This window comes from Tenrec ecaudatus, chromosome 14 (assembly GCF_050624435.1).
Source record: "Tenrec ecaudatus isolate mTenEca1 chromosome 14, mTenEca1.hap1, whole genome shotgun sequence".
In the NCBI taxonomy this organism is placed as follows: domain Eukaryota; kingdom Metazoa; phylum Chordata; class Mammalia; order Afrosoricida; family Tenrecidae; genus Tenrec; species Tenrec ecaudatus.
In genome coordinates this window covers 54,210,251-54,282,339 of record NC_134543.1, presented here as the reverse complement: position 1 = coordinate 54,282,339, position 72,089 = coordinate 54,210,251, and the positions used below count along the sequence as shown (strand labels likewise).

Here is a 72,089-nt window from a genome sequence, read left to right as displayed (position 1 = left end):
AAAAGAGTGGTGAAAATAAAGAGGTATGGAAGCAATTAGTCTAACAGACCCCTTGACCATCAGTGTCCAGGACCCTGAGACCAAGTGGGAGGGGCTCAGCTATCACTACCAATTGTTCTGGAAGGTCCTGGATAGAATGCATTTGTGGAACATTTAGGAGAAAAATGTCAAACAAAACTCAAAATCATAAAAAAGACTAGGCTTTCTGGTCTGAGGTAGTTAGTTTATTGTGCCAACTGGCCGATAAACACATGTGGGTTTAATTTAAGGGCAGAGAGATAAATGGCTCGGCGAACCTCGCCTTTCTTGTCTCTTGTTCTTTGATCATTGGACCAGAGTGCGGCTGCCTTGCTTGTTCTGTGCCTCACTTTGCAAGCTACACTACCTGTGGGACATCTAACCCGTGGACTGTGTCACTGTAATTTGAGGTTCCTTCAAGACCTACTTTGCCACACCATTAGAATTTACATCTCTTGAGCTGGGAACTGTCGAACCCTGCCATCTGGCTGACTGTTGGTGACCTGCCTTGCTGTTTGCTGCCTGTGCCCGGATAGCCTGAATTGCTCTACAGAGGACTACCCGGTAGCCCTCAAGATTTGAAGGACTGCCAGTGTCTCACAACTGTCTCATGGGAGTGAGTTGCACTGAGCCATTTGTATAGCTTTATAATTTAATTAACTATTTAATACATTATCTATCTATCTGTATAAATATATAAAATTATTAGCACTCTGGTTTTGTTTCTCTAGAGAGCCCTGTCTAACACATGGTCAGATAGAAACTGGTAGAACCCTTGAAGGGTTCTTAGCCACCCTTCACGTCCGGAAATGAACTCAACCCAGAGCTGACAGATCAAAGGACAGATCAATAACACTGTTGAGTTACACATCTTAGAGTCAGCAACATTTGAGATCAAAAGGGCAGCTTTACCTAAGGACAACGTTCAGAAGGGCTAAGAAAGGAGGGGGAATGGAAACAGGAAGCAAAGGGAGGAAGGGGGTCAGTGATGTTTCATGGTGGGGATTACAATCAATGAGATGAAATACAATGTATATGAATTATTGAGTGGAAAATGGATTGGCTCTGTAGACCTTCATCCATATAATAATAAGACATTTTTAAAACATGGATTTTTTTCATAACTTTTTGAAGCCCCTTGGTACTAGCGTTGAGGAGATCAAGATGTGAATCTTTAGATGACTGGATTCTTTCTTTACTTACCTGAAGGTAACAGAGTGGAACTAGATGACAACATTTTGGGGAAATAAGCCTTGCCTTTAATTCATTCATAGGGTAGAATGTGCGCAACAGGAAGGAACCGGGAACAAATGAGTAATATCTGGATGACTGTGCAGAAAGAGAGGAGGAGGGATACAATGTACAATCTCAGAGCAGTGATGACTGAGCTGACTGAAGCAGCAGATCATGGAAGGCATTCCTGACTACATGCATTAGCGGAAGAATGAAGGTGTCAGTCTCTCAGTGACAGGGATTTCTTTACACACCCATTTTACTTTGTATCCTCCCTTGGTTCTTCTGCATTTTGAAGCCTTCTTAAAACAGTGCAGAATTTCCTTTTCAAAAACACCTCCAGGCATGACTAAGTAGCAATTCAGCTCTACAAGCTTATAACTTTCTCTGGGTTAGAATAGAGTGGAAGAGAGGAATAGTTACCTTGCAGGGGCTCTATGACTTTTATCATTTCTCATCCAGATATTATAGATATGCTACTTATTTGCAATTTATTTTTATTCATTCATCTCATATTTTATGGTATATTAGGAATTACTCTTTCTTTGGCAAAGGAATGACCTAGATGAATAGAAAGTAGAGTGGAATAAATTTAAGTTGAAGAATGCAAAATACCCTTGCCTAAGGTGAACTTTTCCATCATTGTTGTTAAATCTGTTATAGTTGGAAAAGCTATCATCAATAAAGGCAATATATATATATATATATATATATATATCCAAATGCTCTGTGCATAGAATATCTCCTGTGACATTGGCATGTTTTACTGACTTATAAAACAGAGAGCACAGAGATATCCATAAGTAATTGTAAGACACTATAGACAATATTTGTAATATGATAACCTAACAGAAATTTTGCATTCTACCTGTAGTCAAATTTCTAGGAAGTCATCCCCAAAAGACTGTTATATTTTTAATGAAAGTCATAGGAAAAGAGATCTTTCTAATAGGCAGTTATCTGCCACCTTGTCCAACTTCATGTCCCAGTGAATAACCACTCTTTGTATGTCTAGTTCAGATTTTTCCTGTGATTATTCAGTTTGTCCTCCATAGCTCCTTCAGGGCCTAGATTCATTAAAAAAATCATTTTATTGGGGGCTCATACAATTCTTATCACAATCCATCCATCCATCCATCCATCCATCCATCCATCCATTGTGTCAAGAACATATGTATATTTGTTGTCATCGTCATTCTCAAAATATTTGCCTTCTACTTGAGCCCTTAATATCTGCTGCTCATTTTCCCCTTTCTTCCCCACTCCCCTACCTCATGAACCCTTCATTATTCATAAATTATTACTTTTTTTGTCATATATTACACTCTCTGGCGTCTCCCCCTGCCTTCTTCTCTGCTATCCCTCCCCCAGGGAGGAGGCTATACGTAGATTTTTGTAATCAGTTCCCCCTTTCTATCCTACATTCTCTCCACCCTCCAGGCATCACCACTCTCTCCACTGGTCCTGGAGGAGTCATCTGTCCTGGATTCCCTGTGTTTCCAGTTGCTATCTGTGCCTATGTACATCCTCTGGTCTAGCCAGATTTGTAAAGTAGAATTGAGATCATGATAGTGGGAGGGAGGAAATATTTAAGAACTAGAGGAAAGTTATATGTTTCATTGTTGCTACCCTGCACCCTGCCTGGTTCATCTCCTCCCCACAACCCTTCAGTAAGGGGTGTCTGGTTGACTACCATGGGACTTTGTGTCTCCACTGGCCTAGCTTCATTTAAGAAGTGCTCTCTGCATCTGTGCCCCAGTGGTCATCGCGGCACAGTTCACAATTGCAAGGAGTTGGAAACAGCCCACATTTCCATCAGCAGATGAATGGATTAAAAAACTCTGGTACATACATACAGTGGAGTATTAGGCATCCCTAAAAAGCAATGATGAACTCATGAAGCACTTCGCCGCATGGGAAGAACTGGAGGAAATTATGCTAAGTGAAGTAAACCAAGCACAAAAGGACAAGTACTACACGAGTCCGCTGAGGTAAGCTCAAAAAATTCAAAAGGGGCATAGGGAAGAAGATGCTGTATACATACGTCCCTGGGGTGAGGTCCAGGTAATATGGCAGGGGCCAGACTAAACTCAAGGATACATATGGGATACGTATGGTAGCCCTTTAAAAGGGAGGGGAGAAAAAAGGTATGGGTAGCCGGGGGAACAGGGCACTAACCCACACAGGGGGAGGGTGTTGATTGTGTCTCTCTAAGGAAAGAGGGGACCAGACTTCAACCTGGAGCTCCAATATAAGAACGCAACACACTGATATGAAGCAAGGAGCCGATAGAGAGGCCTGAGGGGCCAGCCCCATGACCAACTAAGTGGAAAGCACCACCCTCCCCCCAAGAAGAGTTCACTTCAGAAGACAGCACTGAAGCTACAGTGGAAGAAGAAGGACTGGTCTGGTCAGAGCACACAGGAGCCAACGAGTGGGGATGGGGGGGGGGGGGAAGAAGAGTGAATCACATCATGGATCACCAAGCCCTGAGGACAATGTTCTTGCTCAGAACAGCAATGCACAGAGATGACCACAGGGCCGGCCCCACCACGGGACACAGCATTCCTCATTGACCCATAGCACCATTATAGACAACACTAGAGACACACAGAGGGAATTATGCCCTCTATGAGCTCACCATGCCAAAGCCAGCCTCTGGAGCATGCAGCAGAGCAAGGGTGGGGTGAGCAAAGAAATGATGTCCCCAGGGATAGAGGCAGAGGCAGTGCCAAGGCATGGCACCCCATCAGACTCCACTGGAAAGCACCTGTGAAGGACAACAAACAGACCCTGAACTATTTATACATTTGTGTGTGTGTTGTTGTTGTTGTTGTAGCTATTGTTTTACTTTCTGTTGTTGCTTCATGGTACTCAGTCTTGTGATGGTACATACCATGTCTACCTGGAAGGGAGAGGCGGAACAAACAAGCCAGAAGAGAGAACAGCAGGATGACAGTTCTGGGGGACATAGGAATAGGGGAGGCGGGAAAAGGAACTGGGTGTTAACAAGCTCAGGGACAAGGGAACAACAAGTGATCCAAAATCAGTCTCAAGGAGGGTGTGGGAGGCCTGGCAAGGTTGGATCAAGGGCAATGTAACCGAGAAGACTTCCAAAAACCCAAATGAAGGCAGAACAAGATAGTGGGACAAGAGAAAAGTGCAAAGAAACAGAGGAAAGAATTAGGAGGCAAAGGGTAGACAAAGAGATCTAAATATAGGCATATAAAGATGAAAATATATTTATATACGAAAAGGAGGAAATAGATCTATGTACATATATTTATAGGTTGAGTATTAAGAAAACAAATGGACAGTGGGCCCCTGCACAAGTATCCCCTGAACCCAAGAACATTTTGTTCTAACAATTCGGCATGATCGATACAGACAATGGGTGCACAGAAAATGTGGTGAAGAAAGCTGATGATGCCTGCCTACCAAAAGATATAGCACCTGAAATCTTAAAGACCTGAAGATAAACAAGAAGCCTTCTAGCTGAGAGACAGCAAAACCCACATGAAAGAAGCATACCAGCCTGTCCCAACTCAATTGCTGAGGACAAAGTGGGTGCATAAGCAAAAGTGGTGAAGAAAGCAGATGGTGCCTGGCTATCAAATGATATAGCTTCTGGGGTCTTAAAGGCTTGAAGATAAACAGGTAGCCATCTAGCTAAGAAACAACAAAGCCCACATGGAAGAAGTACACCAGCCCACCCCGACACGAACGCTGAAGACAAAGCAGGTGCATAGGCAAATGCGGTAAAGAAAACTGATGGTGCCCAGCTGTCAAAATATATAGAATCTGTCAAATGTGACTGCTGGACCTAGCTTCACAACAATGGAATGGTTTTCTGATTGAATTTGAGTCTTGTAGAGCTTTTCTTATCTGTCCACATATCACCAGAGGCCAAGTACGACTGCCCTGACTGAAGTAAAGCAAGCCTGCAGAAGGACGCAGAAAGAAAGCCTGCAGCGGTGGCTAAGTCCCCTGGGAGGTTGGCCCATAGGAAGCACTAGCTCTCCAGGGTTTCCTATCCATAATCCAATAGTCTCCTGTGGCTCGTAATTTCTGGTTGTTTTTCACTTATTATTCCAGAAAGGAACATTACCTGTAGCAATAAATACCTATCTATACGGGGTAATAGAATCAGTTAAAATGGTAAAGTGGGTAGAAATCAACTCATACATTAATTATCCCCAATGAGGTGAAGCGTGGGTGAGCTTAATAAAGCTTTTTCTTTTTTTCTTTTAATAAAGCTTTTTCACAGCTAAATTTCAACTGGCTGAGATCTCTCCACAGACCTTTTCCACACTTACAGAGTTTGGCTATTATTTTCATTGATCATACTTAGGGAGTTTGAAGAAAAAAGTTTTAGAAATATGCAGAATAATCTAGTGAATAGAAAATTAAGCTCCTTCTGTTTCCATCTAACTGTTAGAGATCTTAAACCAAGAATTCTAATTTAGTGGTATTTATTGGTAAAATAGACTAGCACCTAATTTCCCTTCCTCTCCAGTTTGAAGATGCTGATAGAGGGAAACTAAAGTACAGGAACTGACACTCCTCTGAATGTACAGGAACATCCATAGGGGTCACTGACCAACACTTTTACAAGTAAAGTTTTTAAAACTTGCTGGTGAAAATGGCATTGTTCCCTATAAAAATTTAAAATCACATGTTGATCAGTTTAAACTTGTGGAGCATTCCGATGAAAACATTCATAGGAAATGGTGCTGTTTGCATTAGACATTTTCAGAAAACCTTATTCTTAAAAATGCATTTGTAAATCTAAAACAAACTTTATTTCTTCTTTATGCAAATTCCAAATGAAAAGAAGTATCCATGAAAAGTTGAGTTTCTGGGAAGGCCTGGTGGTTCATTCCACTACCACACTAATGAGTTTCTCGGTCATAGTTTCAAGTATGCTGGCGGGACCTTTGAAAGAGCTCTCCGGACCTCTGTCGGAAGTGGCAGAGGCCAAGACCAGAGGCAGCCAAGACTGTGGCATGGTCACTACGGGACAGAGCAAAGGAGTCAGGACCAGACAAGAGATCAAGACAAGGAATCCTTCGGGCAGATAGAGAAGCAACACCAAGACTGTGGGCTGTGCGGTAGAACAACAGGTGGGCTTCCTGGTCCCTGGAGGCAGTGGCCCAGGGACTGAATGATTGAGAGGATGAAGAATGCAACTTGGCTGCTAACCAAGGAGGTATTACTTGGACCAACAACTGTTTACTGTCCTTACTTGTGGTCGCCTATTAGATTCCATAATAAACTTGCATCATTATGCAAACAAGAAAAATTAAATTTCATGTATATAACTTCCCTTTGTAACCCAAGAAAAATCAATGACCAGATCAAGTTCGTGCATGTATCAGATTTGGTGTCTAGCACATTTATCTGTAATGAAACAGATATATTCATTTTTGTGACTTAAACATTTTTTCATCATGTTTATTCAATCTGTAAAATGAGCAAATAGTCTCAGAAGGTGAACTACATGAAGAAGCACGCAGCATCAGGATTAGAAGAAGGCTTCTTAGCAACTGGAGACAGGCGGACGACACAACCTTGCTCGCTGGAAGGGGAAGGACTCGAAGCACTTGCTGGTGCTGACCAAGGATTGCAGCCTTCAGTAGGGATTACAAGTCAATGCAAAGAAGACCAAACTACTCACAGTCGGACCAATGGACAACGTCATGATCAACAGAGGAAAGGCTGATGTCAAGGATTCCATTTTGCTTGGACTTGCAGTCAGCGTTCATGGAAGCAGCAGTCAAGAAATCAAATGGCATATTGCGTTGGGCACTTCTGCTGCACAAAATCTCTTTAACGTGCGGAAGAGCAATGATGTCACTTTGAAGTCTGAGATGTGCCTGATCCAAGCCATGCTATTTTTGATCATCTCAAATGTAAAGAAGAGCTGGGTAACAAATAAGGAAGAGGGAGGATTAAATTCTTTTGAAATATGATGTTGGCAAAATATATCGAACACATTCTGCACTACAACATGAACAGAACAATGGGACACTGCATGGTCTAAAATTCCGAAAAGTCTGCATCGGGTTTGGATCCTTTCACCACACGTGTTCAATCTATATGCTAAGCATATAGTGTAAAAGCTGCACTTTTATAAGGCATCATCAGAACAAAAAACCTTACCATAGTGAATGAAGCGGGAAGTGCAGAGTGGAGACCCAAAGCCCATTTGTCGGCCACTGGAAATCCCCTCACAGAGGGGTCTAGGGGAGGAGATGAGTCAGTTAGGGTGCGATGTAGCATTGATGACGAATACAGCTTTCCCCCAGATCCTGGATGCTTCCTCCCCCCGCCCCCCCACACTCCTATCATGATCCGAATTCTACCTTGAAAGTCTGGCTAGACCAGAGGATGTAAACTGGTGCCAATAGGAGCTGGAGACACAGGGAATCCAGGGCGGATGATCCCTTCAGGACCAGGGGTGAGTGGCGATACTGGGAGGGTAGAGGGAGAGTGAGTTGGAAAGAGGGAACCGATTACAAGGATCTACACATGTCACCTCCTCCCTGGGGGACGGACAACAGGAAAGGGGGTGAAGGGAGCCATTGGACAGGGCAAGATATGACAAAATAATAATTTATAAATTATCAAGGGCTCAAGAGGGAGGCAGAAGTGGGGAGGGCGGGGAAAAAAGAGGACCTGATGCCAAGGGCTTAAGAGGAGAGCAAATGCTTTGAAAATGATGAGGGCAATGAATGTACAGATATGCTTTACACAACTCATGTATGTATGGATTGTGATAAGAGTTGTATGAGCCCCTAATAAAACGTTTAAATAAATAAATAAAATAAATTTTTAAAGCTGCGCTTTATGAAGGAGAATATGATATTAAGATTGGAGGAAGACATTAACAACCTGATATATGCAGATGTCACAACTGTGATTGCTGTACATCAAAAGGACTTACTGATGAAGATCCAAACTACAGCCTTCAAAAAACCTCAAAATAAGAAAAACAAAAATTCTCACAAATGAATCAATAAATGATAAATGCTTCAAGGAAAATCGAAGTGGATCCACAATCAACAACTTTGGAAGCATCAAGAAACCAGAGAGCAGATTCCATTGAATAAAGCAGCTACAAAATGTTTCTTTAAAGCAAAGATGTCACTTCAAGGGCCAAGGACCACAGGACTCAAGGTATTTTCAATCACCTCACAATCAAGCTGGATTACGAATAAGGAAGATGGAAGATTTAACACTTTGGAAAACTGGTGTTGGAAAGAAATATTGGTTATACCCAGGACTTTCGGAAGAGGGAACACACATTTGTCTTAGAAGAAGTATAGGCAGAATTACCTGTAGACACAAGGATGGAGAGACTTTATCTCATGTACTTTGGACATGCTGTGTCCAAAACAAAGACAAGCTTACTGTTAAGGTGATTACGACTCACAGACGCCTTATAGAGTAGAACAGAGTCAAATTGCCTTTCAATGTTTCTGAGGCTGACCATCTTTATGAGAGCAGAAAATCTCATCTTTCGCCCATGGAAGGGCTGATGGCTTAGGACAGCTGACCATGTAGTCAGCAGTATGGTGTGTAATCCACTACACCACCAGGGCGCTTTAAAAAAAACCATTTTCTTAGGGGCTCATACAGCTCTTATCACAATCCATATGTGCGTCAATTGTGTAAAGCACATTGGTACATTCATACTCATCATTCTCAGAATATTTGCTCTCCACCTAAGCCCCTGGCATCAGGTCCTCATTTTCCCCTCCCTTCTCCCTCTCCCCTCCCCCTTCCCTCATGAACACTTGATAATTTATAAATTATTATTTTGTCATATCTTGCCCTGTTTGACATCTCCCTTCACCCACTTTTCTGTTGTCCATCCCCCAGGGAGGAGGTTATATGTAGATCCTTGTCATTGGTTCCCCCTTTTGACCCACCCTCTCTACACCCTTCCAGTATCGCCACTCTCACCACTGGTCCTAAAGGGATCATCCACCCTGGATTCCCTGTGTTTCCAGTTCCTATCTATACCAGTGTACATCCTCTGGTCTAGCTAGACTTGCAAGGTAGAATTGGGATGATGACAGTAGGCGGGGAGAAGCATTTAGGAACTAGAGGAAAGTTGTATTTTTCATCGTTGCTACACTGCACCCTGACTGGCTTGTCTCCTCCCCATGACCCTTTCGTAAGGGGATGTCCAATTGCCTACAGATGGGTTTGGGTGTCCACTCCGCACTCTGCCTCATTAACAGTGATATGATTTTTTGTTCTTTGATGCCTGATACCTGATCCCTTCAACACCTTGTGATCTGACAGGCTGGTGTGCTTCTTCCATGTGGGCTTTGTTGCTTCTCAGCTAGATGGCTGCTTGTTTACCTTCAAGCCTTTAAGATCCCAGACACTATAGCTTTTGGTAGCTGGGCACCATCAGCTTTCTTTGCTATATTTGCTTATGTGCCCATTTGTCTTCAGCGATCATATCAGGGAGGTGAGCATACAATGATATGATTTTTTGTTCTTTGATGCCTGATAACTGATCCCTTCAACACCTTGTGATCTGACAGGCTGGTGTGCTTCTTCCATGTGGGGGGCTTTGTTGCTTTTGAGCTAGATGGCTGCTTGTTTACCTTCAAACCTTTAAGAACCCCAATGTTATATCTTTTGATAGCCAGGCACCATCAGCTTTCTTCACCACATTTGCTTATGCACCCACTTTGTCTTCAGTAATTGTGTCGGGAAGGTGAGCATCATGGAATGCCAGTTTAATAGAACAAAGTATTCTTGCATTGAGGGAATACTTGAGTGGAGGCCCGATGTCCATCTGCTACCTTAATACTAAATTGATACATATATGCACATAGATCTATTTCCACATCCTCATATAGAAGTATATTTACATATGTACATGCCTTTATTTAGACCTGTATAAATGCACCTTGCCTCCTATCTCTTTTCTATATTTCCTTTTACTTTCCTCTTGTCCCACTATCATGTTCAGCCTTCGTTAGGGTTTCATTAATTCCTCTTGGTTACATTACCCTTGGTCATGCCCTACCAGGCCTCCTACACCCTCCTCACCACCGATTGGGATCACTTGTTGTTCCCTTGTCTCTGGGTTTGTTAACATCACTTCCTTTTCCCCCACCTTCTTCTCTCCCATGTCCCCCAGGAATGTCGGTCCCTTTGTTTTCTCCTCCAGATTGTTCATCCAGCCTATCTTATTTAGACAGACCTGCAGAGATAATATGCACAAAAACAAGGCAGAACAAAACCAAGCATCAAAACAAAACAACAACAAGCCAATGACAAAAAACAAAACAAAACACAAGAAAGAAAACCTTGTAGTTAGTTCAAGGACTGTTTGTTGGCCTTTAGGAGTGTTTTCTAGTCGATTCTGTTGAGGCGTCAAGCCCTGGCCCCAAAGTCTATTTTTGGTATTCCCTGGGGACTTCGTTGCTCTGTTCCCCTTGCTGTTTTGTTGCACACCCTTAGTGTTTTGCCTCGGTGTGGTGGGATCAGATTGGACGCAATTCCCACACTGTCTCCAGTGTTGTCCTCTGTAGGGCTATGGGTCAGTGAGGGATGTCATGTCTCATAGTGGGGACAGCCATGTGGTCCTCTCTGTGGATTGGCTGCTTTGAGTGGGAATATCATCCTTAGGGCTCTTTGGACATGTTATCAGGAGGGACTAATTCCTGGAAAAGCACATCACACTTAATAAAATAAATTAGAGGCTCAATGAAAAGAGGAAGGTCCTCAACAAAATCGATTGCCATGCTGGCAGCAAAAATGGGCTGGACCCTAGCAACCGTGGTGAGGCTGGGGAGGGATCCAGCAGGGTTTGTTCTGTTTACACAGGGTCAACTCTGCCTTGGGTCCCAATCACAGGACCTTACAATACCAAGTAGGCTCTGCCAGTGGTCACATGGGTTGGTGGTGGCAGGAAAGAAAGCTGTCCCAAGAGAAGATGATGAGGGAAATGAGAGAGAGCCACATACCCATTCTGCTCACAGAGGTACACTATTTCACAATACAAAACAAAACAAACGCAAGCAGGATGAGCTCCGTATTTCCCATATTGGACATCTGATGCAACATCAGACAGACATGTCTTTTATGATATTCCCCAAATCCCTGCTAGTGGATAGTACCTCTTAGATCTGAGAATCCAGAGTCTAGATGATTAAAAATCACTACCACATTAAATAACAATCAAGACATCTCCGTTTTTCTAAACTTAAAGGACCTAGGTGGCCAAGAGACCCTCATTGGTGGGGTTTTCCTTCGAGATTTTTCTTGTTGGCTTTCAAGTAAGTCATTGGCAGCTGCGATTGAACTGTGCTTGACAAATAAAGAGCTGAGAGCTCTCTAATCATCGGCATTTTAATCCAAAGAGCCCAGATGAACACCGCCCTTAAGTCATCTCATCTACTCTCTCTCTCACAGTTTAATATGTATTGGGGGGATTTTCTTTCCTGAATGTTAATGTGCACCATTTACAGCTATTTCGTGGATTGCTTCTCACTTGTTTTCCAGAAGGCGTATTTCCTTCCAAAGGGCCTCATGAATCATGTTTACTTATCTCCTGTGCAGGCAGGCAGGGCTCCGCTGTCAGGACAGCTGCCCGGGCACACTTTGTTCCCACGCATGTAGTAGGACCCGGGCTGTGAGCCGCCGCTCACCTGCCGGCTCTTCTCCCTCCTGCTTTGGTGCAAACATGCCTTCTCTGGGCACATTTCAGAGTTCATTTCACTTTGGTAAGATGTATGTAGCACCTTCAAAGGATTTTGTGCTGTTCAAAGAACTATTATTTTTAGTTTATCTAATTTAATAATCCTTCAATTCCTTAAAAATAGGGAAGACTTTAGGTAGAATTGGGTTCCTTAACAACGGTTGATGTGTGTAGCTGTCCGGGCGGTTCCATCTCAGGGTGACTCTGTGAACAACAGAACAAATCCTGGCCCTGCCCTTTAGCATCCTTACAACTGTTGCGAGGTGTGAGCCCATTGCTGAAACCACTGTGTCACTGCATCTCATCAAGGGTCTTTCCCTTTTCCACTGGTCCTGGACTTTACCGAGCCTGATGCCCCTTTCCAGAGTCTGGTCCTGATGCCATGCCCAAATAAATGACACACAAATCTCACCGCTCTCACTTCTGCTACTATCCATAAGGTTCCCATTGGCTAATTTTCTCCCCAAGAAGAAGATTGTCAGGCCCCTCTTTCTAGTCTCTCTTCATATGGATGCCCTGCTGAGACCTACCCACCATGGCCGAGTCTCCTAGTGTTTGAAATATCAGTGATGGAGCTTCCATCATCACAGCAAACCAACTGAGAATAGCAAGTGGGCAGACGAGTGGAGGAATTTCAAAGAAGGCACCGGTCATGTGCCAGCATTTCTTATGTAGCTGTGGTCTCCCTACAAAGTCTGGGCACACAACTGGCACAGCTTCCAGAGCGCCTCTTTCCTGCTGTCTGGAATTGGCTCCTCCCATGGACTGTGTTTGGACTGTGCTGCCAGCCCTTTCTCTTTCCTGTTCCCTTCTCCACATCCCAAGAACTGCCACCTGAAGGCCCAGGCCATCAGACTGAACAGACCAGAGCTTAGGAAGCATTTGAACAAATCCCTCCCCACTTTGCCAAACCCGAGAGTCAGATCCCAGATCCTGGTCTCTTTGCAGGCGGAAAAGGGACAGCTCTGGTTTGCATGCACAGCTGCAACCCACTACAAATGTCCACAAAATGACCATGTTATAAATGATGGTCTGGTCTCTAGGACAGTCAGCACATTGCTGAAGTTTACCTGTACCCCACGGGCACTCAAACACCAGCAGCCACAGGATGGCACAGGGATGGCAATGCTTTGTTCTTTTCTATGTGAACTCCTCGTGAGCAGGAGGCAACAAGACAGACAATGCTACACCTGCATAATTTCTTTGAGAACTGGTGAGATTGGACAAGGGAAAAAACAGAAAACAAGGGCAATTTTCAAATTCCACTGTGGATTACCAAGAGCTGCCAGTGTATCCCAGCCCCAGCTGCTCCCTCCCACTCAGTGCATGTCCCCAGTCTATTGCTTCCATCTAAACGACACTTGTCTTTTGGAAAATAAACTGATAATCCAGTGAAAACTATCCTCCCCTGCACCCTGATCCCTATGCCCCCCATTCCTGTCAGTTGTATTCATGATGGAGAACACTGTAATTTGCCAGCCTGCCTGAAAGACGCTGTGGTCATAGATCACGCAGATACACACACAAACTTCAGAAAGGTATACGATGGCTGCGAACGGTTCTACACCCACTCCCCCGAACAATGTGAGTAAAAGTACCTGTGAGACCAAAGCGTCAGAGAGTCAAGATGAAGTAATGCATTGTGAATACATACTCCATTCATGAAAAAGAATATCGATTTTGGATAATACCAGTCAGGGTTAGAATGGAAGAGTCTTTTTTTTTTTAAATACTTATTGGGGGCTCATACATCTCCTATCACAGTCCATACATTCATCCAGTGGGTCAAGCACATTTGTCGCCATCATCATTTTCAAAGCATTCTCTTCCTTCTTGAGCCCTTGCTATCAGCGTCCCAGTTTCCCCCTTCCCTCTCCCGCCCTCATGAACTCTTGATAAGTTATAGATGATTATTTTTCATATCTTACATCGTCCTCTATCATCCTTCACCCACTTTTCCGTTGCTTGTCCCCCTGGGAGGGGGTTATAGGCTGATCCTTGTGTTCGATTGGAAGAGCCTTTCACAGAGAAGATTGTCTATTTTCAGATAGATTGCACTCAGTAAGGTGAAGCAAAATGTGTGTGAATTGTTGAATGCGAAACTGATCAGCTTTGTAAATCTTCATCCAATTCACAATTTTAAAAAGTTTTTTTCAAGAGATAACCTGGTTTGGGGGAAATAGGTAGACTATTGCTTGATTTCATTAAATTTTGCAGAGGAAGATATTTTGCATTTTGACAGATTAATGTCATTTTCCTAGTGTAAAAGTGAAAGTCAAAGGTTTCATAGCTGTCATCAGGAATTAACGAGTGGAAACCACTAACTTCCAGATGTGAAATACTTTCAACTTCACACAAAGCCACAACGCGCAGAAGGAACAAGTTACAGATCTTCCCTTTTAATTTCAGCTTCACGTAACTCCAGCACCACCGCCTACAACTTGCCGCTACTATGATGATAACATATTTCATGTGATGTATTAATCAGTAGCACCCAGCAGGCTTCCTGACCTAGCAGATGGACTTGTATCCAATCACATTGAAACACCTGTTTTTCAGGGGACGCCTAGTCCAGGTCTTCTCCCTAAAGTCAAAGAACCTTCTTTCAATTGTGTATGGAGGTCACTCTATTAATTTTCGTTACACAGCAAGGCAGTTTATTTCTCACATCTCTTGGGTGCCAGGTGAGAGAGATGAAAGGGAATGTTTTTGAACCCACAGAAGCAAATAAATAGAAGTGTATTAAATAAGAGTTGTGAAAGAGAGATCTGTGGCCTGTACGCTGATGAAACTAGGGAGCAGGGCCCCCCTTTCCATAGCTTGTCTCTGCACCATAGCATAGTGCCTGCTTTGAGGCTGGGGCGGTAAGAGGTCTCATTAGATAATTCACACAGTCCTGTAGAGCAGGGGTGTCAAACTGGTGGCCTGCAAGCTCATGCGGGCCCCTGAGGTAATTTTTTATGACCCATGATGCTCTGAAATAAAATGTAAGGAGGGAATTGTGTGTAAGGTATTGCCTCTATCTCCCCTAAGTGCTATTTTCTTCATAACATTTTTTTCTGTTTTCATTTTATTTCAGAGCATCTTGGGCTGCCAGTTTGACACCTGTGCTGTATGTAGAAGGTTACTTGTGAGCCAGGAACAGAATGATCTCTAACCTAAAAAGCAACAATAGTGCCCCCAGAATGCACAAATGCCAGTCCACGGCCTGTTCAAGATGATTTGGGCAGCAGAGTACTGAGATAGAAGTATTCAATAACTTTTTTTAATTTAATGTATCATTTTATTGAGGGCTCTTACATGTATTATAACAATCCATATATCCATTATGTCAAGCAGACATGCACAATTGTTGGCATCAATAATTTCTAAACATTATCTTTCTTCTTGAGCCCCTTGATATCAGCTCTCCCCACTTTTCCCCCAATTACTTGTTGTTGTTGTTGTTATTTTAACATTTAAGGGACTTCCTCTGTCCCCCCCCACCAAAAAAAAATCAAACTCACTGCCATTGAGTAGATGCCAACTCATTGCAACCATATAGAAAGGGTTGATTTGCCCCTGTGAGTTTCCAAGACTCTAACTCTTTATGGGAGTAGAAAGCCCCATCTTTCTCCTGAGGAGTAGTGAGTGGTTTTGAACTACTGACCTTGCAGTTAGCAGCCGAAAGCATAACCACTATGCCACCAGAGTTCCTTTTTTAAGGGATGAGGTGAAAGAAAACAAAAAGCCTTCCCCCAAGACTTCATGCCTTTATCTACAATTACTGAATGGCCTAAGCTTTCTCTTCAGATAACTTAGCCCCTTTATGTTTTGCTCATAAAGAATACTGGGAAGGCCATTGGAGATTGTGGCGAATGCTACATGCATAAACATTCCTTGAATAAATCCACTGCCATCGAGTTGATTCTGACTCATCGTGACCCTATACAAGGTTTCCAAGGCCGTAGCTCTTTCCTGGGAGCAGAGAGCCTCATTTCTTGTTCCTACAGAGAGTCTACTAGGTTTGAACCACTGCGAACCCCTGGGTTAGCAGCCCAACTCTTACATGACAGCACCATGAAGACTTCTTCAAGAGAGCAAGTGGAGACAAGATCATCCCTGGATATGTCTCTCTAGATTTTAGAATCTGTTTACCACAATGTGTAATTACACTTAGCTACTCAGTAGCAGCCAGAATGTTCCTTGGAATCGAGGATGGCAAGCTACGTCCATGTACTTTGCACATGTTATTGGGAGAGACTTATCCCTGGAAAAGAATATCAGGTTTGATAAAGCCAAAGGGCAGCAAAACAGAGAAAGACCTTTAATGAGAGGGGTTGACACATGGCTGGGACGATGGGCTGTGGCTCAAACATGACAGCGACAAAGATGACATAGACCCGGAGATGTCTTGATTGGCGGCACACAGGGCCGCTCTCAGTTAGAATTGACTGGATGGCCCCTAACGTCAACAGTAACACACCGGAGTCATTCAGAATTTTTATACGTGGATCAACAACTCAAAATTCAGAAGTTACTGTGAGTTTCAATCAGGGCAAAATAGTCACCTATAATTTAAAATAGGACACAGACAAGACTTGGTCAAACTAAATCTCAAAGTTCTTTATTAAGAGGCAAATTAATGAAACGGAATTAGGCCATGTGGCAGAGGATTTCTGTTTGTGAAATGAACCAAAGCAGGTCACTAGGCTGACACACAGGATGAATGTCTGAGTCATTTTGACAGCAGTTACTAGTAGGAAAGCCTTGACCAGGCATACACATGGAGGCAGGAGGGCAAAGCTGATGAGCTTCCAGAACTGGGGACAAAGAACAACCTTAGAAAGCACTGGACAGAATGATCCGAAGCTGCTTACAGCTGCTTCAGTTTGTTTAGTTGAATAGTCTCTCGAAGACAGGTCCTAGAAACTGTAATAACTGTTGGGAGGGATGTGAGAGGGGCAGCTGTGTTGAAAAACTGCAGAGAAATATCTTCCAGGACCACAGACCTGTCCTGAACTGCAGGCTTGACTGCAGGGCTGGGCTGCAACTTACAAGGTGAGTAGTGTGTAAGCCAGTGGAACATAATGAAGACCAGACAGGCAGAAGGAAGAACCTGCATGTATGTGTATCTTTCAGAGCTTCGGCAGCACACTGCCTCTCTGGTGCCCTCCAGGTGCATGTGGAGAGCAGGGATCATCTGAGGGCTGATCTGTGGCAGGCTCATTGCCTGGTGCTGGGGTTCAGTGCTAAATCAGATATATGTGGTTTCTCCTTGCGTGGTAGTTGGGGAATTGTGGCAAGTGTTAACATCATCAGTGTACACCACACCTAGCTATTTTGTTAACTCTGACTCCTAGAATTCTGTGTGGCTTCTGAATCTGTAAATCTTTACAGGCGCAGGAAGCCACCTCCTTCTCCTGTGGAGGGGGCTAGTGGATTCGAATTGCTGACCTTACAAGTTAGCAGCCCAATGTGTATATAATCCACTGTACCACCAGGACTCCTCAAAATGGTCCCCAGTGACTTGGAATTCCTCTCTGTTTAATAACTGGTTGGAGCTGTAGCAAAAAAAAAAAAAAAGCACTATTTTTTTCTGGATCATTGAGTGGTGAGGGTGACTTGTGGGACGGCTGGATGTTTCTCCAGCCTAGAAAGCTTGTGAAACAAAGAAGCCAAGAACTGAAAAAAGAACTGCTTGCTCTTCTCTCTGTACTGCAGCTGGAGGCGCATGTAGATGTAAGCGCAGCACACAGTCTTATTGGACATCCTTTGGGGCGATAACCACAAAAACGGCCCATTGCCACCAAGGCCACTGTGACTCATGGCGATCTCATGTATCACGGAGCAGCTCTGTCCCATCGCCACAGACTGCCCGATCTTTCTGTCTCCATGCTTCTGGGTGCCGCCTTGAGTAGACAAGTCCAAACTGTGTCACCTTGTGGGGACACTATTCATGTGAATTTACTTTTTTCCTTTCTTAAAATAAGCACATCTACCATTTCTGACTAAGATGAATGGCATTATCAAAAGATAACAATAATTTTGGGTCACATTCAGATTTCTGACAGAAATTTCTAAAAGGGACAGTCCTAATACTTAGGGAAAGAAAATATTCAAGGCAGGAATTTGTTCTTAGAGATAACTATCAGCATTGCAGGTTGCTATAGTTTATTGTGCCAGCCTGGCTGATAAACACAAGTAGGATTAACTGAAGGGCAGAGGGATAAATGGCTCGGTGAGCCTCGCCTTGCTTGTTCTGTGCCTCAATTTAAAGGGGCACACTACCTGTGGGATGCCTAGCCTGTGGACTGTGTCGCTGTAAGTTGAGGTTCCTTTAAGCCCACACGATTGGAAAGTTCATCTCTGGAGCTGGGGACCGACAGTTGATGACAGTTGGGGACCGGCCTTGCTGTTTGCTGCCTGGGTATATATAGCCCAGCTCTCTCTACAGAAGGGGACTGGCAACTGGCAGCTCTCAAGCCTTAAAGGACTGCTAGTGTCTCACTGCTATGTAATTTAACTGTTAATTTCTTGTATTATCTATCTGTATATAATTTAACGGTTCATTTCTTGAATTATATATCTATCTTTATAAATATATTTATATATGATGTAATATATTTATATATAATTACTAGCAATCTAGAGAACCCTGTCTAGTACATAACCACTGTTAACGCTAACTGACCAAGAGCAACTTACTTTCTGTTACATGACTAATAAACCCAAAGAATCAAGCCCAGTGCTCTCCAGTCGAGGAGGACCCATAGTGACCCTACAGAACAGGGCAGAACTATCCTATGGGATTTCACAGGCTGTCGAGTCCACCAGGCACTTCCAGGGAGAAAGACAGGGCTTTCCACTCCTGCAAAGAGTTACAGTCTTGGAAGCTCACAGGGCCGCTCTACCCTGTGGTATAGCGCCGCTGTGGTCAGCAAGGACTTGGTGGCAGGGAGTTTGGTTTGGCTTTAGTCTTTAAGGACGCAGACTACTGCATTTTTCTTCTGTGGAGCTGCTAGCAAGTCGAACTGCTGGCTTTTTAGTTAACACCCGAGCGCTTAACCACTGTGCCACCACCATTCTCTCTATGACTGATTATCGTGATTCTCATTTTATGATTTCTAGTCATAGCAATGCTGTAAGGTTCCTGAGATGGGAAATCTTCACTGGAACAGACACCCTCATCTTTTTCTCTCAGATCAGCAGGTGGGTTTGAATTGCCAACCTTGTAGTTAGCAGCCTAATACTTTAACCTACTGCACCACTGGGGCTCCTAGATTAAAAAAAATTATTATTATTATTCTAAAATTTATCAGAATAGTTTATATCTTGTAGCGTGGCAGATAATCTAGAATAATATTAACTTAGGTTTTAAATAAGATAAGCTCAGATTGTTCATTAAAAGTACATGTTTTAATTATCTATAACCGATGGAAGCAATTTATACCATCAAACCACTTTTATTTCCCTAAGACAATTTGTGATCAACTAATTAGTAACTCCAGACTCATGAAATGAATATTTGCATGAGTTAATTTTAGATTTATAACCTATGATTCTTGGCTGCATATTATTTAGAAAACACAGGAAAGTGAAAAAAATCCATATTCATTTTTGACAAAAAATGTAAATGGTTTCAAAAGTGATTTGAAGAGGATAACTGTATAAAACCATTAATTGCATGGAAATACACTCATTTAGGCTTTGCATGCACAGACAATGCCTCCTCTGGTCTCCATAGTAACAACCTCAAAACAAGCTAAGAGGTTTTCCTTCATCTTGATAAAAGGGGTTAAGGCCCCTCGATGACTTACTCAAATTGACACCATCAAATTAAACTCGCCTTCGAGCAGCTACAAAGATTAAAAAGATGATCAATATTCTTGAATGAAATTTTCAATAATCAAACCACCCACTTAACCAGATTCAGCATCCTTCATAGGACCAGGGTAAAAACAATGTTTTAATCCATTTTAAATATCAACAAGCTATTCATAAATACATTTGTCTAGTGAACCTATATGAGCTCATTAATTTGCTTGTCCGTTTTTTTCCTGACCCAGTTCTAATGAGTGGTTCCATATTAATCTCAAGTTCTCGGTCGGAGATGGAGCCCTAGTCATGCAAAAACAATAGAAATGGAGCCACTAGAGAGCTGAGAGGACGGAGGTAGAGCGTGGTTGTGGGCTTTGGGCAACAGCCTCAGAAGCCTCAGGAAGATCTGGGAACTTGCTTGGCAGTTAGTGTCTGTTTCCCCTCTTCCGGGCCCAAACACAACCCCTGTCTCCTTTAAAGCCTCGAGGGCCAAATCACACGAGGTCTCACTGAGTCAAAGCCCTTACTGTGTGGCTATGTGCTGTCATTGTCAGCTCAGGGCCGCCCTGCGGGACAGACTAGATGCACCTTACAGGGTTTCTGCATTGTCATCTCTTAGAGCAAGTTTCTAGATCTTTGGATGGGTTAGAATCACTGGCCTTTGATTAACAGCCAAGTGTTGACACCAGGGCCCTCTCATTTTACTATTCTGACTTACTTAATTGCCATGGTGACACTTCTGATTTATGGAAACCCTATGAGTCGGGTAGAACTGCCCTAGTTTCCGAGATACCAAAGGCTGAAACATTTCTATGGGAGCAGAAAGCCTTATCTTTCTCCCGGGGAGTGGCTGCTGGGTTCAAACTGCTGACGTGGGGGCTAGCAGCCCAACTCATAAGCCATGATGGCACCAGGACTCCCCTCTACTCTAAATGTTTGAAGATTTGATATTGTAGCAGGGTGGGCATTGGATTGAAAATCCTGCAGTCCCAAACCTAAATTACTGAGTACGGGCAAGTTGCTGGATAAGAACAACTTGCTGAAACTAACCTTTTTCATAAGGCTACTACTGTGGGCCTGCAAAAGACTGCCACGTGTTCCACAAAATAGTTCCCTTGACTTCCACAGCTGAGCAACATTCCCCAGGTCCCTTGCAGGTAGCATTTCTTGCACACGACTGCATTAGGGCCAATGGATGAGGGCAGAACCCTGGGTACCATTTCCAGGCTGGTCCTAGGAGTTTCCTGTGCGATCCTCCACATCTTCTTACTTCCCAGAGGCCAGTTGGGTGCAGAAGATCCATGAGAGAAATCTGGGGCCCTAGCAGATGGAGGAAGGAGGCTACAATGAAGGCCATTCTCCACGTAGGACATCCTCATTCGACCCTGAGCGAGAGGGAGAACTAAGGTTTTATCATGCTAAGTCACTGGCATTTTGAGGCTTAATTGTTGCAGCAGCTGGCATTACTGACCCTAAGCAACAGGATAAGGAAGGGGAAGAGTTTTGTATGAAATGAAATGCTCCTCTTTATGCAATTGCTCATGCTGCCCCTTTCTTGTTAAAACTAAATCACTGCTCTCAACAGATTGTTGCTTTTGATACTTACCAGATGACTGAAAAACAGCTATTCTTAGAAAGAAAGCAAAAAAGTAAATAAATAAGTAACTAAGATAAAGGTTCTGTGAAGGAGGAGAAGGTACAGGCAAATAACTCCTCTGATGTGTAATGATTTGATTGCACAATACATGTACAAACAGGGCACAGGATAAGAATGCAGGCGCTGGTCTATTTCTTCAGGAACCTTAGTGGTGCACTTGGCTAAGCCATGTTGTTGGAGACAGATGTCTGCTTCCATATGGATTTAGTGTCTTGGAAACCCTATTCTGAAAAAAAAAGAAAAAAAAAAAAAGAAGAAACCCTATTCTGTCCTGTAAGGTCACTATGCATAAAAGTCAATTTGACGACAATGGCTTAAAGTTATATAGATTCCCAGTTTGGGCTATGTCGTGGTTGGTGTACCTACCTATACAGGATAGGCACAGGAGGCACGCCGGTGGTGAGAGCAGTGGGACCAATGGTCCCAGGGAGCCCTGGGAGGTGAGGGTGGTAAGGGAAAGGGGCGGTGAGCAGCATGTGCCATGGTCAGGGGAACAATGGGGGTGTTGGAGTCAATAACAAGGAGGAGCTAGGGATCTGAGGTGGGGGCAGGAGGGAAACGTGTCAGAGCAACAGCAAACTAGCTAAGAGGAGGTAGCAAGAGGCAGAAATATGGGGGAAAGTGACAGTGGGGGAGGAGGAAGGTAAAAGGAAACAGAGGAAGGACCAAAGAAACAAAGCAATGGATAGAGGTATAAACATAGCCGTGTACATCTGTAAATACATTAATCCACAAAGATAGAGGTATTGGCCCATGTACATATATCTATACGGCAATACATTGAGGTAGGGGATGGACTTTGGGCCTCTGCTCATACCCTCCCTCAATACAAGAACACTGTGTTGTAACCAATCGTCCGTCTGAGATGTTCACCCTCCAGACACAATCGCTGAAGACAAAACAGGTACATAAGCAAATGTGGTGAAGAGGGTGAATGGTGCCCGGCTATAAAAGGATATACTGTCCAGGGGCTTGAAGTTACACAGCTGCCATTCAGCGGTGAAGCAATAAGTCCACATGGAAGAAGCACACTGCTGGTGCGATCATGAGGAGTCATAGGGACTGGGTAATAGGCATCAGCAGACACATAACAAACAAAAACATATTGTTGAGAATGAGGGGGGCTGGAGTGGAGATCCACAGCCCATCTGTAGAGAGTGGAACAATCTCCCCACAGAGGACCCACAGGGAGGGGATGAGTCACCAGGATGCAGTAAAGCATCAATGAAATACACTATATTCCTGTGGTTCCTTGAGGCTTCCTCACCCCCACTACCAAGACCCCAGTGCTGCTTCCCAATTCAGACTAGACCGGAGCATGTACACAGGGATAGAAAGGGATAGGAGCTCACGACACACAGAATCCAGGAACAGGAGTGGGAATGGTGATGCCGGAAGGGTAGGGGGAAGTGAGGGAGAGGAAGGGAGAAAGGGGGAACCAAGCGCAATGATTGATACATATCCATATAGCCTTCTATAGGGGGAAGAACACCAGAAAACCTGGGGGAAGGGAGACAGTGGTTGATATGAGAGATGAACATAATAACAATGTACAATATATTGGGGGTTATGAGGGTGGGGAGGAGGTGGGAGAAAGAAAAAAAGAGCTGGTACTGAGGGCTCAATAGAAAGTAAATGTCTAGAAGAGACTGACGGCAACCTATGCACAGACAGGCCTGATTCAATTGATGCGTGGATTGTGGTAAGAGTTGTATGAGCCCCAGTAAAGTCATTAAAATATTTACATTTAAAAATATGTATATTCATAAACAGTGATTAAATAGAAACATTATCCAACAGTCAGATGAAATATGGAAGTTAAAATAAAATTGTGCATAATAATTAATTCTAAATGCACAAGGGCTTTAAAGTTTAAGATTAGAAGAGATCTTTTGTGCCAGTTTTTTAAAGATAAAAAGACTTCCCAAAATTTTTTATAGAAAAATGAAAGTTCTTGAATAAAAAGAAAAAGGGAAGGAAAGGAATGGGGGGAGAGGGGGGAGGGGGGAGGGGGAGGGGGAGGGGGGAGGGGAGGGGGGAGGGGGGAAGGGAGGGGGAGGGGGAGGGGAGGGGGGAGAGGAGGGGGGGGGGGAGGGAGGGGGGGAGAGGGGGAGGGGAGGGGGGAGAGGAGGGGAGGGGGGGAGGGAGGGGGGGAGAGGGGGGGAGGGAGGAATCAGTGAAACATCCACCAAAAAATGTGAATGAAGATTTACATGGAGAGTGAAAGTGGATTACACTGAAGTGAAAGCAAACCTTTAAGCAATGTCGCTCTGCACACCCTCCTCTGCATGTGTATGGCCTCTCACCCTCGCTGCCATCAAGTTCATTCTTATTCTTAGGGGTTCTCTAAGACAAGGCCTCGCTGTCCCTGTGGGTTTCTGAGAATGTCACTCCTTACGGGAGTGGAAAGCTTCATCTTTCTCCGGAGAAGTGGCTAGTCAAATGATACCTCACATGATGTCATATGGTCCAAAGTATCCTTGGACAGTGCAAATTACATGAACTTGGAATTTCCCCAGTTATCACGTCAATTTTCTTAGCAACTGGATAGTGGGCAGTTCTAATTGTCTTTAAAGGTTATTTTTTAAAGGATCAGAAATAAGAGTTATTACTATACAATAAATAGGGAGCCTTGATGGTGTAGTAGGGCATGTGTTTGACTGTTGACCTTGAGGCTTTCTGCTCCCATCCGGATTTACAACTTCAGAAACCCACAGAAGTTCCACTCTGACCTATAGAGTGTCTGTGAGTCATAATTGACTGGCCAGTAGTGAGTTTGGTAAAATAGAGATTCCCATGTCCTGAAACCCAAAATAAGTCTGTCAGAGTTCCAACTCCTTCATTAGAATCAAAAAGTTCCAGTCTATTATAAGATGACACCACTTCTCCGCCTGTACACAGTAACTCTTAAAAGTTAGAATTTTTCTTCTAAAGAAGTTAGAGTCAACTTCACTTCTGAATCACTTGACATGGATTATCCATTGACGTTTATATATTTATATGTGTTCTAAAATGCCTACTGCATAATTTGAAGAAGAAAAATTTAGATCTTAAAAATCCCCATAAAGCCTTACATTTTCAACACTCTGACCCGCCCATGCACCTTCCACCTATGTGCCTTTTTAAGTTTCTTTTTTATTTGCCACGTTTCTCAAGCTGTGTTCTGACTCTTCAGTATCCAACGCGTAGTCTCTACCTATTGCACAGGCTCCCAAAGCAGCCAGGAAAGCCTGCTGCCATCTAATTGATTCTAACTCACAGTGACCCTATAGGACAGCAAAGAACTACCCTTTTGGGTTTCCAAAACATTAAATCTTTTAAAGGCTGCAGACTGCCTGATGAGTTTGAACCACTGACCTTTTGATTAACAGCTTAATGTGTAACCAACCAGCCACCAAGGATCCATATACAGCTTCCCTTGAAAGTCTCTTAATATGTACTTCCTTTTCAAATATTTCTTACCTTTTTTGTTATTCTGAAATTTGTGGGTATGAATTCTTCTCATATTTAAAACTGGGATGATAAATTAGTAAATTAGTATTAACTTAATATCTGAAAATATAATAGAAAACCATATCTAAGAAACTAGAGTTGGTGTGGCCTATCCGATATAATTTTCTGAATCATTGCCGCATGTAACCCCATAACAGGCCTAAAAACCAGGATAAAAATGTTTTTGTTGGGTTGTGTTATAGACAAATGTGTAGAAGAGCCATAAGGAAGTTATTTCTGTTCTCCACAGTTGGTGACTTTGAGTCATTTTGACTCATCGGAACCCTGTGCGACAGAGCAGACTGTCCCCATAAGATTTCCTTTCTCTAACCTTTATGGTTCCAAAGAGACTCTTAAACTTGCTCTCACTCCAAGAGCAGCTAAAGCAAATGGAAGAAATGATGAAGTTAAAGTGCTTAGAAAATTTCAAAGGGCAGCTCAAGAAGACAAAGTCAAATATTACAATAAAGTATTCAAAGGCTAGAGTTGAAAACCAAAACGGAAGAACACACGCAGCACATCTTAAATGGAGAGAACTCAAGGAAAAAATCCAAGCATCGAGTTACAGCATTAAAAGACTCTAGGGATAAAATATTGAACAATGCAGGAAGATCCAAAGAAGATGGAAACAATACACAGTCCCTATACCAAAAAGAACTAGTCGATATTCCACCATGTCAGGAAGTAGCATATGAACAAGTACCAATGTTACTGAAGGAAGAAGTTCAAGCTGCACTGAGAGCATTAGCCAAACACACAGCTCCAGGAATCGATGGAAGACGCACTGAAATGTTTCAGCAAGCTGGGGAAGCACTGGTCGAATTTACTGGTCTTTGCCAGGAAGTTTAGAGGACAGTAACTTGACCAACCGACTGAAAGAAATCTTTATTAGTGCCCATTCCCCTCCCCCCCCAAAAAAGGCCCAACAGACTGCTCGAATAACAGAACAATATCATTGCTATCACATGCATGTAAGTTTTGCTGAAGATCATCCAACAATGGTTCCAGCAGTATATTGACAGGGAGCTGCCAGAGGTTCAGGCCAAATTCAGAAGAGGACATGGAATAAGGGATATCATTGCTGATGTCACGTGGATTTTTCCTGAAAGAGAATACCAGAAAGATATGTACTTGTTTTATTGACTGTTCAAAGGCTTTTGACTGTGTGGGTCATACCAAACTATGGACAAGCTTGAGAAGAATGGGAATTCCAGGACACTTCACCTTGCTCCCTCGGAACTTTCACATGGATCAAAGGCAGCGGTGTGACCAGAACAAGGGCATGGTTTAAAATCAGGAAAGGTGCATGTTAGGGTTTTCTCCCCTCTCATACTTACTCAGTCTGGATGCTGAACACAGCCTCAGAGAAGCTGGATTATAAAGAACAATGTGGCATCAGGGGCGGAGGGAGCCTTATTAACAGCCTGCAACATGCAGATGACGCAGCCTTGCTTGTGGACAGGGAGGAGGACTTGGCGCCCTTGCTGGTGAGGATCAAGGATTGCAGCCTTCAGTGTGGATTACAACTCAATGCAAAGAAGACCAACATCCTCACAACTGGGCCAACGGGTAACATCATGATAAATGGAGAAAAGGTTGAAGTTGTCAGGGATTTCTTCTTGCTTGGATCTCCAGTCAATGCTCGTGGAGGCAGCAGTCAAGAGATAAAAAGATGTGTTGCATTAAGTAAATGTGCTGCACAAGGCCTCTTTAGAGTATTGACAAGCAAGGCTATTACTTGGAGACCTAAGGCTCACCTGACCCAAGCCATAGTATTTCCATTGCTTCATCTGCATATGAAACTAGGATACTGAATAAAGAACACTGAAGAAGAATCAATGCATTTGAATTGTGGTGCTGGAGAAGAATATTGAAAGTAGCATGGTCTGCTAAAAGGACAAACCGACCTGTCTTGGAAGAAGTCAAGTCAGAGTGCTCCTTAGGGGCAAGGATGCAAGTCTTTGTTTTACCCACTTTGGACGTGTTGTCAGGAGAGACCAGTCCCTGCAGAAGGACATCACGCTTGGTACAGTGGAAGGGCAGCGAAGGGAAGGACGGCCATCAACGAGACAGACTGACACAGTGGCTGCCACAAAGGGCTCAGGCACAGGAACTGTTGTGAGGACGACTCAGGACCTGTCAGTGTTTGGTTCTGTCACGAGTGGGATTGCTATGGAGTGGAACTGACTCAATGGCGCCCAACAGCAGAAAACAAACCTTTCTGGAAAGTCTTTCTTGATGAAAGTGGCAAACTGCCAGCTTTTCAGTTACCAGCTGAGCGTGTCACATAGTGCCGTGAGCTTTCCTTTGCCTCAGAGCTTAATATTAGTCAGCGCTGTCCCCGTCATCTCTCAAGTTGCTTTAAGGCAGTCACTAAAGGCAAGGGAAAACGTTTCTTCACATCATGGAATCTATCTGCTAGTTTATGATGCTGTTTTCTACAGAGAAACATGCAAGACTTGGAAAGACTAATTTCAGTAAAGTTTGCCACTTGATTTCACCTTATTTACTAAAATTTTACATGGACTCAATTATAATATTGTTCTTGGCAAGTTTTCTGTTGAAAGGGACTGAACAATTTTTGTTTTGAGATCTATAAACACATTGGAAAAAATTTGTCTTTCATTAATGGATTACTTCTTCCAGGAACATAGACATAACAAATAGAAACCTCAGCAGGAATAGAGGAAACAGGAAAATAGGGATAGTAGGGATTTGATTCAAGTGGCCATTAATTTGGACACTACATTAATAAGTCTTTCATAAACTTTAATTCATAAAGACTTTATAATATAAGCTCATGGATGTTAGCATGACCTTGAGAATAAGAGAAAATATCAAAAGTCAGTTTGTGTCTAGAACTGATACCACCATAGAACATTCATCCTTTTAATAAAAAAGAAAGACATTTTCTTCCAGTTCTGTGAGGCTGTGGAAGGAGGTTTTTAGCAGTCAGGCTTGAAAGTCTAAGACGGCTGTTTTGAGTCAGCCTGTGCTGCTTATCAATGACATAGGCATGTTGCCTGACCCCTTCAAGACTCAGCATCTTCCTCTGCATAGTTGAGATAAATAGCATTTGCCTTATTTGGCTTTTAGGAGCATCAAGCAGCCTCGCGTGGTGCCTGGTACGTAGTAAGTGTTCGATAGAAGTGGCTGTGCTACTCTTGTAACTGTTATTGCTGCAGTACAGCCAATAGGCCAAATTTTCTGACTCTGGGGTGGTGGGATAATGTTCCCCAAACCAGTTTTCCTCTTTATTTTTTTAAACGTTTCTTGCTGAAATAAAATAAAAGCAGTCTCTGCCACCTAGTGGCACCTGATGATCAAGAAAAACATAAGAAGACTATCCCAAACCCCATTATTTTAAAAAGGAACCATACTGTAGATTTCCAAAAGAAGCCATATATAAAAGAGGGGGAAAAATCTTAAATTTAGAATCTGTAACTAGTACTATTGGTTTTCTCCACAGGATTAGTTAAATTGAATGACAGTGTCTCTGTAGAGTGACTAAGAACCTGTATGGCTTTGAAGCCGCAGTTTAATTCCTTGTTTCTGCTACTCAGTCCTTCCCCATCAGCACTGGGATTTTATCCTCTGTGCTCAGATTTAAGTGCTGCAAATGCGGATGTAAAACCAGAGAGTGCTTCGGTTTCTGCTTTGTAACTGGGTGCCAGATATGTGCTTATAATGGGGTTCATTATGCTGAATGCATGTGTTTTCGTAAGTGTTCAGCAGATGGAAAGATCCAGAGGGCAGTCCAGACATAGGGAGTAAAGCAGTATTGTAGTAGGATCTGGAACCTATAGAAAAAGTTCCACGTGTTTGGGCTGGTACCGTTTGTTGCGAGGGGATATGGACAGGAAGGTAACATGACCCCAGATTTCCAAAGACCGTGAACATACTGCATCTAGACTTTATCCTGTAGGCGACTGGGAGCTGCCATAGTTCTTCATGAAAGAAGACATGATGATACTTGAAAATAGTAATAAGGACAGACACTGCCATAGATCGAGCACCTCCTATGTGCCAGGCACTGTTTGTTCCCAAGTGTTGTCTGAATCTTTGCCACGATCCTTTCAATATCCCCTTAAAAATAAATCTCATTTTCACCTATAAGGAAATGAAGGCTTAAAGAAGTTAAAAATTTGCTTGAGCCAAACAGCTAGTTAGTGAAGAAGCCTGGATTCCAGAAAGGCCTAGGCCATGCTGTCTATTATAGGTTTAGGACCACTGTAATGCCTTTCAGTTTACCTGACTTTTTGCGAACGAGAGACTATACAGTGATGGCATTTTTCTACCACTGTGCGCAGGGAGTGCTCTAAGGCTTGCCGAATCCCTCTAACTCCAGAGAAAGGTGAGCTGGAAGTGGTCAAGGGCAATATTTTCAGTTGGAACATCATGTTCATCAGTTGCTTATAATTGTATGTGAAGTAACCATGTGAACAGCCCTATATGAATATATAATGTGGTTTGAACGTATATATGCTGATTTCTGTAAGCCCCACCATAGCCCAGGACTCAGGGACTGAGAGATTGCAGAAACTGCCTGAGGTTGAGCCAGGGCATCTGGGCCTGTATCACTGTACTTCACAACCTGCATTGCTAATCACCTTGCTGAGGAGCCTTGTTTCTGCTCGGTAGGGCTTAGCAAGTGTAGTATATTGGATATGATTGTCCCCAATTCATTTCACATAGAACCTCAGAACATGTCTTTATGTGGAAATAGGGTTTTTGCACATTGGATTAGAGTGGACCCTGAATCCAATGATTGGGGTCCTCATAAAAGGGGAGGACAGAGAGAGCATCACAGAGGAAAACACCAGGTGAAGATAGAGGCAGAAATTGCAGGTACATTGCAATAAACCAAGGACTGTTGGAAGCCAACAGAGGTTAGGAAAAATCAGAGCCATCAGAGGGCGCCCGGCCCTGCTGCCATCTGGACTGTGGACCTCTACTCCAGACCTGGGAGAGGATACAGGCTGGTGGTTGTTGCTGTCTCAGGCGTGTGGTTTGCTGCAGTTGGTTGTGGAGGCCCTAAGAAACTGATACACAGTGAAGAGTAGAGATGTGGGCAGCTTGTTGAGGGAGCAGAAACAGCCACCACCGGCACTGGGCTGTGGGGCCTTCAACCAAGACGGCCAGGGGCTGACTTCAGCCTGTGCTTGCCGGTCAAAGCAAGCGCCCCGCAGGGCTCCTCTGCCAAGAGCAGGGAGTATATGTTTAGTCTAAGGCACCGTATTTGTGAGCTGTGATCCTTCAGGGGACTTGATTTGGTGGGTTTGGTATGAGAGTGTGTGTGTGTGCGTGCGTGTAATGGGGCAGGAAAAAAATCCCCAACCTTATAAGACAGCTCCAAACTTCATTCTCTTCTATCGACTTTGGCTTGGGTAAAAAGAGTTAGGGTTAACCATGGACATTTTTTATAGTTTTCAAGTTTTGAATTAATTTTGAATTCCCATGTTGTAATAAATGGTCCCCCCAAATATAATAAAATAAATGGTTTTCCCAAGGAACTGCTTATTTAACAGCCGTCCGCCACACTGAAAGAAAACCAGAAAGATTTTTTAAATAAACAATCAGCTTATCTGAAAATAGAAATAATCTTAGCTAGCACAGAGGTAGGAATTAGTTTCGATAGTTCTTTCCCATCATCTTGCATTAGATTTGCCAGCCCAAATTTGAAAACTAAAATAAAACAGAACCATAGCAAACTCATTATTTATTCAAATCATCACTACTATTAAACTGCAGTAAATTGTCTGCATCGGTACATTCTTGGAACACTGAGTATTAGAAGTATATGTCAGTTCTGTATTAAACATTAATGAGATAAAATAGCCAGATATGTAAACAGCTTATAGCCATGATCTAGACATAAAATGGAGGACAGAAATTCAAATGACAGAATAATGAAGCTGTAGAATCACAGGAAACTGTTACTCATCTCGAATTCTCTCTGGCTCAGACCATGTCCCTACGTGGTGGCAACCTCCCCCATGACACACTACACACCTTTTAACCCTTACACTGCGCAGGAGATTCTTGACTATGATTTTTATTTGAGGCAGCCTCAATTCCAGAATGTATCTTTAAAGACTTTGTTCAGTAGGTATTTTATAAGCACAACAAACTGACTCAAATGAATGACATTGAAAATACCACACGCTCAGTATGCAATGAAAATACCTGGTCTATGAAACATTTAACTAACGCACCTACATACACACCCACACTCGCTGTCCTTGGCCTGTTTCTATCCCACCTCATTTAGCCCCATGCAATGCTGACCTGCGATTTACATTTTGTTGTCTGATGTGTTCTAACTGGATGGACTGCCCTTCAGATAGTATTGCTCATTTTATCCCTGAGTAAAATCTGCATATTTAGGGGGAACATGGAACATAAAGTCACTTGCAGGAGTCAAATTCTCCCCTGGCGATTCCCAGGTTCAGCATCTGTCCAGCACTCTGAACTACAGCTTGGTGACTACATCTTGGCTTCAAAAAGTATGAGCACTGACTCCTCAGAGAGCTAAAGATGCTGGAAAATTATAAAAATGCCATGCACATGCGGGCTATTAGGGTGGTTAGGTGATCATAAAGTTAGATAAGATTTATCGAATGAACCAGGGGTGGGGCAGCCAAGCAATGCGCTAAGTGTTGTACATACATTACTTAATTTTCATGCAAATATTTATGGAGAACCTCCTGTAAGCCAGGAATCATCTATCCTTCTGTGGATATAGTGGTGAGTGAACAAAGTGAACACAGAATTGGCATGCACTAATCCAAGTAGATGGAAACATAACTTAATGTCCGGTGGAGAGAAGTGGTAGGGAGGAAAAACTTTAAAAGTATTAATGATGAAAGGAGTGGTCAAGGGGCATCTCTGTGCAGGTGATGGTTGGGCAGAAACGTCAATGAAATGGGAAAACGATTCATGAAAAGAAAGGTTGATGGAAAACACACCTGGCAGGAGATCGGCAAGGACCAAGGCTCCGAAGCAGGAGAGAGATGATCATATGTGAGCCATGACAGGAGACCCAGGGCTGAAGTGGAATGAGGGAGCCAGACTGGTCAGAGAAGTAGTAGATAGGTCAGAATCTGGTAGATCAGTTTTACTTATTTCTAAGTCCGAGGGGCTGCTACCAGAGGGTTTTGACCTGGCAAATGACATAATCTGAGAAGAAAATGGCCGTTTTGTCTCTGTTAACTCATTTAATTAGTATGGAAAAGCTATGCCATTTCTACAGGTTTCTATATTTTTCGTTTATCAGATTAGGAAATGAGAATTAGCAAGAGTAAATGGTACAGTGAAAACAGGAATGCTGGTCTTGGTCCAGAATCAAGTTCTTACCGCCACATCCAAGCTATTCTGACCCTGAAAACGGAGTTGCCCGGTGGGCTCCCTGAGATCGGGATTTGCTTGTATCACGCTCTGTGTGATTCTCTTCGACACTGACAGGCCTGACTATTTGGTTAGGGGGAGAAAGACGCGGCCGTCTGCACCTGTGGAGTGGGCAGGTCTTCTCGATCCTGTAGCTCTCGAAGAGTCAGAACTGACGCATTGGCAAGGGCTTTGGTTTAGCCTGGGTGATCTTATGTTTGGACAGTGTGGAAGTGAATCATTTCTGAGGGTAGGTCATGAAGGGCATTGCTTCTTCCAGTTCACTTCCTCGGATGACTCATTTTCAAGGAAGCCAGTCAGGGAGACACTCAAACAGCCCTGAACACGGAGCCTCCTGCTGGACAGCACCAACTTTGTAACAGTGTGAGAGAAGTGCCTTGGAAATGAATCCTTCAACCGCAGTGAAGCCTTTGAATGACTACATATACCTTGCTTGAATGATTAAGAACAATCTCGTCAGAAATTGAATCAGAACTACCAGGAATTAAGCCACTCATGAATGCATGACTGTGGGGAAGTGAAATTATTTGATATGAGTCTTCTAGCAATAGTTTTTGTAACTTCCACCAAATGCATGGGTGGGATCATGCAAATAAGGTCTAGGGGACTCTCAGAGATTGGTCAGTTTTGCCATTCCTCTAGGTATAAAAGTGAGCCATCTCGGAAGCAGGAAGAGAAGCAGCCTAGGACCTTCAAGGAAGAAGAGTTGTCAAGGAGTATGTACAAGATCCACGTGTGAAGTGGTGGAGGCACCAGAGGCACCCGAGGTCCCAGCACCAAGACCCTGAGAGAGAGCCAGGGAACAGCACCTAGACCATGAGACAGAGCAGCCGGGGTCCCAGCCCCTGGGTAGAGTCAAGTTAAGTGCTTTATGTCAGGAAGCTGGCTTGCAAAGTCGAATGCCTTTGGGGCATTTATTGATGCTCGTGGGGCTATGTAATATATATTTAAGGAGGGCAGACACTTCTGGTTCACATGGCTGAGCTGCTGAGGACCAGAGAGAGATACGGCTGCTAAGAAGAAGTACACCTGGGGACAAAGGACTGTATGTCATGTTTTCTGATCCTGGCTTGTGTAACTTCCCTTAAACATTCCCCTAGTGGTATTGTTTGTGAGTTCTCTGTGGCCATTACGGTAGATTATCAACCCAGCAGAGAAGCAGAGTGCCTTGGGAGGGATGACTGATGTTAGATTCGGATAAAGAAGGATGGAGGATGGACGCACGTCTGATCTCTGCCTCACAGGAATCATCCATGGACAGATGTGATATTTATCTGCTATGATATGTGGGGGAAGGCCAGCCCCCCACAACTAATCACAGGTTCAATAGGTGCAATTGTACCATTAAAATATATATGTAGATAGATTATAATAAAGTCATAGAGAATAAGGAGAGATAGAAGAGAGATTGAAATAATGGAGCCAGACACATTTCATGGTGGCATGCTCACCTAACACCGCCCCTCCCCAACTCGGTGGTCCAGGTGGAGATGGGAGACCAGAGGGCAGGAGAGAGTGGGAGGGGATGAGGACAGGGGAAATGGAACAGAAGAGGGGGCAATGGGGGAATGAAGTAAGCAAGAGCTTCTTCATTGCTAACCAAAGTTTATATCTCTTTGAGGGGCATACAAGCCCCCTAATTAGAGGTGAAGACATACATCACAGGAAGGGGTTGTGCTATAGGGACTACAGTAATGAGAGGGGGGCTGATCTAGGGGTATCCACGCAATAGGAATGGGAGGTATTGGGGGTACACATATGACAAGATGGGAGGATCTTAGATTCAGGGAGGCAGCTTAATTTTGGATGTCACTGAGCTGGTTTGACCTGTTCTCTGGCTCTCCATGGAAACCATTATCAGTAGGGTGTGAACCCCACCTACATGGACCAGACTGATGGCTGCAAGCCTTCAGGGAGAAGTAACCCATTATCCTTAAGAGCAGGGAGTGGGCCCCACTTGTGGTGGGACCAGACAGTGGCTTAATGCCTTCAGGGAGGAGGTCTCTAAGCATCTGACCTCCCACCAGGTGCTGGCAAGTAGCCTCTAATGTTTGGCATGTCTTTGGGGGAGACAAAGCTGGGGAAAAGTCTTTTTATATCCCACAGTGATTATACAATCTATTAACATACAATGATGTTGCATGTTAATGGCCAACTATTTGCTCAGGGACCATTGAGGTCTGTAGCCAGGTGTGCCCTCCAGCCTCTCAGTCCCCATCCAGTCCCATAGCTTCTTGGAGCCCTGGCACTGCATTTTTACCATCCCTTCTCTGCTTGGGGCCACTTGTGTGGCAAGAGCTGCTACTTGTGCCAGAGACGTTAATGCAGTGTGCCACCGTTGGCTTCCTCTTTCTGAAGCAGATCAGCCTTCAGAATTTCAACCTGGCATCTCTAGCTTTGACTCTGTGGGCCCCTACAATAACAGGTAGCAAACACCTGGAGCTGTCAATCTCCCCTGCAACATGCCAAATGAAAACAAGCATTATCTATAACTTTTCAGGTGGTCAGGTCTTTATTAGTAGCTCATTTTCCATTTTGTTTAGTTACTTAGAGCTTTACATGATACAACCGCCTTGATCAGTTATAAGCTCTTTCTTCTTTAGACAGTGTTAACCATTGTGTACATTATAAAATATTGAATAAGAATGAACAGGCAGAATATGCAGTTCATAATCTAGAGCCACAATCTTCTGAAGGAAACACCAGTGAGGATGTGAATACAATATTGTAAGATAATTGCTAAGAGAGAAATTCAGCATTCAGTGGTTCAGCTGGGGATGACACTGCGCCCAGACCGAGGGACTCAGGTAAGGTTTCCGGGGAAAAGGACAGGGAGGTAAAGTGTGAACATCGAGCAGTCGGTTGTGAGTATGTAAAGAATGAGCAGAGATGTTGGGGAATGTTCAGCTGGGGATGACACTGCGCCCAGACCGAGGGACTCAGGTAAGGTTTCCGGGGAAAAGGACAGGGAGGTAAAGTGTGAACATCGAGCAGTCGGTTGTGAGTATGTAAAGAATGAGCAGAGATGTTGGGGAATGGAGAGGAGTATTCTTTCTGCAAAGTTCCAAAAGCGGAGTACACAACATACAAAACTCACGGCCATCGAGTCGGTGCTGACTCAGAGCCCTTGTGGGTTTCCGAGACTGTCACTGCTTTAGAGAGTAGAAAGCCCGGTCTTTCTCCCTCCGAGCTGATGGTGGTTTTGAACTGCCGAGCGTGATGACCTCAGCCTAGCGCTTAACCACTACACTGTCAGGGCTCCATGACAACATACAAGGGGGCTTCGAAAAGCTTGGGGAAAATGGAATTAAAAGAGATGAGATTGTTCCATGAACTTTTTGAACCTCTCTCATATAGTGCCATAAGAAGAGAGAGAAGAAAGCAGAATCATATTTGAAGAATTAGTGACTAAAACGGATCCAAACTTGCTGAAAAACACTAAATACTCAAGTCAAGTAACAAACTTCAAGTAAGATAAACATGGAGATTCATGCCTACACAGATCACAGTAAAAAATGCTAAAAGACAAAGACAAAAATCTTGAAACCAGCAAGAGAAACAGTGACGTCATATACATTGGAACTCCAGCAAGTTTAGCAGATGAGTTCTTTTTTTTGTTGTTGTTGTTTTGTTTTTAAACATTTTATTAGGGGTTCATACAACCCTTATCACAATCCATGCATATACATACATCAATTGTATAAAGCACATCTGTACATTCTTTTCCCTAATCATTTTCTTTTTTTCTTTTTTTTACATTTTATTAGGGGTTCATACAACTCTTATCACAATCCACAGACATACATACATCAATTGTATAAAGCACATCTGTACATTCTTTGCCCTAATCACTCTCAAAGCATTTGCTCTCCACTTAAGCCCTCTGCATCAGGTCCTCTTTTTTTCCCCTCCCTCCCGCTCCCCCCTCTCTCATGAGCCCTAGATAATCCACAGATTGTTATTTTGTCATATCTTGCCCTATTCGGAGTCTCCCTTCCCCTCCTTCTCTGCCGTCCATCTCCCAGGGAGGAGGTCACATGTGGATCCTTTTAATCAGTTCCCCATTTCCAACCTACTCATCCTCCACTCTCCTGGGAGAGCAGATGACTTCTTATCAGAAACACTAGAGAACAAAAGGGAACAAAGGGAATGGATGACAAGCTCAAAGTACTGAACGGAAAAAAAACAACAACCCAAAACTATCAGCTAATAATCTTAGACCAGCTAAATTATCCACTTAAAATGAAGACAAAATAAAGACATTCACAAAGAATGGAGAGAATTAATTTCTAGCAGTCTCTCCATAAATAAAATTCTTCAGGTTGAAAGTAAGTGACCTTGGATGGTAATTGGAATCCACACAATAATACAGAGCACTGGTAAAGATAATTATGTAATTATAAAAGGCAGTATAAATTATACTTTTCTTAACGGATTAAAAAAGCAATTGCATAAAGTAATTTAACTGCATTTTTGGACTGCTAATAAGTAGGTGGGTAGGAATAAAGTTGTATAGGAATGAAGAAATGAAATCAGATGATAACTTACATCCACAGGACAAATGAAAAGCAGCAGAAACGCTAACAAGAAGATCTAGCAATTTCTTAGGACTGCTATTGCAGATCTATCACCTCACCATTCTGGGAGTGAAAGTAAGAAGTCCAAGTGTCCACAAGGTTGGTTCCTTTTGGAAGCTCTGAGTGAGCCACTTTCCTAGCTTCGAGTTATTGCTGGCAATGCTCAGTGTTCCTTTAGCTCCATCTTTCCCATCTCTGCCTCTGTTGTCACATAGCCTTAGTCCCCCTACGCATGGTTAACTGCCTCCAAAGATCCCTCTCCTTAGACGGACACACAACATTGGATATAGTGTTCATCTGTCTTAGACTGGGTTCACTAGAGAGGCAAAACCAGTGAGAGCACTTTTCTGCTCTCCAAGAATGTACATTCTCACTGGGAGAAGGGAAGAAGTCAGATAATAACTAAAGATGCGCCAACAAGCACATCAAGTTTACATCACCCAGAGAAAACCGGAGACGACCTTTATGAGGTCATAGGTACATGAAGGGCAATCCCAAGAAACAGTTCTGAGAGCTCCTGAGAGAAATGATCTGCGCAGAGGAACAGTGAATTGCCAAGGTCCTGGGGGGGGGGGGGCAGTGTTTTGTCGTGTACAAGGAACCGCTGAAGGGTGTGGCAGGAGGGGAACAGAGTGGTGCTAAGGTAGAACGTAGAGTTAGGCGGGAGGCATTTGTGTCGGATTTGAAATTGAGCGTAGAGTTGAAGAAACGTGGATTTAATTTTAAGTGCAATGAAAAGCTACTGGGTAACTTTCAGGAGGAGTGGCTTGATCTGAGAGAGAGGATGCAGGGGCATCAGTTAGGAGCTCATTGTAATTGTTGAGGGTTCCGATTAGGATTTTAGCTGTGGATGTGGAATGTATTAGAAAGAGATTCGGGGTATGCTTGGATGTAGTTTAAAGAACATTCTAATAGAGCAGATTAAGGATTGAAGGAGAGAGAACCAGGGTTTAGCCTGGAGATTTGGCTTGAGATGCTTGACTGAGACAGGAGATGGAGAGGGAGACTAACGATTTCAGAGTTTTAAACGTTCACCCAACCCACAAGAAAATGTTTAAAAAACACTTGAATACTTACCATGTTGTGCTTGATCTTGAAGGTTATCCTAGGCTGAGAACACACTCTATAAAAGTCACATTCAGAGATGTCTAGGACATACAGGGAGATCAGGATTGGGAAGACGTTCAGGTTCTTGGAATAAAGATGGTTGCTCCTGGGCAGTGAAGCAGAGAATATTGTGTACCGTTGCAGCAGGAACTACAAACTCTCAATGGAGCCAGAGGCAGGATAACCAAAAGTGAGGATTCGACAGGGATCGGTGGATAGAACATAAATGGGACCACGTGACTGGTTACATGGGATTACATGGCAGAGGATGTCATCCTTGCTACAGGGGAGGGTCATTGGGGAAAGGGAAGACTCGCACCCCCTGATTGACACAGTGGCTGCAACAATGGGCTCAAACTTAAGGGCAGGGATGGGGATGGTGTGGGACCGACCACGTTTTCTTCTTTTGCTCATGGGTCACGATGAATCGCAATTGACCAGACAGCACAACAGCAACAGGTGCGTTCCCGTTTCCTACAGGATGCTCATAAGAAATGACAGGTTTTTCTGGGAACCTGTTATTAAAGTTGCGTTTGTAAGTGAATTTAAAACAGGGTTCCTGCCCAGTACACACAGAAATCCAATCTCTGGACCGTCTCTGAGAAAGTGAACGTGGCTTTATTACAAACCACTGAGCAAGGAGCCAAAGGGCAATTCCTCATCTCTGACTCCTCAAATATCTGGGGGGTTCTCAGAATTATAGGGAAATAAACAATTCATTAAAAGGTGCAGAATCAGACTGGGAATTGGTTGAAATCACATCCGCTTCTACTTAAAAGGGTGTGCAATTTTTAATTCACTGCACAGACCTACAGGAAGTGTTTGGGGCTTTATGCTTCCGGAAGCCAGGACATTTTGCTGTGGGGGTTTATTAAGTTGCTTATGTTGACTGAAAGGCTCTGTGCTTGTGGGGGCCTGAATTACTTGAGTCTCGATTGAGCTGCTTATCATCCATCTGATTATGGCTGTCGTGTGTGAAAGATAAGGAAAAGAGTTTACTGTAATGAATCAGCCAAAGTATAAATATTCAGATACAGTGCTGTGCATTGAACTCCTTCTGACCACAGGGGATAGACCCTCTGGGAATAGATAGTTATGTCTTCCCCTGCTAGATCTCAGAAAAAGGGGAATGACTCCTTAGGTCGGCATTAAGGTTAGAGGAACTGCTATTGGAAAGGGTACCTTTAAAATTCAGCATGGGTTCCCGACTCATATAAAGAAATTTAAAATGAAGTTAAAGCTTTGCTTTTAGACTGCTCTACTTCTACCAAGTGCTGCAAATTTTAGACTCTCCTACAAGACAAGGTGTTAAGCAATACTGATTGTAAATTGAGATGTAAAATGCAAGATTTTGTGGCAGCATCCTTTGTCCTCCATGCCTGACTTAAGTGGCCATGTTAAGAAGCAAACCAACATTCTGACGCCTATAAACTCCATGAATTTTAGCCCAACATTTCTTAACAAATGAGAACTCCACAGAGCATGTAATAGCTGGCTTAGTTGAAACTTTTATCATTATCTTGTGCGACCCTGAACGAGCCCTGGTGGCGTTATGCCTTGGGCTGCTAACCGCCTCGTGAGCAGTTCAGATCCATCAGCCATCCTCTGCAGAAAGATGGCCCAATAAAGATTTATGGCCTCGGATCGCGGTACCTAATCACTTAGCGCCCAAATACTGGCTTCTCCCCCCAAAGCCCCGCCGCGCTTTCTACACTGCGCCCTCGTGGTCTCTCCCCATGCCGGCAAGGCAGGTGCACTCGCTGCGGGCGAGCGCCAGAGCGAAGGTACCGTTTTCGGCCATGCGCACTCGGGAAAGGCGTTATCCTACGGAAAGCAACAACGCTCGGGCACCGGGCTCCGTCATGCGCATTGAGGTGCTGTGCGTGCGCGTGCTCGCGCGCGCGCGCGCGCGTCGTCGCGCGGTCCTGCGCATGGGCGGAGAGCGCGGCCAGGGCGGAAGTGGGGAGCTGCTGCGCGCAGGCCGGGGCCGCGGCGCTGGCTGCGGGCGGACGGGCGAGCGGCCGACATGGCGCCCTCGCGGAGCCTCGTGCTTTCCCTGGCAGCCCTGGCGACTCTGCTCTGCGCGGCTCCCGGGGCCCTCGGGCGGCGCGGCGACGTGCGCGTCGTCACGGACGAGAGCTGGCGAGAGTTGCTGGAAGGAGAGTGGATGATTGAATTGTGAGTGTGAGGTAGTTGCCGGGCGGCCGCCGGCCCGGCCGCGCCCGCGCCCTGCGCTCAGGCCCACCGCCCCCCACGTGGGCCCAGGTGTCCCCCGACGACGCCGGCGAGCGGGGCCCGGGACTCATCCCGAGCCACAAACGCCCCTTGCGATCAGTCACGGCGCGGCTCCACCGCGCTTCGTTTCCTACCTGGGACGCGGATCAAGTTCCCCCACAGGCACGCTAGTTTCGTACCGAGAGCTTCTGGGCGCCTCCGAGATTTTGTTCCTCTTCCGATTCTCCGTGACTTCGCGTCGTGGATTTGGAGTTGGGAGGAGCGGGCGTCTCACCAGTTTCCATAGTTTTTTTAATTTACAAGTGATCCGTTACAGATCCCTAGGCTTACCTTCACCGCCCAACGCAACTAGAGAACATTGAGCAGTGTGCCATCGCCTTGCTTTTGTTTAAACTCTGCCTCAAAACAACAGAACAACCCCCCAAAGCACTTTTTAGTGTAATTTGGGACACCTTACTTATTGTTGTTTATTATTTTTTTTACCGGACTAGGTACATTTTTCTTTGAAGTGCTGTGTTCCGTTAAGTTGGATCATTTCATTTTACGTCGTGTGTGTGTGTGTGTTGTGTGTTCCGTGTTCCTTCCTTTCCCTGCTGCTCACTTAAAGATTAGTAAACTGTATTCTAGTGTCACCATGAGTGGGGATTGACACAATGACAGCGGGTGTGGTTTCTTTTGAGCTTTTTTCCGAACCATATCCTGTGTTTCCTTTGGGTGTGATTTTGCAATGTAGGCAATGCCTTGGGTTTTCTTGCCTAAGTATCTTTGTAAAGTGGTATTGTGTTAACACGGACGGTTCATGTGTTAGGTGGTGTGATTGTAAACTCAGAAGTGCCAGATCATCATCAAGAACAGCAAACTGGGCGTGATTCCATTTAAATAATGCCCCTTAGCTTTAAGGGTTAATTGTGGTAGGACCCATGATGTGAGTGGTATTGGGGGGGGGGTCATGGTGATAGCACCATTATTGAGTGTTAAAAATTGTATACTTACCAAAACACTGCTAAGCACTTTATGTATATTGTCCTCCTTAATCCTCGTCCGAATTGTGGAAAGTAGGTACTGTTTCTGTTATTAAAGATGGGAACCCTATCACTAATAAACCTCTCTATTAGCCTGTGCTGATGTTGCTGGACTGGTTTCTTGGGTTCCCCGGCTCCAGCACATTTTTAGTTGGTATATCGTGAGTGTTGGGACCCTTTACCCCTTTTCTGTCCCTTTGACTTAGTAATTATGTGTTGGGCTGCTAACCATAAGGTTATCAGTTCGAAATCACCCGCCGCTCCATGGGATGAAGACGAGGGAGGCTTTCTACACCCATCAAGAGTACAGTCTCGGAAACCCACAGGGGCAGACCTACCTGGTCTTTCAGGGTTGCCTTGAGTTGGAATCGATTGGTTGGCAGTGACTTTGGAGATGTCACGCTGCCTGTCAGAGAGGCAGGCATACTGGACATCTCTAAAAGAGAACCCCAGAAAGTCCAGTCTGTAACTCTCAAGTCATAACATTCTTAAAAAGGAGGTTCAAGCCGGGAAATGTTTACAGAATACACATAATCTGCAACTTGGTGAGAAAAAAACAACCCAGCAGCTTGAAAGCAGCCAGGTAGAGGAAACGTAAGCGGTGGCAGCCTTTCTTTTCACGGCTGGCCCTTGTTGCAGGGTGCCCACAGGGCTTGGGAGTTTCATAAACGGGTGTTAGGCAATAGTGATTGTGAATTGAGATGTAAAATGCACTCAGGTGTTACTCTTAGGGATCACTGTAAAACTTGATCAAATTATATATAAAAATGTCAGTAAAAAGTGAATTCTTCAGACCCCAAAACACTGAATTTGAGCCAGGTCCAAATTGACATCCAGTTGACATTACAGTACAGATAAACCCCACACAGTCCACTTACTGAGTTGATTCCTGACTCAAAGTGACCCTTGTAGGGCAGTCAGCTGGTTTCAGAGACTAAATCTTTACAGGTGCAGATCGCCTGCTCTTTCTTCAGTGGATCCACTAATGGGGTAGAAGTGCACACCTTGCTGGCATAGCAGCCCAGAGCGGAGCCCACTCAGCACCAGGGCTCCTGGCAGTGCGCTGTTTTTTCTTTTCCTCAACTCCGAATTGTGAGTTGAAAGAGATCTGTAAAAAGCAATTTAGAAACAGAAAGGAACTTGCAGAATGGGATCTAGTTGTTAATCATCATAATCTGCTCTTAATTACAATGGAATTGTCCACAATAATAAGACAGCTCTGGTCAGAAATGTTGCAGATCTTTTCAGTGTAATACTTAAAGAATTTAGCTTTTCTCTATGGTACTAGTTTGTCTTGTTCTACAATCCCTATTTTAGCAGTTTGTGAACAGAAAAGCACAGGAAGGAAATTCAATGACGTATAGAAACCACCGTTGTGTTTAACACATGGAGGTTTGCTTCCTGGTCCCATAGAAAAACTGAGGCACGTGATAAGGGCATTCTTAGGGAAATCCTAGGGAAAACTCAGGGCTTGGAAAGGTCCGCAACACCAGTGATGTTTGCCCACAGAATTTATAAACCAGTTGTCTAGAAAAGGGATGAAGAGGCTGCCACAATGTCTTTGCCTTGTCTAGTTGTACATGTGGTTAAATTTGAAACCATGGTTTAATACAAGAAAGGAGAATTTCTAGCTTCTTCCTTTTTCTCCCCCCCCCCCCCCCCCCCCCCCGCACCAAGCAAGCCATCCCATGGCAACAGTCAGGTGGCTGCCAATCCTAAAAAACAGGCATGTTGTGACCACCGCCCAGGCCACTTCTTTTCCTCTCAGGACACCTTGCATTTGTGATTCCTGCTGTGTTCCTGAGATTGGTAAATGCCGGTTTGGCTTGGAGTTTTCTGGTGGCGACCTCTTAATAGAGACATTCCAAGATTTTTCTTCATGGGCTGTCTCTGCATTTGAAAAGGCCTCTAGATGTTAAAATTTTATTCTGAGAATGGCTTTGTGTGTCATGAGATCATAGTTTTGGACGTCTAGAACGCCAGACCCACCCACCAGCATTTGAAACACACAAAAGTTAGTACTTTGTCCCTGGCACTGTCCACAGTAGAAAATACGATACATTTCAAAGTTTTTATCTAGGAGAGTCTCTTAGTGTGTGTAAATGTAGTCTCACTTTTTAAAAGTTTAAAACTAGGAGTTTCTATGGTCACCAATGATTTGTACATACTAAGCCCTACTATATGTTTGCTTTGTTTATATTTGTAAATACTCATATGTTGTTAGATACCATTTCATTGTTAGTTGTTTTCTCCCTTTTTTGTTTTTTAAACTATATTTCTTAGCTATGCTCCATGGTGTCCTGCTTGTCAAAATCTGCAACCCGAATGGGAGAGCTTTGCTGAGTGGGGAGAAGACCTGGAGGTGAATGTAGCCAAAGTGGATGTCACAGAGCAACCAGGTAAGGCCGAGTCTGGGGGTTGTTTTGCTTGTTTCTTTGCAGGTTAGGCTGTGACATCTGTCCTTGCCTCCACATTATGAGGCCTTTAATTGCCCGCTCATTCCGTTTTGCAAGCATAAGTCTGCAGCTACTCCAGCCGACTGGCCCCCTCCTCCTTGGGGGCTCGGTGTGCACTGGCTGCACCTGCAGGCTCCCTGATGGTATATATAGCTCGTTCCTTGTATGTTGCTCTAAGGGACCTTGGGGACATCACCTCCCTTCTTGTCCAGATAACTGCTTCAAATCTTTTGTTTGCATCTCGGGACCCAGAATAGTATGTAGGATGCCTCTGAGAACCCTTGCCACTATAACTTGACCAACCAGTTGTTTGCATCATACCAAGTTTCAGAATAGCTGAGTTTTTCCTAGGCTCAGAGTGAGAGTCACTGATGAGAGCAGGCCCAGATCTCTGAGATCAGACATTCCCAGATCTAATGCCTTCATGTTTGTGAGGCCAAGTCCCCTCTCAGCTTGGCCCCTGAACAAATAATTTGCCCTGCCCTTGAGGGTACTCTCTCTGACCAGCCTCATCCCCTTGTTCTTCTCCTGCCCCTCATAGTCATCCCAGCTAATATGTAGGGAGCATGTCACGGTTTCTAGCTTTGTGTGTTTTACATATGTTGTTTATACCTCACACAACCTTGTGGCATAGTAAATAATAATCCATTTTACTTACATGAAAACGGAGGCATAAAGATCTTAATCTTCAATTTTATCAGTGTTTGGCTTTTGGTAAGAATAAATGTTAGCTGCTAATGTTGTGGTCCTTATTCATAATGTAATTTCATTTGACTTTACACCCCTGTTTCAAACAAACAAAAGCAATATATGTCATGTTACACTATTGTTTTGATCACATCTAATCAACCAAATATTTATGTATGCATTTGCAAATGTCTCTATTCAAGCTTTATGTAAATATTTTATTGAGGTTCTATAGTGTTTTCCTAAAGTTGCTCTAAGTAAATAGTTGAGATTAAGTTTTATTGTCTTTTATAAAGCTCAACTAGTTTAGGCATCATTTCATATTTCCCTATCAGTATTTAAATAGCTTAAAATTAACCTTAAGTAACTAGTAGTTGGCCCATATAAGACATGTTATGTGAGCTCTCTTGTATTTATTCCAACTCTTTTATGTCCTTTTGTAGGGCTGAGCGGGCGATTTGTAATAACTGCGCTTCCTACTATTTATCAGTAAGTATTTGAAGAACTGTAGTTATAGAGACCAGGACCCTGTTGGGTTAGTGGGTATGGATTGAGCAGTTAACCACAAAATCAGCAGTTCGAAACCACCGGCTGCTCTGTGGGAGGAAGATGGGGGTTCTCTGAAACAGCCTCAGAAGCCCACAGGGGCGGTTCTGTCCTGTTCCTATAGGGTCGCTGTGAGTCAGAGTGGGCTCAGTGGCAGTGAGTTTTTTTAGCTTGTTCCTTTCTGATTTTCTGTTCTGTCTCTCTGAGTGCTTCTTTCTCCCCTTTCCCTCAGTCCATTTCCCTCTGACTTTTGACTGCCTGTAATCAGTCTTCCCCCTTTCTTCTCCTGCCTCACACCCCTAGAACAGTGTTGAGATTTTCTACTGTCTCTTGAAATTCTACCCATTCTTCAAAGAACAATTTAAATGTCAGCTTCTCCACAGAAGGACTTTCTTCACTGGGCAGGGAGAAGGAGGCATCCACTGTGGTCTCTAGTGCTGGGTGGGGAAAAGATTTCTTAACCCTACTGTAGGTCTTAGGGAGCGATCAGAAGGGTTTACATCGAGGTGGTGAAAACAGAAGTGTGAATTAAGTCAGATTAGACTGGCTGTATTATTTTGGGTCGTTTGGAAATAATGAAGATCGGAGAGCAATGGGAATGCAAATCCCTCTGCCAGAAGTCAGTGCATTGGGGCTGAAGAGGTGGACGTGAGCGTAAGGGAGATTCAAAAGCAGACTGAAAAGGAGAATGATTAAACGTGGGGGAAGACACGTACTGGGGCCAGTGACTCCAGGGATTTAAGGCCGGGCGGCTGCAGTGATGGGAGGGTGTGAAATGTCTTAAGCTCGCTAGTGTGTGCCAGACACTAAGATAACGGCTCTTTGTTATTCGTTTAACGTGTGTCTGGTACATAAGACTTAATATCTGGGACTTTTCCACTTAATGTGTTCCATGATTTCATTCCTGGTGAGTAATTATAAAGTCTTGATAATGAATGTTTAAAAATGTGAGCTCGTTATGTAATTAAATTTGGGGCAAAATGTCTTGAGGAGATAATTAGTATAATTTGTCATCTGCGTGTTACTAATGATCTTAAATATTAGGATTGACTATAAAATGAGGTAAAGGAATAGCAAAATTACATCTTTTATATATGAGGTGCAGCTTAATTTTTTTACTTTGATCCTCCGTAGTTGTAAAGATGGTGAATTTAGGCGTTACCAGGGCCCAAGGACTAAGAAGGACTTTATAAACTTCATAAGTGAAAAAGAATGGAAGAGTATTGAACCTCTTTCGTCATGGTTTGGTCCTGGTTCTATTCTGTAAGTATGAATGGTTTTTCTCGGAATTAATTGAAACATACTTGTACTTCATGTAAATAATGTATTCAGGCCCCATTTATTTCCTGAATTATTACAGTGAATTTAGGTTTATTACATATTAATGTATATAAGATTATATACTACTTCCATCCTTTAGAAAGAGATTCTGTAGAGTTAGTTGGATTCCTTTTCAGGGACCCTTTAGCTTCACAGAGGTGGGCATTTCATCGAGAGAGAGAGACGCAGTGTCCCTCAGACGTATGAGCAATGTAAAGCTGCCAATGCAGTGTAATAGTTTGAGGAAGACTCAGATGTTTACCCTCTCCCTGTAGACTTCATTCTTGCGGTTGGCTTGCGTGTTTATTCCCTGAATGACGGGACTAACCATCGAGCTTTGTTGATAGCTATGGACCTCTGGTGGCCTAGTGGTTATACAAGGTCATCAGTGACCAGCAGCAGCTCGGAGGGAGAAAGATGGGCTTTCTACTCCTGTGAAGAGTGATAGTCGAGAGGGGCAGCTCCATCCTGCCCTGTGGGGCTCCTGTGGGTCGAGGTTGCCTCGACGGCAGTGAGTTTGAAGTGGCAGCTACATGTCTTCATAGCAGTTCTGGCACATTTCATTCTGTGGAGCTGTCGGAGGAGGAAATAACAGTCACGCTTCCTGCTGTGCCAATGGGACAGGGCTGCACAGTCAGGTCACTGCGTCTCCTTTGCTGTGCTTGGAAGGGAGTCTAGCCCCCACCACTAATCACGGGTTTGGTAGGCACAAGTGGACGGTTGAGGTATATAAATAGTATATTAAAATCATGGAGAGCATGAGGAATAGAGGAGAGATTGAAATAGTGGAGTCAGACACATTTCATGATAGTATGCTCACCTCAGCCCCGCTTTGTGGTCCATGTGGAGAGAGGGAGAGGGGAAGGGAGACAAGGGGAAAGGGAACAGGGGGACAAGGACAGGTGAGGAGAGGGAGAGCCAGGAGGGAGGGAGGGAGGGACAGACAGACAGACAGTCAGACAGACGAGCTCTTTATTAACACAGGGAGGAGTGTGCAAGCCCACTCATTACAGGTAGAGACATACGTCACAGGAAGGGGTGCACTATAGGTTATACAGCAATGAGGGGGGGACAGTCTAGGGGTATGCATGCAATAGAAAGAGGAGGGATTGGGAATATTTATGTGACAAGATTGGTGGATCCTAGATTCAGGATGGCAGCCTAACTTGATGTCACTGAGTGGGTTTGATCTGTTCTCTGGATCTCCATAGTAACCATTATCAGGGTGTAAACCCCACTTACAGGAACCAAGCTAATGCTCGCAAGCCTCAGGGAGAAGTAGTCCATTGTCCCCACAGCAGTCTGGCAGCTGACTGCCTCAAGGGAAGTAACTTTTACCATGAGCTGCAAGCAGTGTCCTAAGTCTAACATATTTGGGGAGACGACTTGGGAGAAGTCTTTCTGTTCCCCACACTTTGCTATAACAGGTTTTGCCGAGGTCACCGTGTACACATCCTACTGTGGCTGAGTGATCTATTCCTGTCCCCTCACCCTTGGGGAGTAGTGGTTATGTACTGGGCTAACAGCAAGGTTGGGTCAGCTGTTCGAAACTCCCAGCTGCTCCCCGGGAGAAAGAGGAGGCTTTCTACCTCCTTGAAGAGTTAACCTTGGAAACCCTTAGGGGCAGTTCTCTGCTGTCCTATGAGTCAGAATGGACTCGATTGGCAGTAGGCTTTGCTTGAGTCTCCTAACTGGTTTCACTTCCTTTGGGGGCTTGGGGAGGGGGGACACAAACCCTTGAAGAAAGAATAATATCTTGGCTTCTGGGAGAGGACGTATCAGTGTCAGCCAGCCCTAAGCAGTATTTTGAAGGAGAAATCTGTCATTTAGCACTTTTCCTTGGCATGCCTCTTAGTCTTTTCTTGAAACAAACCCCCCCCCCCCCAAAACTTTTGAATTGAATTGTCCTTTAGCTGTCAGAACTCCTTCACGGAACCACCACACCGACCCAATTAAGAGACCAGCCACACACGTGTTAGAGACCTGTTGCAGACCGTCTCTGACACCCCAGAGGCACCCTGGAGAGGAACTTCTGGTCGGGGGTGGGGTGGGAGGGAGAGTGGTGGTGGAGCCTTGGCTTGCTTCTCCCCAGTTCCTTCTCTGGAGTTTGCTCTTCCTGAGGGAGAGGTTCCCTTCTCAGCTCCTTCTCTGGAGGATTTTGCCCTTTGCACCCTGTCAGCCTAAGCCTGTCTTGAACTTAGGGATGGCCCATTCCTCAGAGATTTCGCATAGTGTCTCATTTACATGAGTTTCTATTTTTACTTTAAAAAACACAAAATCCAAGTGTACTACTGTCTCTGTGCTAAACAAGTAACCTCAGATAGTCTTTGGATAAATTGCTTGAACAAATGATTTTTTTTTAATTGGAGAAATTAAGATGAAAGCTTAATGTCAAAGCAATAAAATTAGATTTTGTTAATTGCAATGAAGTTGCAAAGTAGTGGTTTGATTACCTTTAATCATTAGCATTTTAATCACAATCATTAAATTTGTGATATATCACTTGTCTTAAGACCACTCTTAAAATCTGTTGTATTGGGGAAATAAGAGAGTATAAAATAGACTAGATAGAGGCGTAGTGAAGCAGAAGTAATGTATTTTAGAAGTGGGCCTTGTAATCGGTTTTCAATCCTCTCTTTCATTTTAGGATGAGTAGCATGTCGGCGCTCTTCCAGCTGTCCATGTGGATCAGGGTATGGCCTAACTTGTAATCTTATTGTAAGCACTTTTGGAACCTTTACTTTTTAAAATTGTTGATGTTTGCTTTTCCTTCTGCTTTCAGACTTGCCACAACTATTTTGTGGAGGGCCTGGGGTTGCCCGTGTGGGGCTCGTACACAGTTTTTGCTCTAGCAACCCTGCTTTCTGGACTGTTCTTAGGACTTGTAAGTATTCCAGAGTATTAGGAAAACTAGAGTTTTCAAAAATGTGGTAGTGTGCTATATTGGACTAGTTCTATCAGTATTACGCGCTTCAGCTTCTCCCTGTGTTTTTGCAGTGTATGATATTTTTGGCAGATTGCCTTTGCCCTTCAAAAAGGCGCAGACCACAGCCGTACCCTTCAAGTAAGTTTGTATTTTAATGTCTGTTTTGTATTCACTGTAATCCCAGTCATTTCTGTAGACACAGTCCCATAGTTGATACGTTGTCCCATTCCTCCAGCTTGTTCCTGGTGTGGAGTGGTGGTCTCTGTGTCGGCTATGCCATAGACTGTGGGGGCAGATAGGAGACGGGGGCTTTAAGACATTCGTGGAAAAAATGGGATGAAAAGATACTGGAGTTTTTCCATGAACTCTTTGAAGCCCATATATATATTTCACGTGAGAATGACAGATCATGGATTTTAGACATTGCTATCTTCTTGTCTTTTTTTAGTAGGGAAATTTCTAAGATTGTGTATAATTTCAAGACATTTATTAACTTTGAGACACTTAATAATTTTCATCTGCCATCTACTTATTTGGAAGTGTCATATTTATAAGTCTGCTTGAATGTACCTGTCAGAAATTTAAATAGCTTAAATTGTACTGTTGAAGTTGCTCATCACCACAGTGACTGCATTCAATGATGATGATGTGCTTGCCAGCCAGTTGTAAGTTGGGGGCCTAGGGTACTAGGAAAAGCAACTCAACAAGCTCTTTGGGGGTTGACATTGTCCCTGCACTGTACTGGACAACAAGCCCACGTAATTAGAAGCATGTGCTCTTCCTCTGTTGTAACATGGAAGATCTTCATGAATCCGATGAGACGGGTTGATAACGCTGTCATTCTGTGGGTGCCCCCTGATCAATTTTCTATGCTCATGACGTGTGACACAGCCGCCCCATCCTTCAGTGCACAGCACGCTCCCACTGTAAGGGGCAGTGATTTGAAGGGCTGTGCTTCAGTTGTGGCGGAAAGCAGGACACGTGGCTCTCAGTACGATACGAGTGATGCTTCACGCTGCGGGGAGTTTGAGGATGGAGGTGGCTGGTCTCCGGGCTCAGGTGACCTTGCCAAGATACTGTTTTAATTGTTTAGAACCTGGATCTTCCCCTGGCTTCCTTCTCAGTCTGGCTTTCCAGTCAGTAGCAGGAGCTGATTCTAGAAGGAGAGACCACTAAGTCTTACAGTAAGAAGGCAGCCCGCTTCCTTGTTAGCTGGTGGAGGATTCTAGGCGGCTCCTGCGTACATTCTCGGACCAGTCGCTGCACGCAGGGTTTCCCAGCCTCAGCTGCTGTACAGGCAATTTGGACAGGCGCATTCTTCGTTGTGAGAGACTGCCTTGCACATTGTAAAACATTTCAGGACCTCACTAGGTCCTTCACCCAGGAGCGTGACAACCAGAAATTTCTCCTGATACTGCCAACTGTTTGCTGAGGTGACACATCCTAACCTCCCCCGAGAGCGGGCTGCCGTGAACTGTAGCGTTCACTGCAGCACATGGGCTGGGGCTAGAGGAGGCGCTGTTAGCCCAGCGGAAGGAGAGACGTGCTAGGTAGCAGACCAAACACAGTCTCCCTTGTACTGATTTCTTCCCATTTTCCATCTTACAGCCCCCTCCCCATTCTGGATTGTCTAGGATTAGGGGCAGCCTGGGGTCAATGAACACATAGAGTTTATTGGCCCAATTCCATCTTGTATGTCTCAATGACAATCGTGACTGTAAACAAAAGTTACAGGGCAGTGGGCCCTACAAAAATAGAAAAGGCCTGTGTACATATTAAAGAACTCATTGGGTTATAGATGCCTTATATTTTTATCATTTATTGTTTGTGATTATATTTTAATAAGCTTGTAAAATATGGGGGAAGGGAAGCAGACACAGTAGGAAACCAGTTGAGAAAGATATGGGCATGCTTTAGCCTCTCATCAGAAATGACTTCGTGCCCTATTCGCTCAGGAACTAATACAAGGGTAGTTTTGAAGTTTATTTCACTTATTTATTAACTTTATGTACTTAATAGATTTATTTCATGTGGCTAAATATTTAGTAACAAATTGATATGAATGTAATGTAGTTCTAGTTCATGTAGTGTACTTTCTTATACTTTTATATTCACACCAATATTCTAGTTCATTAATTTCACTTCAACTTACAAATAGATGGATCGTTAGAATGAATTTGGTAAGTAGAACAGATCTTCTAAACAAAATTTTACTTTTGTAGGATCTATTGTTTAGAAATCCTAAAACATTATAGATATCTAAGCGAATTATAGATAGATAACATTATCCCACTGTGAATATCTATTGCTTTTATGCTAAAGTGAATCTAATATGTCAAGAAAACACATTGTTGCTCTTTATCTTTAAGAAAAATTATTACCAGAATCTTCTCAACCTTTGAAAAAAGTGGAGGAGGAACACGAGACTGAGGAGGAAGATCTTTCCGAAGAGGAAGCCGAAAGGAGAGGCACAAACCCAGACTTGGCACAGAGCGCCGTCAGGCAACGTGCTGTGGGCCCTCTGGCAGCCACACAGAACTCTTAGTTATTTTATAGATACTTTACCATGGTTTTCACAAAGAAGACCGTTTTGGGGGGTTTGGAGTGAACTCTTTACTTGACTTTACGTTGCAGGGGATGGAATAGATTGTCATTAGATGGAGCAATGTATCTTCAGAAACTAAAGGTAGTACTAGGTATAATTGTTCGAAATATGATTTATGACTAGCATGGTGGTTTTAACAATTCTTTAATCTTTGGAAACTTTGGTGCCAAGCAGTAAAATGTGGGGTAAGCTTGTTTAATGATAACTTGTACTAAGTCTGAGTTGAGAATTTGCATTTCCAAGTATTGCATTATTGGAGTATTTAAGAAGTACTAGCAGATTTACTTTAGAGAAAAGTATTTCTCATTTGATATAATTTTTCTTAGTTTCACTGTGTGAAAAAAACAACAACCTATTTCCCATAAATGGGAATTTTGCCCATTGTTTAAAGGAATGTACGTTTTAATGCAACTCTGGTCTTTTTAGAGACATCCCAAATCTCCTCATTTATAGATTATGCAGCTAGTAACAAACTTCTGTGCTTTAAGTATAGCTTTCTGGTAAACAGACTGTTACTGATGTAGGCAGCTTTGCTGAGTCCATGGTGTGTTTTGGTTCCTATAAAGGTTGGTGATTGCCTCTTATGTTCCCCTCTCTTCAGTGGATGGTTTGTATTTTTCTTATTTACCATGGGCTACTTTTTCATTTTCCCAATTTCAGTAAATGGTAATCATTTGGATTTAATTTTATTTTTGTAGAAAGAGTGCTTTTTACTTTGGTTTTGTTTCAGACGGAAAGATCCTTAAAATTGAAGAGCCACCGATAGAATATTTTAAATGTTGGCCACTCATCTCAGATGGTCACATTAGGCTTGTTGAACCGCAAGCGAACGTTTTTCTTTGGATGTGAAGTTGAACTCTCCTTTCTTATTTGATGTGCGGTGAACATTCCTCTTCTTTGCCATTATGGGAGCCTTATATTTGCATATCCAAAGCTCAGAGGAGCTTAATTTGATAGAAAATAAAGTTTGCATTCTACTCAGGAAAAAATACGATTTCATTGTATTTTTGTTCATACATGCACAGAGTTCTTAATTGATTCTTAAAAGTCAGTGTATGCTTGGTATTTTTAATTGTAACACGTTTGTGAAATGGCACGCTAACTTCTGTACTTTGTTAACTTTCGGTATGTGGTGTTCGACAGGTGGAAATCGGCAGGATGGCTCATTAAATCTGTTTTGACTTTGTGAAGACTAGAACACATTTGTTCACTTTCCAGGAGAGAGGTGGGGAGGGTGGGGTTTGTGTTTGCCACAAACAAAGACAAAAAGAAGCAGATTCCGAATGAATCACCTGCTCATGACATAGTAGATGGTTTCTGTAATGCTTCCTTTCTCCTGGGTTCTGCTGCGGTGGGAATCCCGCAGATTTCTAGTATCCTAAGGCACAACAGTTTTCTAGAATGTTAAATGCTCTCTCATTGAAGAGTCTGGATGTATAATTTTGTAATGCTTTAGAAAAATATGCTTAGCACAAAATAAACTTTAAAGCACTTCATGTAACCCCAAAGGACTAATGTGATTTCTAGTTGTAAAACAAAACCATAAAAACCCTTCACTGCCAGCAAGTTGATTCTGACTCATCGTGACCTTACAGAACAGGACTGTTCTTTAGGGTTTCAGAGACTAATCCACCTGGCAGCAGACAGCGTCATTAATCTGAAGTACACCTGCTCTGGCCTTGCTTCACCCGCTGTGCCACCAGGGGTCCTTGAAAAAAGGCTTACTGCTTTGTGTTTACTTTTTTTACTAATACAGTAGGTGACACAAGCATCAGGTTTCTAAGTAATTAGATAATAAATATACAGAAAACAGTGGGCTGACTCAGGCAAGAATCTTGATAATTCAGAAAACAAATGGTCCCTCATTTCTTCAAGATTGTCACGAGACGCCTACGTGAATGAAACGGGCAACTACCTACGTGTGCATTTGCTTGTTTTATGGAATGTTCGAGAACACATTACGTAGAAAATGAATAACTACAGCATGTTCCTTTGCGGATGCACTCTGTGATTCACTCTACGCTACAGTGGAGAAGTCGGTTTGGTCCACAAAGACCTGAAACTTAGGGGACTGACATACCTCTTTGCCTGGACTAATAAGAGAACCTGAAGAAGGCTTAAAGGGATGTATGAAAAACAGGCTTACAAAAACGGTTGTATGAAGTTGATGAGAATCAGTCTCTCCACATGTGGCCGTCCCGTGGTCTTTATGAAAGCAGGCTGCCAGGCCGTGGTCTTTGTGCAGAGCTGCTGGCGGGCTTGAGTGCACTCGGGTTCGTAGTCCACTTAGGCCACTGCGTGGGTGCTTCAGAAGGATCGGCCCAAGATTTCTGTCCGCCAGAGGTTAACGCTGTCTCAGACGTGCAGCTTTTCCTAACGGCCTTCCTTCGCACTCCTCTCTGACAGCGGTGTTGAGTTTGAGCCCAGGTGCAGATCTCTTGTGCAGGGTCTTCCACGTTTTTGCTGACCCTCAACCAAGCATGCCCTTTGCCAGGGCTGGTCTCTCCTGAGAGCACATTCCAAGTCAGCAAGGAGCCGTCCAGGTGTACTACATCCAAGCCAGATTTATTCTGTTCCTTCCAGTGCACGGTCCTTGTATAGCCACCCTCTTGCCATATTCATTGTCCAGCTTTCACAGGCGTGTGAGCCCATTGAAGGTTCAGTCCTCAAAGTGACATCTCTGCCCTTGAACCCTTTATAAAGGGCTGTGTAGATTTGCCCAATTCAATGTGTACTTGGCTTATTTGCTGTTTGTATGAACATTGGTGGGGTCACATGTAAAATTCCTCGACATCAGTCTCAGCTCAGTTTATCATGATTGCCTTGATCCAGTTGTGAGGACTTTCCTTTACCCTGAGTTGTAATCCATGCTCTGGTTTCCAGTCTTCATCAGCAAGTCTTTCACACTCTGTTGGGTTTTAGCAAGCAAGGCTGTGCCATCTGCATATCATAGCTTATTAAGGGGCTTGTACAACTCTCTAAAAAAATTTTTATTGAGTGCTCTTACAGTTCTCATCGCAAGCCATACATATATCCATTGTGTCAAACACATCTGTACATATGTTGTCATCTTTCTTTTTAAAATTATTTTATTGGGGCTCATTCAACTCATCACAATCCATATATACATAAATTGTATAAAGCACATTTATATATTCGTTACCCTTATCATTCTCAAAACATTTGCTTTCCACTTAAGCCCCTAGCATAAGGTCCTTATTTTTTTCACTCCCTCATGAACCCTTGCTAATTTATAAATTATTATTTTGCCCTATCTTACACTGTCCAACGTCTCCCTTCACCTACTTTTCTGTTGTCCATCCCCCAGGGATGAGGTTATATGTAGATCCTTATAATTGGTTCCCTCTACCCACCCTCTTGGTATCGCCACTCTCACCCCTGGTCCTGGATTCCCTGTTTCCAGTTCCTATCTGTACAAGTGTACATCCTCTGGTTTAGCCAGATTTGTAATGTAGAATTGGGATCATGATGGTGGGGAGGAAGCATTTAGGAACTAGAGGAAAGTTGTATGTTTCATCATTGTTACACTGAACCATGACTGGATCGTCTCCTCCCCATGACCCTTCTGTAAGGGGATGTCCAGTTGCTTACAGATGGGCTTTGGGTCCCCACTCTACTATCCCTCATTCACAATGATACGATTTTTTTTTTTGTTCTTTGATGTCTGATACCTCATCCCTTTGACACCTTGTGATCACACAGGCTGGTGTGCTTCTTCCATGTGGGCTTTGTTGCTTCTGAGCTCGATGGCCACTTGTTTACCTTCAAGCCATTAGACCCCAGATGCTATATCTTTTGATAGCCAGGCACCATCAACTTTATTCACATTTGCTTATGCACCCATTTGTCTTCAGTGATCACATCAGGGAGGTGAGCACACAATGATAATATTTTTTGTTCTTTGATGACTGATCCCTCATCCCTTTCATGCTTCATGATCACACAGGCTGGTGTGTTTCTTCCATGTGCGTTTTGTTGCTTCTGAGCTAGATGGCTGCTTGTTTATCTTCAAGCCTTTAAGACCCCAGACGCTATATCTTTCCATAGCCAGGGTCCATCAGCTTTCTTCACATTTGCTTATGCACCCGCTTTGTCTTCAGCGATTGTGTTGGGAAGGTGAGCATCATGGAATGCCAGTTTAATAGAACAGTGTTCTTTCATTGAGGGAGTACTTGAGTGGAGGCCCAATGTCCATCGCCTACCTTAGTACCAAACCTATAAATATATACACATAAATCTATTTCCTCATGCTCATATATAAATATATTTACATATACACATGCCTTTATTTAGACCTCTATAAATGCGCTTTGCCTCCTAGCTCTTTCCCCTATTTCCTTTGACTTTCCTCCTGTCCCACTATCATGCCCAGCCTTCATTTGGGTTACAGTAATTCCTCTCAGTTACATTACCCTTGATCAAGCTCTACCAGACCTCCTACACCCTCCTCATCACCGATTTGGATCACTTCTTCCCTTGTCCCTGGGTTTGTTAACACCACTTCCTAACCCCCACCTTCCCCTCTCCCATGCCCCTCTGGAACTGTCGGTCCAGGTCCTGTGGTTTTCTCCTCCAGGTTGTTCACTTTCCTCCAGTCTTGGTGCAGCATTCCTTTTCCTGTAGCCCGACTTGTCAGATTCTTTGCTCAACATAGTGATAAGCATGGTGAAGGGATGTAACCCTGATGCATCCCTTTCCTGATTTCAAACCATGCACTGTTTCTGCTCAAACGACTGCTTCTTGGTCCAGGACTGCCTCTTGGCTCTGCATGAGTACCCTGAAGTATTTTGGAATTTTAATTCTTCTCATGTTACCCAGTGTTATGATTCACACAGTTTAATGCTTTTGCATAGTTAGTAAAACAAACATCCGGGTCTCTGCTTTTAGCCAAGATCCATGTGAGCCCAGCAGTGATGTCCCTCCTCTTCATTGGACTCTAATTCACTGCAGCAACTCGGAACTAACTGGTGACCTGGTAAGAAAGGGGCTCATGTCGTGCAATCTGGCAAGTCTCAAACCTGGGGGGCAGAAGTCAGTCTGAAGGGCCCTGCTCACTCCTGTGGTTTCTGGCTCTGATGCACCCACATGGGCAGGTAAGGGGACAGGCCACTGTTCACAAACTCGAAGCTGGCATATTGGGCCAGATGCTGGGCTACCAGCTTAAGCACCAAGAAGGTTACATCAGGTGAGGATGAGCCACATGCAGGATACAGAGCAAAGATATTTACCAGAGCACTCCTGAAAGATGCAGCCCTCAAGGCCACTGCCCGCCCTTGAACAAGGTAGTACAAGGGTAGGGATGGCTTAGGGTGGTGACTCAAGGTACATCCCACCGGAGTGCTTCCTCATTAGCATAATGGATAGCTCACTCACAGCTGGATAGTCTCTGGAACCCTCTGGAGTATTCCCACTGGGCTCTGCAGTCACTGTCGCTCGGAATCGGCTGCATGGCCGTGGGTGGGTTCATGAGCTAGGAGCCACTGGATGGTACATATGGCTAATGCGTTCTGCTGGGAGCCAGCTCAGAGGCACTTTTTTTTTACTATTGGGGGCTCTTAGATCCCTTATCCCAATCCATACATTCATCCTTTGTGTCAAGCACATTTGCACATATGCTGCCATCATTATTTTCAAAGCATTATCTTCCCACTTGAGCCCCTGATATCAGCTCCCCACTTCTCCCCCCTTCCTTCCCTGCCCGTCCTCCGTCACTAACCCTTGATAAGTTATAGATTATTATTTCCATATCTTACATCATCTTCTGTTGCCCTTCCCCCACTTTTCCGTTGTTTGTCTCCCTGGGAGTGGGTTATAGGTTGATCCTTGTGATCGGTACCCCTTTGCTCTCCCCACCCTCCCCAAATCCTCCTGGTATTTCTACTCATTGTTATCTATCCTGGATTCCTTGTGTTGCAGGCTCTTATCTGTAGCAGTGTGCTTGTGGTCTAATCGATTTGTAAGGTTGAATTGAGGTCATGATAGTGGGGGGAAGGAAGCACCAAAGAACTAGAGGAAAGTTGTGTTTCATCAGTGCTATACTGCACTCTGGCTTATCTCTTCCCTGTGACGCTTCTGTGAGGGGATGTCCAATTGTCTACACGCTTTGGGTCTCCACACCCCCCTCCCATTCACATTGGGTATGATTTTGTTCTGGGTCTTAGATGCCTGATACCTGATCCCATCGACACCTCATGATCACACAGGCTGGTGTACTTCTATGTGGGCTTGGTGCACTCAGCACACGGTACTTATACAGAGATACCTTTTAAGAAAGTCTAGCGACCTGCTTCTGAGAAACCTGCCATTGGGAACTTGAAGGCACACACTTCTGTGACCCACAGGGCCATCGTGAGTCGGACTCACAGTAACCAGGAAGTGTTGCGGTACATGGATTTAGGGGAAGTTCCTGAAATGAAAAATCAGGTTTAGCTCCATGCAGCAGAACTTCCTAGACTGTTAGTGCCAGCTGATGGAAGACTGGTAAGTAGTAATGTTACTGTTGCAAGTGGGGGTGCAGTTTTAGTTCATCGCCCCCCCCCTCCACCTCATTGTCTAGCTTGGCGATAAAGGTTTCACAGGTGGGGAAATGATCCATCCACATCTTCAGGTATCACCAGGTAATACGCTACCTGCCTCCAGGTGTGTGAAGCTTTTCTTGTGCATGATCCCTTATTTAATCAGGTGGCACAGCAGCGTTCGAGACCTGGGAGCAGCCATGGGAGCCCCGTAACAAAGGCCCAGGGGAAGGTGATCACAATTGAGTCGTCGTCTAAGCCAGGGGCCAAACTTGGCCAAGTGAAGCCACGAGAAAAGGATGCATCTTGAGTGTGACCAGCCTGCATGTCGCCAGATAGGATTAGCCAAATCACCTCAGTGATGTGTCTCTGTCAGCACACTTGTTCATCCTCCAAACCAGTGCTCTCAAGATACCAATTTCACAGCTAATGGGGTTCAATTGGTTCAATTCCAAGAACTGCTTAGGCTTGCCATGTCTTATCTCTGCCATGCTTTTCTCTGAAACACAGAATGTAGCCCTCCTGCTTCTCGCCCCCCCCCCCCCCCCCCGCAGTTGTAGGTTCTGGTACAGGGAAATGAGGCTTGAGGAAAGAAGTCCCCATGCACCCTCAGTGGTTACGTGATTTCTGTTTGCAAATCAAGGCTTGGCATTGCTTCTTATACAATATTTTCAAATATCAAATATTTTCCAAGAGGGATGAACTGAAATGGATCCTGGTTGATATCAGGGACTGATGCTATGTTTTTATTTAGATACATTCAATGTAATTCTTTTATATTCTTTCTGTCTGTTAGAATCACTGGGAGCCTGGTTGGTTGTGTGCTGTGTCAGTTATGTCCTGCGGATAAGGGTTTCAGGTTTTAAGTTCATATTTTTATCTGTGCTAATTCTTAAGAGGCGAGGCTTGAAGGGGCTTGACTTTAGGACTTGCATTTATTTTTCCAGGTAATTGAGAATATTTTAAACTAAATTCTTACCTTGGGGATTTTACCACCCCAAAGTAGTAGTTTGACTTTGTGTATAAGATCACCCCCTCCCCAACAACAATAAATTACAAAAAGATCAACTCATGGGTAGAAATTCCCCGGGCAAAATTTACCCCCTTATACCAGAGTCAAGTTAAGGAGCCCTTGGTTAGCACTGAGTTGCTAACCTGAAGATCAGCAGTTCAAATCCATCGACAACTTCTCAGGAGAAAGAAGAAGCTGTCTACTCCCTTAAATATTTAGTAGAATAGTTTTATTGGTATATATTTCACATATCATACAATTTAGTCATTCAAACACATTACAGAGAGTTATGTAATTATCACTGCAATCAATTTCAGATTTCAAGTCTCAGAAACTTCCACAAGGGCAATTCTACTTGTCCTACAGGGTCGTTATGGGTCAGAATTGACTTGATGGCAGTAAGTCTGGGTTTAGTTTGAGAGTCAAGGTAAGGTAGGCACATTTCCTTACTATCTCCTCCTGGGTTGTTCTCATTCCCCAGGCAGATACTAGAGGCTCTCATCAAATCTCTCACCTCTGCCTTGGCCTTTTCCTTCAGTGCCCCTCCTTAGCCGCAGGCCAATACACAGAAAATTCATTCCACCAGCGATCGGCTGAAGCTTCAGTGTAGCTGTTGGCACTGGACTTAGCAAAACACAAAAACAGCAAAACAGGTGTCATTGAGTGGACACTGGATCCTGCTTACCTGCGTGTCAGAATGGAACTTTGTTCCAGTGGCTTTTAAATAATTTTTTTCTGAGAAGTAGATCACCAGGCCTCTCTTCTGAAGTGCTGCTGGGTAGATTCAAACTTTCAGCCCCACCCACCCCCACCTTTTGTTTTTCATTGACAATGCTTAGAATTAGCCAGCTGAACTCAATTTCCACTGAAACACTGACATCGAGCCGACGCCGACAGAGGATCCTCAGTTTAGGGGACCCCAATTTTCTTGGCAATGTTACAAGTATGGCATGAGCGTAGTCAGGAGCCAGTGAACACAAGCCCCCTCTCTGGTGGCGTGGTGGGTTCCATGATTGGTGGTGAGCTACAAGGTCAGCAACTCAGAACCAGCTGCTTCGTGGGGGAAAGATGGGGCTTTCTGCACGTGGAACCATTTATGGTTTCAGAAACCCATCGGGACAGTCTGCTCTCCTATGGGGTCATGAGTCAGAATGGTCTTCTATCTGTCGGGGCTGATGAAGGGGTCGGCCTGGGCCACGTCAGCGACATAGCTGGTCACAGCCTGTGTGAGCTGGTGCTTGTTGATGGCCTTGACATCCTCCAGGAGCCCATGTGTGTTGTCATCTTCCATCCTCTTCAAGGCTGACTCCGGGTCAGCGGGCACTTGCTGACGGCAACGTGGCCAAGCTTGTATCTACAGGGGGCGCTCTTCGGAGGCTATTTGGACTGCCTTCTTAGCCTGGTGTCTTGGACCGTCAGAAGATAGGTGACATGCAGGTCCTTTATTCATAGCTGTGGACGATTTCCGCACGGCATTCTTGGCCGTCATTGCCTTTGCTTTGCCTTCAGTTTGGGGATGGGCAGGGGCTGGCTTCTTGCTTCTTCCAAAATAAGGCCACCCAGCCTTTAGTAGCTAAGTCCATTAACACCACTGGAGTCGCCTGTACTTAGCACCTTCAGTAGACTTAAATTTTTATTTCATCTTCTGTATTTTGAATTTTGAAAGCTTAATTTTATTTATTTGTCTACTTAGAACTTCTAGGCATCTATCCTGGGTTTTTTTTTTCTTCTCAATAACCTCCACTCTACTGAACTACTTGGAACAGAAGTGTTCTGTTCTTTTTTTTGGTGTTATGGATGTACAGTTTTAAAAAATATAGATCTTGACTGTTACTTTAGCGATGTTTTGAGAAAATCAAACGATGTGAAGAACCCAGGATTGAGTTTCAATGTAGAGCCGTATCCTGGGGCGTCTCTGCGCCTCTCCTTTACTAACCAGCATCACTGGCTGATGGCTGGGTATATGTGACTAAGGCTGTATTCCAGTGCCTTAGTACTCATGTAAGCTATTATAACTAGCAAGTTCATTTGAGAAATCCTGATATGACACGTTTTAGTGAGAGAAAGTCAAATAATAAAGCTGTAAATGCTGAAACTTCTACATCTGTGTATCATTTCCTTGGTGTTGGCTCTTGATTAAGTGTATAAAGGCCAGAGTGACCTTTTCATTGGCCAGAAGAGAGAGCGCACAGGAAACGCTGGAGAGCTAAGCTCTTCCTGAGATGAAAATCCATGTTCTGTAGCAGAGGATAATGTAGTTAATTAACTTGGAAAAAAATAAATCTTCCTTTGTCTTGATAAAGCACACTTGTAAATTAACTTTGTGCCAGGGTTGGATTGATTGAGCTACACATTCTCAGTCAATACGGTAAAATTCAAACCTTTTTGTTTGCGTAGAAATCAATAGAGGAGGATTTCTAAACCTGTGATCCACCCACGAAAGGACCCCTTGAAGGCATGCACAGTTTTGTGTCTAAAGTACTGGATATTGAAGCATTTTCTGGATAGGGCACCCACCTAGGCCTTCATATCTTGATTGGCCAAGCACATGTGGTCCTCCCGGAATGAGCTTTACTGTTCGGGAGGATTAGCACTCCAATGAATATGCTAGATAGCCTTAAGGGTTGCATTTCATGAGTTGAGAAGCTGAAAAAGATAGGCAAAAGCAACATGATTTGATATTTTATGGAAACGTGCCTTGTGGGTTTTGGATTTGGACGTTTAAACATCCACCTGTTAAATACGGAATGGTGATCCCAGGAGTATTTTTTAAAGCCTTCATTGATGCTAAAATTGTGTTTTGCTACACTTGGCAGTGAGTCCCCTCCAGGTGAGGGAGCCCTCCTACCTAGTTAACCTTGCTTGTTTTCTTAAGTGGGTTGAAGACATTGTATGCATACTGGTTAAATGTTTCCATCTGACTTTTCAAAGCAGGAACTTGGGCGATGGATAACCATAGTCCCTGTTAATATTTCCTAGTTTCTCTTCTTAAGGGAAGTGACTAATTTTTTCTTTAAATGAAGAAATGTAACCAGGCAAGATAGAAAATAAAGAGTTTGAGATTGGTATAAATAGGTAGCTCCTTTGTTAAAAGTTATAGAGCCGGAATTCTTTTTAATTAAACAAATGGAGTTGAAAATTGGGCATTCTATTTCTTTTAGTCTCCTCAGTTTTCTCTTTGTTGTTTTGTGGGCCCTTGCATAATAAATCGACTATTTCTCTACAATATTCCACACAAGAACTAACCTCCTTCCCCCTTTAAATGTAACACCTTTCCTATAAGTCATCTTGAGATCTTTGTTTTCCCACATCAGAAGGCTCTCTTTTATCAATTGTGTTGTTGCTGAGGAGCTGTGGGCTTCTTTATGGACTCCTGTGCTTGAGGGGCCCGCCCCAATCCCAGCTACGTGGACAACCGCCCCTCCCCCAGAAGAATTTACTTCAGAGGACAGCACTGACACTACAGCTCAGGGAGAGAGACATGCCTGATCAGAGCACACGGGAGCAAATGAAGGGGGAGGAAGAGAGAGTGGAGCACATACTGGCCCACCAAGCCTTGAAGACAATATCCTTGCTCAGAGGAGCCAATGCACAGAGAGGGCCATATAGTTGGTCCCACTACCACACATGACATCTCTCACTGACCCATAGCCCTAAAGGGGACAACACTGGAGACACAGTGTGGGAATTGCGCCCAATCTGATCCCACCACACCAACGCAAATACTAAGGATGTGCAACAGAACAGCAAGGAGAGCAGAGCAAGGAAGTCCCGAGGGAGTACGAAAATTTGACTTTGGGACCAGGGCATGGCACCCCATCATACTTGACTGGAAAACACTCCTAAAGGTCAATAAACAAACCTTGAACTATTTACAGGCTTTTAGTATTTTTTTGTCATTGTTTTGTTTTCTTTTGTCGCTTTGTTTTGCTGTCTTGGTTTTTTTTGTGTGCATATTATTATCTCTGCAGGTCTGTCTAGATAAGAGAGGCTGGATAAACAATCTGGAGTAGAAAACAACGGGACTAATGGTTCCGGGGGAACATGGGAAAGGAAGTGGTGTTAACAAACCTAGGGACAAGGGAATAACAAATAATCCAAAATCAGTGGCAAGGAGAGTGTAAGAGGCCTGCTAGGGATTGATCAAGGGCAATGTAACAGAGGAATTACTAAAACCCAAATGAAGACTAAGCATGATAGTGGGATGAGAGGAAAATAAAAGGAAATAGAGGAAATAACTAGGAGGCAAAGGGCATTTTTATAGAGGTCTAAATACAGGCATGTACATATGTAAATATATTTATATATGATGGGGAAATAGATCTATGTGCATATATTTATAGGGTTAGTATTAAGGTAGCAGAGGGACATTGGGCCTCCACTCAAGCACTCCCTCGATGCAAGAACACTTTGTTCTATTAAACTGGCATGCCTTGATGCTCACCTTCCCGCCTTCCCATGCCAGGCTATCAAAAGATATAGCGTCTGGGGTCTTAAAGGCTTGAAGGTAAACAAGTGGCCATCTAGTTTAGAAGCGACAAAGCCCACATGGAAGAAGCATCCCAGCCTGTGCGATCATGAGGTGTCAAAGGGATCAGATATCAGGCATCAAAGAACAAAAAATCCTATCATTGAGAATGAGGGACAGTGCATAGTGGGGACCCAAAGCCTATCTGTAGACAACTGGACATCCCCTTACAGAAGGGTCATGGGGAGGAGTCAGGGTGCAGTGTAGCAATGATGAAACATACAACTTTCTTCTAGCTCTTAAATGCTTCCTTCCCCAACTCCCCCCCTTTTCCCTCCCCCCTCCCACACATACACACTATCATGATCCCATTTCTACCTTACAAATCCGGCTAGATCAGAGGGTGTACACTGGTACAGATATGAACTGGAAACACAGGGAATCTAGGACAGATGATCCCTTCAGGACCAGTGGTGAGAGTGGCGATACCGGGAAGGTGGGGGTGGAAAGGGGGAACCGATTACAAGGATCTACATATAACCTCCTCCCTGGGGGATGGACAGCAGACCAGTGGGTGAAGGGAGATGTCGGATAGTGTAAGATATGACTAATAATAATTTATAAATTATCAAGGGCTCATGAGGGAGGGGGGAGTGGGGAGGGAGGGGAAATGAGCTGAATCCAGGAGCTTAGGTGGAGAGCAAATGTTTTGAGAATGATGAGGCTAATGAATGTATAAATGTGCTTTATACAATTGATGTATGTATGGATTGTGATAAGAGTTGTACAAGCCCCCAATAAAATGATTACAAAACAAAACAGTGTGCTCGTGTCCATGGGCAACGATGTAAGGGTGCTTGCCAGTCTTCTTTTTTATGCACCCAAGAAAACCCACCTTGATTTAGTTGCTGCGTGATTTGCTATTTGTACACGGTGTGTCCTCTGCTTATTCCGTCAGTCCTTCAAGGATTCCCCAGCCTACCTCCTTTTAAAATTTTTATTAATATTTTATTGAGCTTTTGGCCAAAGTTTACATAGCACTTTAGGTTCCCACTCGACAATTCCACTTTATTGAACTTTCTTCAGTAACAACATTCTCTTTCATCCTGCTCTCTATAACTTCCAGGGCTCTATTTTCCCTGCTACCCCCTTTCCTGGTCTTCGCATTTTTGCTTTTGAGTAATTGTTGACCTGTTGGTCTCACATAGTGCTTTTAAAGCAGAGCACCCATCATATGGGTGGCAGTCTTTATTTTGGATGCCACTCTGTATTTTTGCTGAAAGGTGATCTCAGGCGATAGGCTTGGCTTTAGGTTAAAAGATGGTCTTAGAGAATCCTATGTTCCTTATGGTTCTTGTTTGTCTGATTTATTTATTTTAATTTTAAAGAATTTAACTGCTCCACAGTTTTCTCCCATGACTACTTCTTGTGACCCAGGTGGTGGCCAGGCACCATCTAGTTCTTCTGGTCCCAGGATAGACGAGATCATAGATCTCGTACCCTTGTTTCTTCGTTGTGTTTTTCATTACCTTCTTACTATTATATTCCTGGCAAGTAGAGATACATAGCTGTATCTTGCACAGCTTCTTGCAAGCTGTTAAAACCCTAGGTACTAGTCACTTCACTAGACTATCAATCGCAAAATTGTGATCTACTTTATGCCAATTGACTGAGTTGTCCTGTAAGATTATGGCCTTAGGCTTTCACACCCAGAAAGCCAATCTTGGAAGGTGTTTGGTTATGCCTCTAGGAGTATCTGTATTTGTATTTTCAATGAATATACCATTGGCTGCACAAAGTCTGTGGAAAAATGGAATTCAAAGATAATGGAAAATTTCTACAAACTTTAAAATCCCCAGCATATGTGTGGACCACATATTTGTATTTTTAAAATTATTTTAAAAAATCATTATATTGGGGGTTCGTACAACTCATCAAAATCCATATATACATCTATTGTGACAAGTATATTTGTACATTTGTTGCCTTCATCATTCTCAAAACATTTGCATTCTACTTGAGCCCTTGATAACAGCTCCTCATTTTTTCTCCTCCCTCTTCATTCCCTACTCCCTCATTAACCCTTGATAATTTATAAATGATCATTATTTTATCTTATACTGCCTGATGTCTCCCTTCACCCACTCTTCTGTTGTCCACCATCCAGGGAGGAGGTTATATGTAGAACCTTGTAATCAGTTCCCCCTTTCTACTCCACCTTCCCTCCACCCTCCTAGTATCGCCACTTACCACTGGTCCTAAGGGGTTCATCTGTCCTGGATACCCTGTGTTTCCAGTTCCTATCTGTACCGTGTACATCCTCTGGTCTAGCCAGGTTTGTAATGTAGAATTGGGATCATGATAGTGTGGGGTGGGGTGGGGTGGGGGTGGGAGCATTTAAGAACTAGAGGAAAGTTGTGTGTTCCATTGATCTACTCTGCACCCTGACTGAGACTCGTCCCCTCCCCGAGATCCCACATATTTGTATTTACACACACGTGGAGATGCTGGTGGCACAGTCATTACACATTCAGCTGCTAACCTCAAGGTCAGCAGTTCTAAACCACCAGCGCTCTTCGGGAGGAAGAGAGGGCTTTCTCCTCCTGTAAAGAGTTACAGTCCCAGAAACTCACAGGGGCAGTTCTACCCTGTCCTTTGGGGTCACTCTGAGTCACTGTCAACTCAATGGTAATGGGTTTGGTTTGGGTTTTCTAAATACTTCGATCTATTCTCGCCTATGGACACACTTGTACATACCTGTATACCAATATACCTATACCCATTGATGTGTTCTCAAATAGTCATTTTTACTTTGTAAATAAAGCTGCAAAGGTCATTATTTTAGGTCAGTAGGATATGTACATTTTCAACAACAAAACAGCAACTGTACACCCGGACTTTTGCCAGATGTAGTAAGAATCAAATTGATTACATACTCATTGGCCTCCTAACCCCACATGGTCAGCAGTTTGAAACCACCAGTCGCTTGCAGGAGAAAAACAGGCTTCCAACTCTCATAAAGAGTGACAGTCTTGGAAACTCACAGGGGCAGTTCTGCCCTGTCCTATAGGGTCACTATGAGTCAGCAGCGACTCCATGGCAGTGGGTTTGGTTTGGAGTTTATGGAAAGAAATGATGGAGAAGTTCAATATCATGGGCCAAAAATAAAGCCAGTGCAAACAGTGGAACAGATCATCAATTGCTAATATGTATGTTCAGATTGAGGCTGAACATGTTTATAAGGCATATTGGCCTGTGATTTTATTCTCTAGCTATGGCTTTGCCTGGATTAGGTGTCAGGGCTGCTCTAGCTTCATGGAACACAGAGTTTAGCAGCGTGCCTTCCTATTAGGTGTTTCTCAAGAGCTTGAGTAGGATTGGCGTCAGTTCCTCTCGGAATGTTTGTAGAATTCTCTAGTATAGCAATCTAATCCTGGACTTTAAGAATAAATAACACTTTAAATTTCTTCTTTGATAATGGATCTGTTTAAAATTTTACCTCTATTAGCTCATGTAGGTGGTATGTTTATGGGAATTTCTCCATTTCATCTAGGTTTCCAAATTTATTGGGATATAATTTTTCATAGGAATCAATTATTATCTTTACCTCTGATGGATTGTTTTGTAATGCCACTAATATAATTTCTTAATTCGATTGTTTGCTTCTTCTGCTTGTTTGTTTGTTTATTTACTTTGTGTAGAGGAGGGAGTCTATTCATTTCATTGGTCCTTTCAAAGAATCAACTCTGGTTTAATTGAATTTTCTATTCTTTCTTCATTCCCCATTTCATTTATTTCTGTCCTGAGATTACTCGATTCCTTCTATTTTGGGTGGTGTTTGTTTTCCTTTGCCCTTCCTTTTCCATCTGTTCAAATAGTCAGTTTAAGTGTATGGTTTGGGGTCTTTCTTGTTTTTTAATGTAGGCATTTGTTGCTATGAGCTTTCCTTTGAGTACCATTTTTGCCATGTCCCCAAATTTTTTATCTCTCGTGTTGTGTTTTTCATTGTTGTTTGATTTTAGGAATTGCAAAATCTCACTTGGGTTTTCTCCCAGAGCCCAATAAGTTGGTTTTGTTGTTGATTTCTGGCTACATACTGTTAAGGATAGAGAAAATGCTTTGTATACTTTCCATCTTTTTAAATATGTTGGGTTTATTTTGCGTCCTATCATATTGCCTATTCTGGGAAATGAATTGTGTGTACTGAAGAAGAATGTGTATTGTTCTGCAGCTAGGTAGACTGTTCTACACACTGGCTAATTTACGTTTTCATTGTCCACAATGCCCTTCTTTTCAGATGTTCTAGCTGTAATGAGAAGTGGGGTGTTCAAGTCCCCAACTCTTTGGTATCGTCTACACCTCCTCTCATATTCGTCAGTATAATGACAGATTTTTTAATATACATCTTATTTTTAATAAATCACTTTATTGGGGGCTATTACAGCTCTTATCACAATCCATACATCAATTGTATCAAACACATTTGTACATGTGTATTTTGTAGCATTGCTATTAAGTAAATATATGGGTATGGTTTTTATGTTTTCTTGCTAGTCTGACCCTTTTATTATCTACTGTCCTTTGTCTCTTATAAGAGTTTTTACTTCAAGCCCATATTATCTGATATCAGTCTGGTCGCTTTTTGTTTATTGGATGCATGGAATATTTTTCTCCATCTTTTCCTTTTTAGTCTGTACACATTAAGTCTCAAGTATGTGTCCTGTGGACAATAAAAATCCATTCTGCCACTGTTGTATGGGATGTTTCAGCCGCTTTCAGATTATGACTGAAAATGCCACGCCGACTGCACTCATTGGGCTATTGTTTTTGAGTGTTTTGTATCTGCTTTGTTTTTCAGTTCTCATGTTTCTGTTTTTGTTTGTTTTTGATGGGTTTCTTGTGATGAACCTTTTGTTTTCATCCTTCTTTGTTTCTGCATGTTTTTCTCAGTGTTTCTTAATGGTTATCATATATATTACATTACATAATGTATAAGTGCAAGGATGTTTAATATGAACAACAGTTACCATGACACATTTGTTTCTGATATACTCTTCTCTCCATTCCTGTTTGTGTGTTTTCATTAACCTCAATATATAATTTATGTCTGATAAGTTTACTTTCTTAAAAATTGATGTTGCATTTTTGAAGTATTTTATTATTGAGTTTATTCCTGAAAAAGATAATATATTTGGTCCTTGTGATTGCTCATGTGCTATTGCAGTATTTAGAGATCTTTCTGATCTATCTACTCTATGTATAGATATGAGTATTTATTTAATGCATTTGCCTTTCCATTTAGGAAACACTTGTGAAGCTGGTCTGATAGTGGCAAATTCTATTTGCCTGGAAATGTTTTGATTTCCCCCTCATTTTGAATGATAACTTTGCTGGGTAAAGAATTCTTGGTTAGCAGCTGTCCCTTCAATAATTTGTGCATGTCATGCATAGGCTGTTGGCCTTTAGCTTCTTGGAAGAACTCTGTACTGATTCTTACCAAAGACCTTCAGTATGTTAGCATATTGCATTAGCCTCTGTTGTTTTCAGATTTTTTTTCACTCATCAGTTTTCTAGAATTTTATTAGGATATGACACAAAGTTGATCTTTTGTGTTTCTTGTATTGGTGCTTAATTTCCTGTATTTGCGGGTTTGGCTCTCTGTTCAGGTCCTGGAAGTTCTCTCAGAAAATTGTCTCTGAGCCTTTGCTAGGAGATGCCAGTAATGCCAGTGTTGCATTCCTCCATCCCGTTCTCCCTCTGGGTTTGTGGCTCTCTTGGTCCTTTCTCTCTCGTTTGCCTCGACAAGTTCTTGTGCTTTGTCTTTTAGCTCATCTATTCTGCTGTCTTTTGACTCTTCAGTTCTAGTGTGCAGGTTTCACGTGCTTTTTCTAACTCGGTTGTTTTATTCTTCAGTTTCTTCCTCTTGGTTATTATAATTGTTTGTGATGTTTTCAATTTTCTCATTGAAAATCCCAGTTTATTCCTCGATCTATTTCCTGATCCTCCCTAGTTTGTTTTCTCTGTGCTTTTATGCTTTTACCAACTCCTGTAGCACCATAGTGTGAAAGTGTTCAAGTCTGTCCATCGGTGCGGGCTTCATAGGACCAATGGTCGCTTCTATGCGTTTTACTTTGAACTGGGCCTACTTTTCTTGGGATTTTGTATATTTTACTATTTTTGTTGAACCTTAGCCATTCTGTTACCTTTTTAAGTTGAATATTCTGCGCTGTGTGTGACCATTTTCTGATGGAATTCCCCAGTGGTGCAGTGGTCTAGTACTTAGCTGTCCCCTGCCCCTCGGTAGGAGAAGGATGTGACAGTCCCCCTTTGCAAACACTCCGCAGGCCTGGGCCACTCTGCCCCACACTGTCTCTAGGGGTCAGAATCCACTGGGCACAGCGGGCTTGGTATCTTCTCCTGACCACCACTGGAGGGCACTCTTAGCCTGAGATTTTTCAGCGCTCATTCAGTTGTACCAAGTGCTTGACATATGGAATTCACACACATGAGGATTGGCTGGTTTAGCTGGTCACAGATGCTGACATGAATAGTAGAGCTTGACTTTCCAAGGACAGCTGGGGGTCCCTTCTGCCTTTCCCTCAGGGGCACCCGCCACACTGCTTTCCCCTGATGTCCACTCTAGACAAGGAGCCAGCTCTTTCTCTGTGCTGCCTGTCGGCCTGAAGTGTCCTTTCTGCCTGTTCCCAGTGCCCACCTGCCTTTGACCTTAGTGAGAGTCAACAACACTTGTGCAGCACCCTGGTCCACCTTCACCTTCACCCTCTCCCTATTGCATGACCTGCAAACGCCCACAGATAATTTGTACCTTAAACAAATGGGGCTGCAGCTTCCTCAGATTCGTTTATTTTCTGTGTCCCGTGACTGCTCCCCATGTTTGCGGGTCGATTCTCCTATGCCCCCTGGGTTCATCCAGACGCTCCCCCACCTCGGCTGCTGCCTGGAGTTCCTTCCGTGATCTGTTTGTGCTTCTCGTCATCCCGGTTCTGGGGCTGGGTGCTGGGGGCGGGAACAGCAAGGTCCGCGCACTTCTCTGTCCCGGCCCCTCGGTCTAACCTCCCCTCCGTCTGAACCCCATGGCTCGCTGGTTGGCATCTGGGGTGTGGCCTTACTTAGGCCCGCTTTGTGCACTAGTGCTTGTAGGCAAGCTTACATCTACTCTTTCTGAGCTCGGGCCCCTCCTTACCACACTCCCCAACCCTCAAAAACCCCAGCAAACAAAAGCCGAACTGAAGTCACACGCTGCTGAGCAGGTAGTTGAAGGTAGTTTATTTGGAAGCAGTGTCATTGAGCACGATTGAGAGATCAGAGGAATTGAAGGGGTGGGGGCAGGGGGGGCTAATACAAGGATGCTCTATCATTGAGCTCTTGGTATCATTGAGTTCGCCACTTCAGTGGGTAACTGTTGAAATGTGAGGGCACAGGCTGGAGGTGAGAATTCTGCCTCTGATGCACCATCGTCCCCGATGGCTATGGGCCATTTGCCATGAGATATAAAAACATAGTTCTGCTTAGTAAAACTGTATCCAAGTAGCTTCACTAATAAGATTTTACCTGTAGTACTTATTTACCAGCCTGTGCTCATATGAACAGGAGCTTGACCGCCTGTGCTAGTTTTGCAGAGTCTTGTGTTGTGTTTCTTTTTCTGTTACAGACCGTTTACTGCACCCCCTGTGACTGCCAGCCCTTCCTGGTCTATGTTCGCTAAAACGTCTTCTGAGGTGATGTGAAATACTGCATTGGCACAAAGGCAGAGTCATGTAAGAAGTACACTCAAAGAAAAGTTTGTTGCCCTCTCTTCCCTCCCACCCTCTGGTCTTTCCCTGTTCTCTCTGCCCTGTTTCCGCTCACTGTATCAGGCAACGGAGTCCATCAATTCATGGCTTAGGCTTTCAGTGTTTCTTTTGCACACGTGAGAAGATAACACACACACACACACACACACACATTCTACCTTATACAAAAGGTACCATACTACAAATACTCTTTTGCATTTTGCTTTTTAAAATGGAATAGAGTTTGGAAATTCCTCCAGAATTCTCAGATCTTTATTTAAAAAAAGAGCCTTGTAGTGTAGATATGTCAGTATCTTGCACTTACTACAAATGCTACAATTGATAATGCATATGGAACCTGTTTTTGTCAGAGGCGTCTCCTCAGGATAGATTCCTAACAGTGGAGTCGCTGGGTCAAAAGTTAAGGGCATTGATCGTTTTATGAAGGGTTATCAATTTTCTT

General features: G+C 43.6%; 1 protein-coding gene and 1 non-coding gene across 2 annotated transcripts; both read left to right on the top strand.

The window, feature by feature from the left end:
* Window positions 1–39,969: 39,969 nt before the first annotated feature.
* Window positions 39,970–53,318, top strand: TMX1 (thioredoxin related transmembrane protein 1). Its single transcript, XM_075530954.1, has 8 exons — window positions 39,970–40,198; window positions 43,561–43,676; window positions 44,864–44,909; window positions 46,101–46,229; window positions 48,934–48,979; window positions 49,069–49,170; window positions 49,284–49,350; window positions 51,582–53,318. The coding sequence occupies exons 1-8, from the start codon at window positions 40,047–40,049 to the stop codon at window positions 51,755–51,757; spliced, it is 834 nt and encodes a 277-aa protein (XP_075387069.1). The 5' UTR covers window positions 39,970–40,046; the 3' UTR covers window positions 51,758–53,318.
* Window positions 43,798–43,928, top strand: LOC142427077 (small nucleolar RNA SNORA70). Its single transcript, XR_012779906.1, has one exon. It is a non-coding gene; the product is annotated as a small nucleolar RNA SNORA70 (small nucleolar RNA).
* Window positions 53,319–72,089: the final 18,771 nt, after the last annotated feature.

Excerpts from the sequence above, each read along its gene's own strand:
- TMX1 (XM_075530954.1), top strand. The coding sequence starts at position 40,047 with ATGGCGCCCTCGCGGAGCCTCGTGCTTTCCCTGGCAGCCCTGGCGACT. Across the intron at positions 46,230-48,933 it reads TTTGGTCCTGGTTCTATTCT|GATGAGTAGCATGTCGGCGC; the intron begins GTAAGTATGAAT and ends CTTTCATTTTAG. Across the intron at positions 49,351-51,581 it reads ACCACAGCCGTACCCTTCAA|AAAAATTATTACCAGAATCT; the intron begins GTAAGTTTGTAT and ends TTTATCTTTAAG.